The sequence below is a fragment of the Leucoraja erinacea genome, chromosome 16 (assembly GCF_028641065.1).
Source record: "Leucoraja erinacea ecotype New England chromosome 16, Leri_hhj_1, whole genome shotgun sequence".
Classification (NCBI taxonomy): domain Eukaryota; kingdom Metazoa; phylum Chordata; class Chondrichthyes; order Rajiformes; family Rajidae; genus Leucoraja; species Leucoraja erinaceus.
In genome coordinates, this window is record NC_073392.1 from 10,220,830 (window position 1) to 10,292,918 (window position 72,089).

General features: G+C 43.6%; 1 long non-coding RNA gene across 1 annotated transcript; it reads left to right on the forward strand.

Annotated features, from left to right (window-relative positions):
• The first annotated feature begins 20,385 nt into the window (after window positions 1–20,385).
• Window positions 20,386–24,395, forward strand: LOC129704925 (uncharacterized). Its single transcript, XR_008724820.1, has 3 exons — window positions 20,386–20,497; window positions 20,773–20,860; window positions 23,371–24,395. It is a non-coding gene; the product is annotated as an uncharacterized LOC129704925 (long non-coding RNA).
• Window positions 24,396–72,089: the final 47,694 nt, after the last annotated feature.

Here is a 72,089-nt window from a genome sequence, read left to right on the forward strand (position 1 = left end):
CCTCCTCATCTCCTTTGTAAAGATATGTCCGTGCCTTCTGATCCCAGACTCTCCCACAAGTGGAACCATCCTCTCCACATCGACCCTATCCAGGCCTTTCACTATTTGATAAGTTTCAATGAGGAACCCACTCTTCTTCTAAACTCCAAGGAATACAGGCCCAGAGCCGTCAAACACTCATCCTATGTTAAACCAAATATCTCCAGGATCATTCTCATAAACCTTCTCTGGGTTCCCTTCAAAGCCAGCACATCCCTCCTCAGATATGGGGCCCAAAACTCTTCACAATACTCCAAATGTCTGATCAGTGCCTAATAAAGCCTCAGCATTACATCCCTTCTTTTATATTCTAGTCCTCTCAAAATGAATGCTAACATTCCACTTGCCCTCCTTCCTATATATTCATCTTGCAAATTAAACTTTTGTGAATGCTGCACCCCTTTGTGCCTCCAATTTCTGAATTCTCTTCCCATTTAGGAAATAGTCAACGCTTTTATTCCTACTACCAAAGTGCATGACCACACATTTCGCTGCGCTGTGTTCCATCTGCCACTTCTTTTCCCACTCTCCCAACCTGTCCGAGTCCTTCTGCAGACTCCCTGCTTCCTGTCTCTTCCACTTCCACCTATCTTCATATCATCCACCAACCTGTCCGCAAAGCCATCAACTGTGCTGCCCACAGTGGCACAGCTAAATCACTCACTTGTTATTGATACATCATATTGGTAATCTCCTTTATTAATTCAAATGTCTCAACTTGCCAACATATTTTTAGGTTTGATCAGTCATTTTGCGTATCTTACATTCACTTGTTCTACTTACCGTTTCATATCTCTCGGTTCTCTCTCCCTGACTCTTGGTCTGATGAATGGTCTCGACCCGAAACGTCACCCAATCCTTTTCTCCAGAGATGCTGCTTGTCCCACTGAGTTACTCCAGGTTTTTGTGTCTATCTTCGGTGTAAACCAGCACCTGTAGTTCCTTTCTAATCATATTTTTGAAAGTTGTTTCCAAAATCCTATGGGTTAATTTGACAGGCTGATAGTTGTTGGGCATGGCGTTATAGCCCTCTATGCCATATTCCAAATCTCTATCACCGCTGCTGTATCAGTGGAGGAGTTACATCAGCCCCTCTGTGTTCTCCACTAGCACTTCCATGTTGTGTTCAGTTCTGGGCACCATGCTATAGGAAAAAGGTTGTCAAGCTTGAAAGGGTTCAGAAAAGATTTACAATGATGTTGCCAGGACTAAGGTGCCTGAGCTACAGGGAGAGGATGAGTAGGCTTGGTCTCTATTCCTAGAAGTGCAGGAGGATGAGGGGTGATCTTATTGAGGTGTATAAAATCATGAGAGGAATAGATTGGGTAGATGCAGAGAATATCTTACCCAGAGGAGGGGAGTTGAGGACTAGAGGACATGGGTTCAACGAGAAGAGAAAACTATTTAATAGGAATCTAAGGGGTAACTTTTTCACACAAAGGGTGGTGGGTGAATGGAACAAGCTGCCAGAGGAGGTGGTTGAGGGTGGGACTATCCCCACATTTAAGAAAGAGTTAGACATGTTGTACATGGATAGGACAAGTTTGCAGGGATATGGACCAAGTGCAGGCAGGTGGGACTAGTGTAGTTGGGACATTGTTGGCCGGTGTGGGCAAGTGGGCCGAAGGGCCTGTTTCCACACTGTATCACTCTATGACTCTATGCCTTCCCTTAACAACCAGGATATGTCCCATCTGGTTACAAACATGTATTTACCTTGAGCATGGCTGGTCTCTGTTTCTTATCAATTTTCACCTCATTCATTATCCCCACCGTGATGGAAGATGTTATCAGGGGTGTGATCAAGGCAGCTGCCCACTGATGGAGGTTATACATCACACAAAGGACGGTGACTGTGTTTGTTGGAGGTCAATTGTAGCTGTCCCGGCACATTGCTGCAGACGTTTCTTAGGAGAGTGTTCTTGGCCTATCCATCTTCAGCTGTTCAATCAGGGCACCACCTTTGTGAAAGATGTTTAGTTTGGTTTAGTTTAGTTTAGTTTAGTTTAGTTACAGCGCGGAAGCGGGCCCTTCGGCCCACCAGGTCCATGCCGACCAGCGATCCCCGCACATTAACACTATCCAACACACACTCGGGACAATTTTTCATTAGTACCAAGTCAATTAACCTACAAACTTGTATGTCTTTGGACAGTGGGAAGAAACAGAAGATCTCGGAGAAAACCTACAGGGAGAACGTACAAACTCCGTACAAACTCCGTACAGACAGCACCCGTAGTCGGGATCGAACCCAGGTCTCTGGTGCCATAAGGCAGCAACTCTACCGCTGCGCCACCCTGCCATACTTGAGGTTTGTTACATGGGTAAAGTCCCAGCAAACAACTGTCAGAATGTTTAGGACCTGTGAATTCACATAGAAGTCACAGACGTTCTGACACAATGCTTTGGCAAGATTTCGTAGAAAAATGTGTGTCACTTGCTCAATTCGTCCACTGAAGATGCGTGACCTGGTGAGTATTCCAAGCATTCTCAGACTTTCTCTCAAATTTTCACCATCCACAGTGTCTCACATTTCAATTTCATATCTTGTTGGCTGAGGGTAGAAAGAAAAGAACTGCAGGTGCTGGTTTATACCAAAGGCAGACACAATGTGCAGGAGTAATTCAATGGGTCAGATAGCAGCTCTGCAGAAAAAGGACGGATGACGTTTCAGTTTGGGACCCCTTGGGTCGAGTCGGGTCGGGTACGGACTCAAAATGTCACCCATCCTTTTCCTCCAGAGATGCTGCCTGGCCCGCTGAGTTGCTCCAGCATCTTCTTCTTCTTTCGTGTGGCGTGCACAGCCTAAAGTTGTTGGACAACTTGTTCTATTTGATCTTCCGTTTGTGCACGTCGAGTTGATTGCATTAGTCGAAACAGGGTGGACCACGTGAAGGTTGCAATTTTCCACCCTCCAGCATCTTGTGTCTATCTATCTTGTCATAGGAATTGGTTTGAAACAAGTACAGTAAACCCTTGTTATAACAGACCATAGGGGAGGGAGAATGGTGTCCATTGGTGTCCATTGTCCACTATAAGAAATTCCCAAGTAATAAAGTATCATTGTACAAGTTAATAAACAAAATAACTTATAAGAACATAAGCAAAAGAACTACAGATGCTGGTTAATACACACGAGGACACAAATTGCTGGAGTAACTCAACGGGTCAGGCAGCATCTCTTGAGTCCATGGCCAGGTGATGTTTCGGGCTATGACTCTAAAGTAATGGTTAAGATTTGCATTAGGGTTAGGCTAAGCTATTGATACTACTCTGACACATTGCTTAACCAATATTATATTTATAGTTTGTGATGTATTTAAGATTCGCTTCTGTTGAATTCCTGTCAGTAAATTTTACCTTTGTGAAAATGTTCCTTTTTGTTGTAATTACCGGAGGCAAAATGCATTAAAACCCTAAATTCTTTGTTCAAATCTTTTGTCAAGTCAACAACTTTACTGTTTTGAATTTTTACAGACACAGGTTTTAGATAAAACAACTTCCCTCACACAATATACAATGAATCACATGATATGATTGATGACCAGTCTAAGTGGAGTTTGTTTATTCAGCTTTGCTGTGTAGGATTGCCGCAGCTTTGAGGGATTTTTTTTCCTGACTGCGCATTCATTATGTTTTAAATGGAAAACAGAGAAATATTTCAAGATGATTCTTTTCTTCAGTAAAAAGAACTACAACTGTACAAGACACTTGCTCGCTTTCTCGAGTAGAGCCACGCAAATGAAAATATAGTCTCATCATTTCGTCATTTTTAAACACGGTGGGCGCAGTGGGTAGAGTTGCTGCCTTTTATGCCCCTGTCCCACTTAGGAAACCTGAACGGAAACCTGTGGAGACTTTGCGCCCCACCCAAGGTTTCCGTGCGGTTCCCGGAGGTTGCAGGTGGTTGCCGGAGGTTGCAGGTAGTGGAAGCAGGTAGGGAGACTGACAAAGACCTCCGGGAACTGCACGGAAACCTTGGGTGGGGCACAAAGTCTCCAGAGGTTTCCGTTCAGGTTTCCTAAGTGGCACAGGGTAATTACAGTGCCTGGGTTCGATCCTGACTACGGGTGCATGTCTGTATAGAGTTTGTACGTTCTCCCCGTGACCTGCGAGGGTTTTTTCTGAGATCTTTGGTTTCCACCCTTATGCAAAAGACGTACAACTTTGTAGGTTAATTGGCTTGGTATAAATGTAAAAATTGTCCTGGGTGTAGGATAGTGTTAGAGTGTGGGGATCGCTGGTCGGTGAGGACTCAGTGGACCAAGGGGGTTTTTTCTGCACTGAATCTCTAAACTAAACTAAACACAATTTTCAAAAAAGAATCTCAGACAGAAAGCTAATACATATATGCAAAGTGCAGCAGCATCTATGGAGCGAAGGAGATAGGCAACGTTTCGGCCCGAAACGTTGCCTATCTCCTTCGCTCCATAGATGCTGCTGCACCCGCTGAGTTTCTCCAGCACTTTTGTGCACCTTCGATTTTCCAGCATCTGCAGTTCCTTCTTAAACACGTATATGCAAAGTAATGGGCTGAGTCACACTGACTCGATACACATAAAACCAAACAAACAATAATAGTCCAAAAAGACAAAACCAATGCCCCCAAATCTATGTAGCTCTGAACTTTTTTGGCGGTTGTAGTGTTTAATAGTCTGATGGCTGCCGGAAAGAAGCTGTTCCTGAACCAGGACGTTATATTTTTCAGACTCCTGTATCTTCTTCCCGATGGCTGGGGTGAAATGAGTGTGTGGCCAGGGTGGTGTGGGTCTCTGCTGATGCTGGCTTTTGTTTTTTTGTGGCAGCGACTCCAGAGATCCCACGATGGACTTGTCAGTGGTCACGTTCAATACTATGGCCAGCCGCTCCTGGTCATTCAATTTGCCACACCAGGCTGTGATGCAAGCAGTCAGTACACCTGTAAAAGTTCAAGCGAGTTCTCACTCACATGCCGAACCTCCGCTGATGGCTCCACTCATTGCTGTTCATCCGCCTGCAGAACTCGACACCTGCCATCTCCTCATATGCCTTCAGTCTTTAAAACTACATCTTATGCCCCTGTCCCACTTAGGAAACCTGAACGGAAAACCTCTGGAGACTTTGTGCCCCACCCAAGGTTTCCGTGCGGTTCCCGGAGGTTTTTGTCAGTCTCCCTACCTGCTTCCACTACCTGCAACCTCCGGCAACCACCTGCAACCTCCAGGAACCGCACGGAAACCTTGGGTGGGGCGCAAAGTCTCCAGAGGTTTCCATTTAGGTTTCCTAAGTGGGACAGGGGCATAATGCCTCTTGAATATATTGAATGGTTTGCCCTCAACTGCCTTCTGTAGTGGACAATTCCACTGATCAGTTCCTCATCTCAGTCCTAAATGAGTTACAACAGGCTTTCCCTCCTAGTGCTGGACTTCCCCACCATTGGTAACATCCTCCCCGCATTGAGATCATCTTTAGTTCTTCGAAACTCCAGTGAATGTAAGCCCGGACATCCAAATCTCTCTTCCTTCGCCAGACCATGCTGTCTCGGAAATCAGTCTGGAGCGCCTGCACTGGACGTCCTCAAGAGCAAGGAAGCCTCTCCACAGATAAGGAGAACAAAACTGCACTCAAAGTGCATTCTCATCAAGACCCTGAACATGAGCAGAGCCCTGCTGGAATTAGGGCAAAACCCAAGATCACTTTGATTTCAAGGAGAATTGTTGAGATATAGGTTAGGATGCAAAAATAAGTTGCTGGAGTCACTTTTGAAAGGGCCTGAAGAAGCGTCTTGACCCGAAACGTAACCTATTCCTTTCCTCCAGAGATGCTGCCTGGCCTGCTGAGTGACTCCAGCATTTTGTATCTATCTTCAGTGTAAACCAGCATCTGCAGTTCCTTCCTGCACAAGTTTGTTTTATTTTGATATTTTGCTTTTAATTATTCACGTGCTTTTATTTATTTATAGCCAACCACTTTTTTTATTGAATTATTTACCTCTAGTTTAATACTATTTAAATTCCCTGAATGTCAGAGACATTTACAATCTATTAAAATTGATAGCAATTGTAAGGACTGGCATGATTCCAGCTTCAGCTTCAGTGGATGCCCAAAGCTGACAGCAATATTTCAGAACCAGGGACTTCATTCTGTGTAGGAATGAACTGCAGATGCTGGTTTAAACCGAAGATAGACACAAAAAGCTGGAGTAACTCAGCGGGACAGGCGGCATCTCTGGAGAGAAGGAGAGGGTGGCGTTTCGGGTCGAGACCCTTCTTTCTGTGCCAGTTCTAGTCCAGAATCCCAGGGTGCGGAAGATTGGGTGTAGATGGTGCATGTGTGGATATTGAGAAAGCAAGGGCTGACCTACCATGATCCAGACTATTGCACCATTTACCAAGGTACTTTTGGTCAGTACATTGTGGATGCTATTTTGCTTCATTTTTTTGGTCCTCTCAGCTATACTTTGGTTCCAATTAATTAAATACATGATGCCTATTGCTACAGGTTTATGATGCACTTGTGAAAATGGAAAACTCTTGGGCAATTGACACGAGCAATGAAATGTTGCACACAGCCGACCCTTGATTTGTACACGACTTGCATTTGGTTTGGTTTTAATTTAGTTTTGAGATACAGCGCTGAAACAGGCCCTTCGGACCACCGAGTCCGTGCCGACCAGCGCCCCCTGCACATCAACACTATCCACCACACACTTGGGACAAGTTACAATTGTACCAAGCCAATTAATCTACAAACCTGTGCGAATCTGGAGTGTGGGAGGAAACCGGAGCTCCCGGGGAAAACCCACGCGGTCACAGGGAGAACGTACAAACTCCGTACGGACAAGCACTGATAGTCAGGATTCGACCCGGGTCTCTGGCGCTGTTAGACAGACAGCAACTCTACCACTGCGTCACCGTGCTGCCCTATTTTATGGAAAATATTTAATTGAGCAAATCGCCCTAAATTAGCCGTCTGGCAATTAAAGGAATTTGGGTATATGCCATTCTTATGGATAGGTGTGTAATTCATATAAAAAATAGCTGTTTAACTCAAAGACTCATACGCCAAGATGTTAATGACTTTATAATGAAAATTTACACGTCAAGTGTTAGTAAATTAAAGAATATGCTTTAATATATATTAATACAGTACATAGTCATTTTACTGGATCTGCCAAACTGCTCTTGAAATATTCAAGACACCAAGTAACTTCTCCAGAGGAGAAATTTTGAAATACATATAACCAAGTATTCTACTGACCCAAATATTTCTTATGAGTCAATATATATACAGTACATCACATTTCCCTCTCATATTTGACTCTTTTTTTTTTTTAACATACTTGACTATATATTTTTTCTGTGTCACACTTCAAACTAAAACCAATAGAAGGGAATAAAAAATAATAATACTCAATAAAAAAATAGTTCTCTGGGAGAACAGTCAGAATGCCTATATCCTCCTGCAGAACTTCAAAAGAGAGTCACATAATAACAGGTGCCTCATTCTTTCAGCCTGAAATGTATGTATCTTGCAATGTTCCCATACTAAAACATAATCGAGGTGTGACTGACCTGACTGGGCATGTATTTAACAATTACTCTTTGTGACCTTAAAAACATTATCATTTTGTGGCAGAATAGAGTTTGTTGCATTAAAATATACGATCGTCTTGCCCTTGTGAGACAGTATATCTCTTCACATTCCATAAGCAATGTCATAAAGGATCCTTGATTCCTTTGCATCACCTTCCTCCCCCTCCTTTCACACAATTTGGTGGTGGGTGTATGGAACGAGCTACCATAGCAGGTAGACGAGGCAGGTACTATTGCAACGTTTAACATTTAGACATGTACATGGATAGGACAGGTTTAGGAGCACATGGGCCAAACGCAGGCAGGTAGGACAAGTGTAGATATAACCATATAACAATTACAGCATGGAAACAGGCCATCATGGCCCTACAAGTCCGTGCTGAACACTTATTTTCCCCTAGTCCCATCTACCTGCACTCAGACCATAACCCTCCATTCCTTTCCCATCCATATACCTATCCAATTTATTTTTAAATGATAAAATCAAACCTGCCTCCACCACTTCCACTGGAAGCTCATTCCACACAGCTACCACTCTCTGAGTAAAGAAGTTCCCCCTCATGTTACCCCTAAATTTCTGTCCCTTAATTCTGGTCATGTGCTCTTGTTTGAATCTACCCTACGCTCAATGGGAAAAGCTTATCCACGTCAACTCTGTCTATCCCTCTCATCATTTTAAAGACCTCTATCAAGTCCCCTCTATCAAGATGGGACATGTTGGCCGGAATGAACAAGTTGGGCCGAAGGGCCTGTTTCCCCCCTGTAAGACTCTTTCTCACCCTCTTTCTCCACATCTCAATCTCAAAAAAAAAACGTCTGCATGCCACTCTTATTTCTTATAATATGTTTGCAAGTATATAAACAAATATGTACCAATCTCCTCCTGCTGTAGCTCAATGGTGTATTCATCAGAAGCAAACAGGCATAACATGTAAAAGTCAAAGGCAAGGAAAGTACACCTGGATACTTACAATGAGGATGTATTAAGATGTGGGCTGCAACAAAATCAGATTGATGGCACACATCTTAAAGAGCTATGAATCTATTTTATTCGAAATAGAACATGCATGCATTTGTGGATTGTACCAGAAAGGAAACCTGCAAGTTATGCAACGGATTTTGAGGTGTTTTACAAAAAAATATTTTTGCTTAATTATGTTAATTCCTGGCTGAAATGTTCCAAGCATTTCCAGGAAGATAGTAGTGGAGAACGTGACTCCAATTCAGGGCTGAATGGCCTTCTGTGCTGTCATCATTCTGTGATTCTGTTTTGCGAAGCGTAGTTATTACTGAATCTGTCCAGAGATATAACCTCACGAAATGAATATTGACCTTGAAATGCCTGTCTCCGACAAACCTCAAAGTAATTATATTCTTATTATGATTGCGGCAATAGTAATTTAAAAGAGAAAGAAAGGCAGACAGGCTTGCAATTATTTTGTGCTTCTCTGACCTCAGGATGTCCTAAGCCCTCTTAATGTCAATGAAGTACTGCTGTGACTGTTCCAAAGTCGCAAAATAGGCAACTTGGGTAAAACAAGCTCTGACAAACCGACCAGCGAGCCTGAGAAGTTTGATCTTCTTTCTTGTCATACAATAAGCTGATGAATATGACTAATATAAATGAAAGTAAATTTGATGGATAAGCATAAGGTAATTTCATGGAATCAACCACTGAAAACCATGGGTTAATCTTCGACTGTGACAATGAATACATTACAATAAATGAGCAGCATCTTTGTTTCCACGGCTTGCATTTATATTTAGTTTGATTAGCACTGTACGATTATTCATCTCCCAGGGCTCTAACTGCCATAATATTGTGGTTATATATATATTTTTTAAGTAAAATGTATTAATGCCCAGATTCTACCAAGAAATAAAACATCAAATTGGCCAAGAATATAGACAAGGTCTAGAACTGGAAATGTAGCCAAAAACTATAATGCACGACCATAAGGCCATAAGTGATAGGAGCAGAATTGGGCCATTCAGCCCAACAAATCTACTCCGCCATTCAATCATGGCTGATCTATCTCTTCCTCTGAACCCCATTCTCCTGCTTTCTCCCCATAACTTCTACTAATCAAAAATCTATCTATCTCTGCCTTAAAAAATATCCACTCATGGCCTCCACAGTCTTCTGTGGCAAAGAATTCCACAGATTTACTGCCCTCTGAGTGCAGAAAATTCTCCTTCTCCCCTTCCTAAAAGAACGTCCTTTAATTCTGAGGCTGTGACCTCTAACCCTAGACTCTCCCACTAGTGGAAACGCCCTCTCCACATCTACTCTATTCACGATATCTGTGAATATACAGAGTTTTTTCACAGAAGGCAGTGGAGGCCAATTCACTGGATGCATCCAAGAGAGAGTTGGCAATTGCTCTTAGGGCTAACGGAATCAAGGGACATGGGGAGAAAGCAGGAATGGGGGTACTTATTTTCGATGATCAGCCATGATCATATTGAATGGCTCGAAGAGCCGAATTACCTACTCTTGCACCTATTTTCTAATTTTCTGTTTCTATGAGAATCTCCTTAGATTCACCTCAACCAAAACAGTCTCATGTCTCCTTCTTGACTTCCTGATTTAGCATTTAAGGGTACGCCTACACCTCCTGTACTTAAACGAATGATTCCTTAAAGGAATTACTCTTTCTCCCAACTATCTATACCTGATAAATGCGGTCAGGATTCTGTCAGGATTTGACTGAAGACTGGATACTGTGATGATAGAATCTCAGGGGGAAACAGACATCATCTATTTGGCACTAGGCTGGAGTAACTCAGCGGGACAGGGAGCATCTCCAGAGTGAAGGAATGGGTGACGTTTCGTGTCGAGACCCTTCTTCAGACCTTCTCTCCGGAGATGCTGCCTGTCCCGCTGAGTTAATCCAGCATTTTGTGTCCATTTCAATTTAAACCAGCGTTTGCAGTTCCTTCCTACACATCTATTTGGCACTTTTGGCTAAACAGCCTTGTCTTCAGCGCTCACAGTCTGGGCTACATCAGCAGGCGGTATTCTTGTCGTCTGGACCACTTCTGCTGGATCTTTAATTGTCCACCATCGTTTATGATTTGCACTTCTACCGAAGAGTCCTGACCCAACGAGTCATGACCCAAGGCGGAGATTGACGAATTCCTGGTTGGTACGGGTGTCAAAGGTTATGGGGAGAAGGCAGGAGAATGGGGTTGAGAGGGAAAGATAGATCAGCCGTGATTGATTGGTGGAATAGACTCAACTCGATAGGCCGAATAGCCTAATTGTGCTCCTACGACTTACGAACTCAAGAACTCCTCATTCCCTGAACAGATACGACTTGACCTGTTGAGTTGAACTTTCTTCTGATCTCTCTCTTTCTGCTCTGCTCTCCCCACCCCCACCCTGGTGAACTGGCATTTCTCCCACCACCCCACTCACCCACCTCCTTTCTCCTTCTTTGTCCACTCCTCTCCCATCCCCGAGTCCCAAAGATCCCTTTTATACCCCCCTCTTTCCCAACCCCTTGTCCTTCTCCATCTATATCCCTTCTTTCAGCTTTGCATTTCATTCCTCCACATCTTATCTGGCATTTCTTTGTCTCCTGCATCTCTGTCCTTTGATATTTAATCAACCCATCTGCCAATTAACTGCCCTTCACCTTTATTCTGCTACCACTCACCGGGCTTTGTCCACCCACCTCTTTCCCAGCTTTCTCCCCTTTCAATCAGTCTGACGAAGGGTCCAGATCCGAGGTGATGTCCGTCCATTCCTTTCACAGAAACGGTCTGACCTGCTGGGTCCCTCCTGCCCAGCTCTTTGTTGTTTTGGAGATTCCAGCATCTCCAGTTTTGCTGGTGTCTCCTCTGCATCTGTTCACCTTTCTGTGAGATGTTATTGTGGGTAAATTGAGGGTAAATTCCTCCTCTCACTGATGTTCTTAGAGTGCCTGGAAACTTTACTCCATGTCAAAACATGCAGTGAAATGGCAGCACAGAGGGAAATGCAACAACAAGTTAGGGATAAAGTTTACAGAAGCTTAGGGCCGGCACGTCGGCACAGCAGTGGAGTTACTGCCTTGCAGCGCCAGGGACGGGGTGGAAGATTGCAACCTTCACGCGGTCCGCCCTGTTTCGACGAATGCAATCGACCCGGCGTGCACAATCAAATAAGATCAAATAGAACAAGTTGTCCTACAACTTCAGGCTGTGCACGCCATACGCAAGAAGAAGAAGAAGCGCCAGGGACCAGGGCTCGATCCTGACTACTTGTCCTGTCTGTGGGGAGTTTGTGTGTTCTCCCCATTCACCACGTGGATTTTCTCCAGATGTTCCAGTTTCTTCCTGCGTTCCAGGGACGCCCTGGTTTGCAGCTTAATCGGCATCTGTAAATTAAGTCTAGTGTGCATTGATAGCCCGGGGTGATCGCTAGTCGGCGCGGACTCGGTGGGCCAATGGACCTGTTCCCTTACTGTATTTCTAAACTTCTAAACTAAACTTGAGCCTGTGTGTGGTTTCTGTGTGTGATGGTCCTGTACACTCCACCTTGACAGATGTTAAACCATTTCACGAGCCTTGAAACTAACCAGGGCTGATTGATGACTGGCATCCAACACCGAAAGGAAAGGTGAACGCTGAAACCTGCAAATGGTTCTACCGCTGGAAACACTGATACGTAGAGAAGGTGGACACCCATTTCTGGAGTCGTGGTGAAGTGCACCTTCGAATTTCTAGTCCTGTGTTTCCGATGTGTTTTTTCAGCTAGTGACTCACAGTGGAGACATTTCCTGCATTGTTGGCAATTCAGTCAGTCGTGCTACCATAAACTCCTACACTCAGACCACCCATGACTGCAGCAAAGTCGTGAGGAGGCAAATAGAAACAGCAACAATTGCAAAATCTATCTCTTAGCAATCTGAAAGGAAAAAAAAACAACCTCTCATGTCTGCATCATCCCTTTGCAAGCTGAAAGATTCGTTCGACCCAGATAATCTTGGCTGAGTTATCACAATGTATACGTCAGCCAAGTCCAATGAGCATAGGCCCCTTCTTTATGTCATGTGCTCCTCAGTCTAAGCCAACTCTTGGGTACTAAACCCTTGCCAACATATGGGATAGGCCAATACAACATAGAGAGCAGGGGCAGCAAGGTGGCGCAGCGGTAGAGTAGCTGCCTTACAGCGCAAGAGATGCGGGTTCGATCCTGACTATGGGTGCTGTCTGTACAGAGCTTGTACGTTCTCCCCTAGACTTGCGTGGGTTTTTTTCCGGGGAGATCCGTTTTCCACCCACACCCCATAGACATACAGGTTTGCAGGTTAATTGGCTTGGTAAAATTGTAAATGGTTCTTAGTGTGTGTAGGATGTGTCGGTCCCTAATGTGCGAGGATCGCTGGTCGGTGCGGACTCAGTGGGCCAAAGGGCCTGTCTCCGTGCTGTATCTCTAAACTAAATTAAACATGCAACGCCCATGTATACAGCCAACAAGACTTGATACGTGCATCCATTTCACCACTGAAATTTCTATACCAACAAGTTTTTTCTACAAAAAACCATACAAAACAAAATGGGTGAATGATACTTTTTGTAACTGGTGACAAATCACAGTGATATTCTTTGTTTTGCGTACCCAAGGTATGCAAAGAGTCGCCATATAAAGGGCGCTGCCAATGTCACAAAGTATCCCACGCCATGTCTTCCATTGCTCTCCCCACTCCCTCCCCCCCACCCACCACCACCACATGGTTCCCCCCAGGGCAGGTTCTAGTGATTATAAAGGATGGAATGCCCTTAAATAAATACTTTATGACAAATGCAAGGATGCCGAGTCTTTAGGCAGAAGATCTGTAGCTAAAAAATGTTAAAGCTATAAAATATAGTATTGACAGATGAATCCGCAATTTCTGTTAGATTTTAGACCATTAGAGATACAGTGCGGAAACAGGCCATTTGGCCCACTGCATCTGCCGACCAGTGATCACCCCATACACTAACACTACCCTACACACGCTGGGGACAATTTACAATTTTACCAAAGCCAATTAACCTATGAACCTGTACGTTTTTGGAGTGTGGGAGGAAAACGGAGCTCCTGGAGAAAACCCACGCGATCACAGGGAGAACGTACAAACACCGTACAGTAGGCAGCACCAGTAGTCAGGATCGATCCCAGTTCTCTGGCACTGTGAGACAGCAACTCTATCGCTGTGCCACCACACCACCCCTCTGTTGCTCTCATAATAAGGCAGAGCCTGCTCTTTCATGTAAAATACGAGGAGCTACAGTGACAAAGCTATTAGCAGTGTTTCAAAAAACGCTAAGTGCTTAAATAGAGCGTGTGTCTAGTAGTCTTGATTCGCTGGATATGTTTTTGCTGGCCAACCATCACCAATAAGTTTTAAAGCAGCACAGCAGTAGAGTTGCTGCCTCACAGCACCAGAGATCGGAGTTCGATTCTGACCTCGGGTGCTGTCTGTGTGGTGTTTGCGCGATCTCTCAGTGACCGCGTGAGTTTCCTCCAGTTTCCCCCACATCCCAAAGATATGTGGGTGCGTAGGTTAATTGGCCTCCGTAAATTACCACTAGCATGTAGCGACTGAATGTGAAAGTGGGATAACATAGAACTGATGTGAACAGGCGCTGGATGGTCAGCATGGATTCAGTGGGTCGAAGGGCCTGTTTCCATGCTCCATCTTGCAATCAATCAATAAATTTCCCATTAGCTCGGTAGATTTTCGTTCCACCTCACGCGGGGTTTGTGTGGGTGAGAGAAAGGCTGTACTGGTGCACAGAAGGCAACAGTGAATTTTATCGTCAATGTCTGCCTTCACTGAGATGTGGCTCCCAAGATATCGAAGACGGTCCTTATCTTTCAAAGTCTCTTCATCGTCCTTCATTGCTGCAGATGGTGAACTGCACAAACAGCTTGTCGAGGAGCGATGTTTTGCAAATATCAAGTGAAAGACTCCCTCATCACAAAATGTTGCCCAGTTGTTATCGGAATCCTTTCAGACGTGCCAGACCTACGCAGACATCACAATTCTCCACCAAAGAAAGTGGAGAACTTGAGTAATATTTGCCAAAAACAATACAGATTGTTGACTGTTTTTACGTTTGTCTTTTTGGTGTGAATCAAGTAATGAATCAGTAACACATTTGCAGAAACAGCATCTTATATTTCACTTGGGCAGCTTACAACACAGCGGTATGAATATTGATTTCTCTAACTTCAAGTAACCCTTGCTTTCCCTCTCTCTCTGACCCTCCTTCACCCGAGTTCTCCAACGTTTCACTGTCCTCCTCATTTTGCTGATTGTATGCCTCGTTGTCACCTTCCCTTCAGCTAACAATGAACCGTTCTACATTTCCTTAATCGTCGTCTGCTTTGATCTGTCGTTTTCACACCTTTCCCTTCCATATCTCTAGTCTCCCTCCCCTAACTCTCAGTCTAAAGAAAGGTCTCGACCCAAAACGTCACCCATTCCTTCTCTCCAGAAATGCTGCCTGTCCTGCTAAGTTACTCCAGCATTTTGTGTCTATCTTCAGTGTAAACCAGTACTACATAATATTGAATCAGTAACAGATTTTGACAAATATAGTAACTGATTGCACGACTACTGGACAATTGCTGGTAGGAGATAGAGCGTTTGGTATCATAGTGTCAAGACAACAATCTCTTCCGCAATGTCAGCAAAACAAAAGAGCTTGTTATCAACATCAATGGTGCTGAAGTGGACACAAAGTGCTGGAGTAACTCAACGGGTCAGGCAACATCTCTGGAGAAAACGAATAATAATAGGTGACGTTTCAGGTCGAGCCCCTTCTTCAGAATGAAGTGGGGATGATCGAGAGCTTCAAGCTGAGGAAATTCTGCTGTCTCCAATGACTCCTATCAAATAGATTCACCATAGAAAACATCCCACCCTGGATGCATTACAACTTGGTATGGCAACCGCTCTGAGCAAGGCTGTCAAATATTTCAGCGTTGTTGAACATAGCCCAGTCCGTCATGCAAAGTCGCCTCCCCTCATCGACTCCATCGATACTTCATGCTGCCTCAGGACAGCAGCGAACGTAATCAAAGACCACTTACACACCGGTCCTTCTCTCTTCTCCCCTTTCCTGTCCTGGCCAACACACGATACAAAAGCTTGAAAGCCTGTATAACCAGATTCGGGAAGAGTTTCTTCCCCACTGATATCAGACTTGAACAGACCTCTCGTCTGCCAAGGGTGAATTCACAGTCTTCCAACCTATCTCATTGTAGCTCTTGAACTTTTCTTTAATCTGCACTTTCTTTGTAGCTGCAACATTTTCTGCTGCACTCCATTTTTTTTTTATCAGTACTTGATGCTTACATGTATGGCATGACCAGCCCAAACAGCACAAACATTTTCACTGTGTACATGACAATAATAAATTCTAATTTATAGTCAAGCAGCCGCTTCTCAAATTTAATAATGTTTTAAATGTAGCACGTGACGTTGAAAATAATGATATTTACTAATGAAAACAATAGCAGAGTTCTGATTTCAGGATACCGTAACATATTCATCATTAATGGAATCGTGTCTCTTTACTGCTGGTCAATCATTGACTTTAGACTTGAGAGATGCAGCAGGGAAACAGGCCCTTCAGCCCATCAAGTCCGTGCCGATCAGAGATCACCCCGTACACACTGGGAACAATTTACAAATTTTTCCAAAACCAATTAAGCTACAAACCTGTATGTCTTTGGAGCATGGGAGGAAACTGGAGCACCTGGGGGGCAAACCCACACGGTCACAGGGAGAACGCACAAACTCCGTACAGACAGCATTTGCAGTCAGATCGAACCCGGGTCTCTGGCGCTGTAAGGCAGCAACTCTACCGCTGCACCACTGTGCTGCCCTAAAAGACTAAAATAATGGAGACAAGATTTTTTTGTGGTTTTTGTGGATATTTTGGCAGAAACTGCAATGAAATGGAATCATACATCGATGGCCATGCCCAGCATCTATCCAGTGAACCCCAGGTAATTAATTATTGTTGCACTTCCTTCACAGATTATACACAAATGAGTCATACGGTCATAGAGTGATACAGTGTGGAAACAGGCCCTGGTGCCTAACTTGCCCACACCAGCCAACATGTCCCAGCTACACTAGTCCCACCTGCCTGCCTTTTGCCCACATCCCTCCAAACCTGTCCTGTCTATGCTTCTTTAACATTAGGGATTGTCCCTGCCTCAAGTACCTCCTCTGCCAACTTGTTCCATGCATCCACCATCCTTCCTGTAAAAAGGTTACCCCTCAGATTCCTATTGAATTTTTTCCCCTTCACTTTAAACCGATGTCCTCTGGCCCTCGATTCACCTACTCTGAGCAAGGAATCTGTGCATCTAACTGATCTATTCCCCTCATGGTTTTACACACTATAAGATCACCCCTTCATCCTCCTTTCATATGAAGAAAGACTGGATAGACTCGGCTTGTACTCTCTAGAATTTTGAAGATTGAGGGGGGATCTTATTGAAACTTACAAAATTCTTAAGGGGTTGGACAGGCTAGATGCAGGAAGATTGTTCCCGATGTTGGGGAAGTCCAGAACAAGGGGTCACAGTTTAAGGATAAGGGGGAAATCTTTTAGGACCGAGATGAGAAAAACATTTTTTTCACACAGAGAGTGGTGAATCTGTGGAATTCTCTGCCACAGAAGGTAGTTGAGGCCAGTTCATTGGCTATATTTAAGAGGGAGTTAGATGTGGCCCTTGTGGCTTAAAGGGATCAGGGGGTATGGAGAGAAGGCATGTACAGGATACTGAGTTGGATGATCAGCCATGATCATATTGAATGGCAGTGCAGGCTCGAAGGCCCGAATGGCCTACTCCTGCACCTAATTTCTATGTCTATGTTTCTATGTTCCTGTGCTCCAAGGAATAGAGACCTAGCCTGCTCAACCTCTCCCTATAGCTCACACCCTCTAGTCCTGGCAACATCCTCATATATTCCTGTGTGGTTTTATCTTGTTTCTTAAAAATGCCTGACTAGAAATTCTCATGCTGTCCAGCAACCAAGAAGCTAAGGCCAATGTCCATGGCCCAACACGCAAGAGTCCATCTACTGAAGATGGAATGTATAGGCCAAAAATGATGTAAATCAGAAAATAATGTTTAGTTGAACGTGCAAGAGATTGAAACGTCAAAAGCGTAAGATCGGCGTTCATAAATTCATGTGATAGGAGAAGAATTAGGCCATTCGGCCCATCAAGTCTGCCATTCAATCATGGCTAATCTATCTTTCCCATTCTCACATTCTCCTGCCTTTCCCCATAACCCCTGACACCCATACTAATCAAGAATCTATCTATCTCTGCCTTAAAAATATCATTGCCTTGGCCTCCACAGCCTTCTGAGGCAATGAATTCCTGACTAAATAAATTCTTTCTCATCTCCTTCCTAAAGGAGCGTTCTTTGATGCTGAGGCCATGACCTCTGGTGCTAGACTCTCCCAGTAGTGGAAACATCCTCTCCACATCCACTCTATTCAGGCCTTTCATTTTGAGTTGCAAGGCACGAATGAGTTAAAAGAATGAAGAATTAAAACGTAGTTGGAGGCCAATGTGCGCGATTTGTGTGTTTCCTTTTCAGTAATCATTGGGTGTTTGCTTTTGGAGAATTGGCCCAGATTCTCTTCGTTTGCCAAAAGAAAATTGGCATCAGGTTGGTCTGTCATACACCAGAGATTATCAGATTACCCCGTCCGTTTTGACAGTTCTCAAAAACCACACACAGGCACACAATTATTAATTGGTTCACTAAGTGAGTGCGATTGTTTGATTATGCTGGTGAAATGGAGCGGCGTTTCCCAAACAATGTACCACAGTCCAATGTGTGCTGTCACCATTAGTAAGTGTGCAGCAAGATTTGAAATATCAGCCACGATAAGTCTTGCCAAGCAGCCAAGGGCTCAGGGGCTCGGCCACTGATGCTTGCAAATGCTGGTCCACTACTGAATTTCCGGCACCTTTGGTTCCAGAGCCTTTGCTGGAATCTTGGAGGAACTCAATGGGACAGGCGGCATCTCTGAAGAGGAGGAACGGGTGACATTTCGGGACAAAGTCAAATTTATTCGTCACATGCACCAACTAAGGTGCAGTGAAATTAATTTGCCAGCCGTGATACAGTTGAAAAAAAGAACACACAATACACAGTAGAATTTAACACAAATATCCACCACAGCATTCTTCACTGTGGTGGAAGGCAATAAAGTTCAGTCAGTCCTTCGCCTTTTGTTCATCTGTGGTCGGGGCCATAAACCCTCAATTGTCGCCGCTACGGACAGCCGGAAGTACAGGCCCTCTCGTCGGGATGATCAAAACTCCGATGTCGGGACGGTCGAACACACTCAATGGCCACTTTCCGAACTGGGGACCGCGGCTTCAGGATGTTATAGGCCACAGGCTAGCGGTCGGAGCTCTTCTCCGGCGATCCCCGGCAAGAGATCCCAGACTCCGGATTGGAAGTCCATGCCCTGCCCGTGGCTAGAAGCTCCGCAGACCACAACCCCATGATGTTAAAGTCATCAGGCCAGCGATCGGAGCATTCCTTTCTGGTGACCCCGGCAAGGGTTCGCCCCCACTCCGTGATGGAAAAGTCCATGCTGCGCCCGCTGCTGAAGCTCTGGGCCTGACTCTGGGAAAGGCCGCTCCAATCCAAGCCGTTAGGCTGCGAGAGGGGAGGTGGAGAAGCGACATGGAAAAAGTCGCCTCTCCGTCGAGCAAGCGACTGAAAAACGGTTCCCCCGTTTCCCCCCCCCCCACCACCCCTCACACAAGACACACCGAGAGACCAATTGTCAGATTACAGGGGAAAGGGAAACGAGAGATATAGATGGTGAAGTAGAGAGATAGAGAGCAAACAAAAGAAAGATATGCAAAAAAAGTCACGATGATGAAGGAAGCAGGCCATTGTTACCCGTTTGCTGGGTGAGAATGAGAAGCTGGTGTGACGGGTGGGGGAGGGATGGAGAGAGAGGGAATGCAGAGGTTACTTGAAGTTAGAGAAATCAATATTAATACCACTGGGTTGTAAGCTACCCAAGCGAAATATGATACTGGCTTATACATTTTGCCAGACCAACAGAGGTCACGGCCTCAGCGGACTGAAATACCATCCCGCAAAGTCGACTGCAGAAGTCAGCTATGGGAGCAGATCGACTGGTTCCAGCTGGGCTGGAGATCCAGTGCCCCGGCCACAGGGAGCAGATTCCATCTGCTGATCGGCCAGCGACTATGCCCTGCACATCCCCTTTACATTTTGTCCCTCTCACCGTAAAATACGCTCACTAGTCTGACATTTTCACCGTGTAAAAATGGTTCTGACTGTCTACCCTATGGGCACTTCTGAAAAGTTGGTCGTTTTATTGAAAGTGGGAGCTTAGTTTGATTTATTGTCCAATCATTAGATTCGAGTAATATCGCCAGAATCTCTCTCTCTCTCTCTCTCTCTCCCTCTCCTCTCTCTCGTTTGTCTCTCTCTGTCCCTCTCTCTCTCTCCCCCCCTCTCTCTCTCTCTCTCTCTCTCTCTCTCTCTCTCTCTCCCTCTCTCTCTCTCTCTCTCTCTCTCTCTCTCTCTCTCTCTCTCTCTCTCTCTCTCACTCTCTCTCTCTCTCTCTCTCTTCTCTCTCTCTCTCTCTCTCTCTCTCTCTCTCTTTCTTTCTCTCTCCCTCTGTCCCTCTCTCCCTCTCCCTCTCCTCTCTCTCTCTCTCTCCCTTACTCTCCCTTCCTCTCTCTCCTCCCCCCCCCCTCTCTCTCTCCTCTGTCTCTTTCCCCCTCTCTTCCTAAAACAAAATTTCTCTTTCCAAACCTCTGCCTGAAGGACTGAAAGTACACGGAGAGGATTCGCAATTTGTTCCTGAGACTACCGGGTTAGTTTGATTTATACTTATCCGCCAGTGATCATTAATCTTTTGCATAACTTAGGGTTTGGAGTAATGCGCATTTATCCTGCAAGTTCGAAGTTATGCAAGAAATTAACGATCTTTGTGCTACATAATTGGCACAGGCATCATGGAAATCAGAAAGCACTTGAAAAGCTGAGTAAACTTTTGCGGTTGTAGTGTATTTATGGCTCCTGCCTGCATCCAGGATGTCAGGGAGAGATTAACATTGATGAACCACTGTTTATTTCTGATTCTGCAAGGTAAGAAATACAGGATTACTGCGGAAAATATTGACTGACGAATGCCTTTGGCTATTCTGCAGGGAGCTGGAAAAGTGCCGTTAAATAGGTGAGCAGACGTCAACTTCACTAACAACAACTGTCATGAATTCTTGGAAGCACAGCGTTGCACGTCCTGTTTAAACCCCTCGCACAGGAGAAAGCATTTTTGATTATTAAGTGTAAATCTCGGCAAATAGCGCATGTCAGACGATCTGTAAATGTAATGTGACATTTGTGAATCCTGTGGGATGTCTCTCTCTCTCTCTGTGTGAATCTCAGCCTTGGCAGTACCAGCGATACCCACCTGCCATTGTAGTCTCGATCCATTCAGTAATACATTTACACGCGGAGCCTCTTTTATTTATGCTTCAGAGCGGCATAAATAACGGTGAGGATCGACGGGTGATTTACACCACATTTTCTTAATGGATTTACAACCTTGTGTTGAAGTGGCTCATTTACATACAGGCTCAGTGCCTCGCACACAAAATAGATGAGTACAAAGTGTCAATACTGAGGCCCGGAGCTACAAAATTCAATCACGTAGGCCAAGCTTTTCATGTAATACTCAATTGATTGGACCATAAAATTGATTACAAAATACAATTGTGATAGCATAGTGCAGCGTTTGATCAACCACCTTCTCTGAACTTCTGTGTACGTACGCAAGCATCCAAGAGCGATGTCAGATTTCAATCAATGCACGATTGATATTTCTCTCGTGAAATTGATTCATTTATAGTCAATCAAGTGCCTGTTTGGGGCACTTACAGGAAAGTAGGTTTCAATGGTGGGACAAGATTGTGTACGGAAACCTTGCCCCACACATTTCCTTTAAACGTTGCTCCACACACCTTTAATACTACGCCCTCTAGAATCTGAAGTAGCGTTACTTATTCCCACCCCTGTAGTGGCAACGCACTGATTACCATTGATCAGGAAATTACCTGAATCAGGTACTAAGTTATGAGGGTTGTCTGAGGATGGGTGAGCTTCACTGGGATACATGCTTTGAGAAGCTATTCCACCAGCTGAGCAGTCCCAGTTACAAATGTTTTCTGCAGCTCAAAAGGTACTAAACAATGCCTGAAATCTGTGCAGCAGAAAGCAACCCCCCGCACTGCCACCCCCATGAACCAGTTGCACCTTTCACTTTAACAACTGAATGACACCAACTCTTGAAACACTTCCTTGCCATCACAGGGGGCGGCCATTTTGAACTTGCAATTCCAGGCAAAGGGCCCTTGCAAAGGTCTCATTCACCATTGATAGGTGCATTCTGTGACTGATGCAATAGCCAACTGCATGAACTTGATGTCTGCCCAATTCCAACTTGAGATGAAGAACATAGATCATAGTACAGTACAGAACAAGAACAGGCCCTTCGGCCCACAATGTCTGTGCCAACAATGATGCCAAGACCATCACTTTAGGAGCAGCATAGTGACGCAGCGGGAGACTAAACTTACTGCATGCCACCTCCTACAAGGTGGAGCCCATCCACAGTGCGACCTGAAAACTGTAATGTCCAGGTTCAGGAGCAGCTTCTTCCCAACAATCTGACAGATGGCACAATGGGCTAAGTGTTCGGCTGGCGACCGGAAGGTAGCCGGTTTGAATCCCGCTTGGAGTGCATACTGTCGTTGTGTCCTTGGGGCAAGACACTTCACCCACCTTTGCCTGTGTGTAAATGTAATGTAATTATGTGAATATAAATAAGATTATTATTATTATTATTAACAACCATCAGGCCATTATACACTACAACCTTCCCACTGACCTCCAAACTACATGGGCCACTGCTATTGTCTTTCCACTATTATCGTTTTTTTTATATACATACTGAATTTATTTTGGTTGTTGATTATCATGTTCACAGAGTACATATCTGATGTGTTGTTGCAAGTAAGAATTTCATTGTTCTGTTTCGGGACAGGACAATAAAACCCTTGACTACATTGTGCTACCTTGACTCCACTGAACTGACACCAGCCTCAAGAGTTCCTTCAACTCAAGCTTCTACAGGAAGGCAACTCCTCAATGCCAATGGAGATGCCCACTGTCCTCCCTTACTCCACAAACCACTGCCATATCTCCAGGGCAAGGGCATCAATCTGCTGCAGGAAACAGTGACAGGCGTGCATCCCAACAGTGCAACCAAGAGCCAGTGTGGCAGGGGTCAGGGTTTTCAGTGCAGGCCTCAAGTGTGGGTTGGTTTCAATTCTGTGCTGCAATGGAGCCTTGACAGAACAGATGCATCACCTGTGTGGGAATCAGTGTGGGAGTTCAGTATATATATATTTAAGGCAGAGATGGATAGATTATTGACTAGTATGGATCAGTGGTTATGGAGAGAAGGCAGGAGAATGGGGTTAGGAGGGAGAGATAGATAAGCCAGGATTAAATGGTGGAGTAGGCTTGGTGGCCTAATTCTGCTCCTATCACTTTTAATCTTATGATCAGTGATTAGAGTCTCAGGTTGAGATCTTATTGAAAAATATATAACGGAAATATTGCGAATGCATTCCTGAGATGCTCATATCGTGTAGTAAATTAGTCGACCATTTGTGCTTGCAGACTCTTTTCTTGTGATCAGCTGTTGTATTTCAAGAAGGTGGCATCCATCAGCAAGGATCCCCACCATCTGGGCATACTCTCTTCTTGCTGCGACCATTAGAGAGGAGGTACAGAAGCTTCAAACCCCACACCATCAAGTTAAGGAAGACCTCGTTTTCTAAATCCATCAGATTATTACACTCACCTACAGAACCCCAATCCTACTTCGATGATGGAACACCACGGATCACTTCTTGCACTACCATGGACTTATTTTCTTATTGTGTTTTCACACGAATGTCTTGTTTTGTACAGTCTTTGTGTGTCGTCTGAGTCCGTGTGCCTGTGGTGCTGCTACAAGCAACATTTTCATTGCAACTCTACCTCAATATACTTTTGCATGTGGCAATAAACTAGATTTGATTTGAATTGGCCTGTGCAGGCTCTGTCACAGGACAATGCAGTGGACTAGTGCAGTGATCTTAAGGTTATGAGGAATAGGAGTAGAATTAAGCCATTCGGCCCATCAAGTCTACTCTACCATTCAATCATGGCTGATCTAACTCTCCCTCCTAACCCCATCCTTCTGCCTTCTCCCTTTAACCCCTGACACCCGTACTAATCAAGGATCTCTCAACCTGCTCATAAAAAATAGTCATTGGCTTGACCTCCACAGCCGTCTGTGGCAATGAATTCCACAGATTCACCACCCTCTGAATAAAGAAATTCCTCCTCATCTCCTTTCTAATAGTACGTCCTTTTAATCTGAGGCTATGGCCCCTGGTCCTAGACTCTCCCGCTAGTGGAAATATCCTCTCCACATTAACTCTATCCAGGACTTTCACTGAGTGATGCTGAGTAAGAGATCAGCAAGGATCTTAATGAAAAATAGATGAGGCTGATTCTATTTCTCAAGTTCTCATGTCGTGGCAACAATCACCATTCGTTAGTTTCAGCAGGCTTGTGAGATTACTGAAATTACTGCACTTAACAAGTGTGAACGGTGCAAATATCTCGATTAGCCTCAGATGCACCCGTCTCTGCACAAGGGGGTGCCACAGGTTATATAGGTTATACACAGGACTTATACAATACTCACTTTATAACTTTAGCTTTGAGAAAATATTATTTTAAAAATTGTTTAGTTTAGTTTTAGTTTAATTCCAACGATTTAGGGCGGTCACGGTGGCGCAGCGGTAGAGTTGCTGCCTTACAGCAAATGCAGTGCCGGAGACCTGGGTTCGATCCCGACTACAGGTGCTGTCTGTACAGAGTTTGTACGTTTTCCCTGTGACCTGCGTGGGTTTTCTCAGAGATCTTCGGTTTTCTCCCACACGCTAAAGGCGTACAGGTTTGTAGGTTAATTGGCTCAGTAAATGTAAAAATTGTCCCTGGTGGGTGTAGGATAGTGTTAATGTGCGGGGAACGCTGGTCGGCGCGGACCTGGTGGGCCGAAGGGCCTGTTTCCGCGCTGTATCTCAGAACTCAACTAAATCACCCGCACGCTAACACTATCCTACACACACTAGGGACAATTTACAATTTTCACAGAAGCCAATTAGCCTACAAACCTGTACATCTTTGAAGTGTGGGGGGAAACTGGAGCACCTGGAGAAAATCCACACAGGTCACGGAAAGAGCATAGAACTCCGTGCAGACAGCACCCGTAGTCAGGATCGAACACAGTTCTGTTGCGCTGTAAGGCAGCAGCTCTACCGCTGCGCCACCTTGCGCTGTCATCAGTTTCGATATTACAGCATTGCTTCATTTATTACAAATGTTTACCATCTCCTCTCCAAAACCTTCATTCTGTTGCCCATATCCCTCTTAACCTTTCCTCATCTTGTACCTGCCTAAATGTCCTTTAAATGTTGCTATTGTGCCTACCTCAAACACTTCATCTGGCAGCTCATTCCATACATCGGCAACTTTGTGTGTGAAAAGGCACCCTCTTCCCCTCAGGTTCCTATTTATTCCCCCTTAAACCTATGCTCTCAAAATCTTGATTCCCCTCCCCTCACTGGTAAAAAAACTGTGCAATCATCCTATCCATTCCCAAACCCATGATTTGATTCATCTCTAATCTTGATCACCCCTCAGCCTCCCGTGCTCTAAGTATAAAGTCTTAGCCTGCCCAACCCAACCTGTAGCTCAGGCCCTCAAGTCCTGGCAACATTCTCCTCAAGTTTCTTTGCACTCTTTCCAGCTTAATGCCATCTTACCCTCAGCAGGGCGACCAAATTAGAATACAATAAAGACGACTGACAATTTTCAAACACAATGATGTGAAATAAAATGTAACATTTGGGAGAAAATATTGGGGAGAAACTGGGGAAGAAGACTTCTCCTTTGATATGAGAAAATAATTTTTGAAGACTGATGTTAAAAATCTATGAATGTAGGTGATAACCCATGTATGAGGCAGATATATAAATCCAATAAAAGTTTTTAAAAATAGGAACCTGAGGGGTTAGCTTTTTTTACACAAAGGGTGGTGGGTGTATGGAACGAGCTGCCGGTGGAGGTAGTCGAGGCAGGTACTATCGCAATGTTTAAGAAGCATTTAGATAGGTACTGTACATGGATAGGACAGGTTTAAAGGGGTATGTGCCAAAAGTGGGCAGGTGGGACTAGTGTAGCTGGGGCACATTGTTCAGCATGGGGAAGTTGGGCCGAAGGGCCTGTTTCTGCACTGCATGACTCTATGGCTCTATACGGCTCGACATTTTTTATGATGTAATTTTGTTTACTCCAGTTTTAATAAACTGCTGTAGTTTGTAATATTTAGTTCCACTGATGGAAAATCAAACGTTCAGGTTAGTGTAAAACAGCAAAGGCAGCCGGAAATTGTTGTTGGTGATACTAGTGGTATGAGTTTGCTTAATCTATTATTTGGAAGATTTAGTTATGTAGTTGGTTTTAAAGTTATAACGTCACCTTGAATTTTGCGTTGTTGTTTTTCTAATATCTTTTGACTTGTCGGGCAGATGCATGCAAGGCTTCAACCTACAAAGAGAAATAAAAAGTGTATTGAGTCAGCATAGAAGTGTCCAGAGATCATCACCTTTAAAGGAAGTTAATTACCAAGTCAGGCCACTGCTATCTAATTCCAACTGGTTGTACAAAGTTTGAAAAAGGGTTCCAAACCCAAATCATCACCTGTTTCGTGGCGATCCCGGAGAAAATCCACACAGTCGCAGAGAGAGAAGGTACAAGGGTGGTGGGTGTATGGAACGAGCTGCCGGTGGAGGCAGACTGCACCCGTGGTCAGGATCGAACCCGGCACTCGGGCACTGTAAGGCAGCAACTCCATTGCTGCGCCAATTACAGGCATGAAGGCAGATAAAATCTCTCTGCTTATATACCCACTCAGGAAGCAGTGAGAGCTGATAGGTTTCACATCAACGTACCATCCAAGAACAGCTAGCCGAAGTTTGACATAGCCATGCTACATCGCACTCACACCACTGAAATCTGGACGCTACTTATTAATTACGAGCCATTGAGGCATCATTGTTAAAATGGCAATAATTTCCCTCTATCTCTTCAGGTGTAATTAAACTGGAAAGAATGCATAGAAGGTTTACGAGGATTTTGCTTGGGCTTGAGGGCATAGGCTGCAGGGAGAGGTTGGTCATGCTAGGTCGTTATTCCTTGGAATACAGGAGGGTGAGGGGTGATTTTATAGAGGTGTACACAATCATGAGGGGAATTGATAGGATGAATGCACAGGATCTTTCTCCCAAGATAGGAGAATCATGAACCAGGTGGGCATGAGTTTAAGGTGAGAGGAGGATCATTCGTGACAATCTTTTCATACATGGTGGGTGGTGGGTTTATGGAATGAGCTGCCAGAGGAGATAGTCAAAGCAGATAAAAGACATCTAAAAGGCACTTAAATGTCTTTAAAAGCATTTAAAGGCCACTACGACAGGACCATGGATAGGAGAGGTTTAGAGGGATACGGGGCAAACACAGGCAAATGGGACCAGCTTGTATGGGGCATCTTGGTCAGCATGGATGGAGGGGCCCGAAGTTACTGTGCTGTGTGCCATTGAGAAGTTTATTTTTTAATTGACAAAACCACCGGCTGAAAATTATATTGTTTAAGAAGGAACTGCAGATGCTGGAAAATCGAAGGTACACAAAAAAGCTGGAGAAACTCAGCGGGTGCAGCAGCATCTATGGAGCGAAGGAAATAGGCAACGTTTTGGGCTGAAACCCTTCTTCAGACCGATGGGGGGGGTGAGGGGGCGGGGAGAAGAAAGGAAAAAGGAGGAGGAGCCCGAAGGCTAGGGGATGGGAGGAGACAGCAGGAGGGTTGAGGAAGGGGAGGAGATAGCAAGGGCTAACAAAATTGGGAGAATTCAATGTTCATGCCCCCAGGATGCAGACTCCCCAAGCGGAATATGAGATGCTGTTCCTCCAATTTCCGGTGTTGCTCACTCTGGCCATGGAGGAGGCTGAAAACTATTCCCAGTTTCAAATGGATAACTCCAAAGACGTAAAGGTTTGTAGGTTAATTGGCTTGGTATAAAATGTTTGAAAAATTGTCCCTCGTGTGGGTACGATAGTGTTAATGTGCAGGGATCGCTAGTCGGTGCGGACTCGGTGGGCCGAAGGGCCTGTTTACGCGTTGTGTCTTTAAACGTGACATACGTCAACCCCATGCTAACAATGTAAATAACATTCACTTGGCCCCATGCCATATTTATTTCTTCCACCAATTTCTTTTCTACTATCATATCAATAATTTCTATTTGTCTATTACAAACCTGCAGTGCACAATTCCCACACTTACATTAATCAATCCAGGGCAGTGATCGCAAAATAGAATTGATCTCTTAAATAAAACTGTAATATACCTGTTGCTGTGTAATACTTGGTCCACTGAAATGAACAATGATTTAGCCTTTCCAAAAATGAAGTCGGTACACCAATGCAGTTGATGCCAAAACACAATAGACAGACAAATACTCAAGTAGACACACAACGCTTTGCCATAAAGGATTTTCTGAGAATTTTATTGTAAACTTGTTTTGAATTTTCCTTAAACTTACTAAAATTAAGATTATTTGTTTATAAACACCTTGTACTTGTGAGTGCAAATCAGTCACCACAATTCCTACATATATAAGGAGGAGGCCCAGGGCAGACAGGAGGCAGATTCAGAAAAGGTGAGGGGTTGAGACCCTTCTTGAAGTGCTCAGCCAAGAAGAAGGGGAGATCAAGTGGACTGTTATTGCGAAACTGAGCGGAGGTGTTGGGTCAATGTCTGCAACGATGAAGAGCAGGTGACTGGCCGAGAGCTGCAGATGCAAAATAGAGGGGGAGTTGAAGTTCTCAGCCATGAGTTGGTTATTGGGAGCGGAGGTGTTGGGTTGGTGAACCTCTGAGCGCTGCACACTGGAGAGCTGCAGATGCAATAGCTTAGGAGGTGCAGGCCTTGGATGGAAAGATTGCAAGGGCTTGGATGGAGTCAAGGGGGGAGGTAAAGCAACAAGTGTAACATTTCCTCAGTTTGCAAGGGAAAGTACCAGGGGAGGGGGTGGTTTGGGTGGGAAAGGACGAATTGACCAGGAAGTTACAGAGGGAGCTTCCTCTGTGGAAAGCCAAAAGGGGAGGAGATGGGAAGATGTGGCCAGTGGTGGGATCCCGTTGGAGGTGGCGAAAGTGTCGGAGGATTATCTATTTTTACACATCTTGAAAGAGACATGAACAGTTCTATGTTCATGCATAGTTTTCCATTGTTAATGCCTCTTACCTATGGAGATACAGCGTGGAAACAGGCCCTTCAGCCCACCAAGTCTGTGCCGACCAGCGATCACCCCGTACACCAGCACTACCCTGCACACTAGGGACAATTTACAATTTATTTTTACTGAAGCCAATTAACCAACAAACCTGTATATTTTTGCATGTGGGAGGGAAACCGGAGCATCCGGCGAAAACCCCCATGTGATCAGGGAGAAAATATAATCTCCGTACAGACAGCACCCATAATCAGGATTGAACCCAGATCTCTGGCGCTGTAACGCAACAACCTTACCGCTGCATCACTGTGCCGCCCCTAAACCTGATGGTCGAAACCAAGCATCGAAACAGGGGTGTTAGGACAGGAATTCTACCTTCCTCCCTTCCATTGATTCCATTTATACCTCACGCTGCCTCGGCAAGGCCAGCAGAATAATCAAGGATGAGTCACACCCTGGCCACTCCCTCATCTTCCCTCTCCCATCGGGCACAAGATATGGAAGTGTGAAAGCCTGCAACTCCAGATTCCCAGGGACAGCTTCTTCCCAGCTGTTATCAGGCAATTGAACCATCCTACAGCAAACAGAGAGCAGTCCTGATGGACTACAATCAGACTCTCCCTGATCTGACTTTACTGGCTTTACCTTGCACTAAACGTGACTCCCGTATCATGTATCTGTACACTGTGAATGGTTCGATTGTGATCATGTATTGTCTTTCCGCTGGTTGGTTAGTACGCAACAAAAGCTTTCCACTGTACCCCGGTACACGTGACAATAAACTAAACTGAAATGAACTGAATTCTCATCGATGTGTAAGCAAACAACAAACCTGAAACGTTGACTGACACACAAATTAGCAGCAGGGGTTTCAGCAGAAGGGTTGCCTTGCCATGTATCAACTTCGTCGATCACCGCCGCAGTTTCAACTCCTATTAGAAGTTACGGATATTACTCAGCAAAAAAGGAAAATGATACACCACCTTAAAAAATGACACATAAAAGTTGTTCTTGAATTTACTGGGCAGATAATGTGATCTAGTATTTTATCTCATGGGATTTTCAAATGTTTCAAACAGAAGCCTTCCATCTTCAAACAACTCAGTAGAAGTGCAAAATTTGAATTTGATGATTAATTTTTGACTTCAGTGGTGTCTCTGTCAGTTCAAGCAAGTGATCCTTAAGTATGTCTAAGCTGGAGTCTGGGTTAGCCTCTGATGTGGTTGCTGGTTGCTGACATGCTGAGGAAACATTAAACAGAAGACCCCTAACACGTATACATTCAAGATCCCAGGTACTATTCACAGACAACAAAGTAGAATTGTGCAATATGATGTAGTAATATCAGATATGGGCCCCATATCTGAGGGAGGATGTGCTGGCACTCCAGAGAGCCCAGAGGAAGTTTAAGAGAATGATCCCAGGAGTGAGTGGGTTAGCATATGATGAGCATTTGACGGCACTGGGCCTGTACTCACCGGAGTTTTGAAAGATGAGGGAGGACCTCATTGAAACTTACCGAGTAGTGAAAGGCTTGGATAGAGTAGATATGGAGAGATTGTTTCCACTAGTTGGCGGGTCTAGGATTAGAAACATAGAAACATAGAAATTAGGTGCAGGAGTAGGCCATTCGGCCCTTTGATCCTGCACCGCCATTCAATATGATCATGGCTGATCATCCAACTCAGTATCCTGTACCTGCCTTCTCTCCATACCCTCTGATCCCCTTAGCCACAAGGGCAACATCTAACTCCCTCTTAAATATAGCCAATGAACTGGCCTCGACTACCCTCTGTGGCAGAGAGTTCCAGAGATTCACCACTCTCTGTGTGAAAAAAGTTATTCTCATCTCAGTTTTAAAGGATTTCCCCCTTATCCTTAAGCTGTGACCCCTTGTCCTGGACTTCCCCAACATCGGGAGCAATCTTCCTGCATCTAGCCTGTCCAACCCCTATTAGAGGTCATAGCCTTAGAATTAAAGAATGTTTCTGTAGGAAGGAGATGAGGAGAAATGTATTTAGTCACAGGATGGCGAATCTGTGGAATTCTCTGCCACAAAAGGGTGTGGAGGCGTCAATGGATATTTTTAAGGCAGAGATAGATAGATTATTGATTAAACATAGAAACATACAAACATACAAACATACAAACATATAAAACAGGTGCAGGAGTGGGCCATTCAGCCCTTCAAGCCAGCACCACCATTCAATATGACCATGGATGATTATCTAGAATCAGTACTCCGTTCCTGCTTTCTCCCCATATCCCTTGATTCCATTAGCCCTAAGAGCTATACCTGACTCTCTCTTGAATACAACAGTATTTACGGATTAGTGCAGGTGTTAAGGTTTATGGGGAGAAGGCAGGAGAATGAGAGTGAGAGGGATAGATACATCGGCCATGATTGAATTATGCTCCTATCACATGACCTTAAGAACATAGTATGTTACGAGTATAATATCCTTCAAACAATTTATCCTTCAAACAGCTGTTAGGTAAATTGATTATCAGGTCGTTGACTCATATCAATTTTTGGGGTCGTACGATAAGCTAGCATTCGCTAATTTTTGACATTATGACAGTAAGGGGTAGAGAGAGAGGATAAGAGAGAGAGAATAAGAGAGAGAGAATAAGAGAGAGAATAAGAGAGAGAATAAGAGAGAGAATAAGAGAGAAAGAGAATAATAGAGAGAGAGTGTGTTTAATTGTCTTTTTTACCTGCAATGGAACAATGAAACTCGTACTTTAGTTTAGTTTAGAGATACAAGGTAGAAACAGGCCCTTCAGCCCACCGAGGCTGTGCCGACCAATGATCACCTGTACACTAGTACCATCCTACTCACTGTGGACAATTTACAGAAGCCAATTAACCTACAAACCCGCAAGCCTGTGTCATGTGGGTGGAAACCAGAGCACCCGGAGAAAACCCACATGGTCACGGGGGAGAAGGTACAAACTCTATACAGGATCGAACCCAGGTCTCTGGCACTGGTAGGCAGAAACTCTACCGCTGCGCCACTGTGCCGCCCATACTTGCTGCATCATAACACATAAATAAACACATAATAAGCAAAAAGACAATAAATCAATAACAGGAATACTGGGTACCATAATATGCAAAATCAAAGAAGGTAGTGCAACCAAAGACACAGTCCATAGATAATCATATTTGTTGAGTTAATGATTAGCGTGGTCAGCATGGACTCAATGGGCCAAAGGGCCTGCTTCCATGCGGTATCTCTAAACTAAGCTTAACTAAGTTAAGCTCTCTACAGTAAACTTGAAGAAGTTTTTCTCTGGAGCGCAGAAGGTTAAGGGGGGACCTGATAGAGGTCTTTAAAATGATGAGAGGGATAGACAGAGTTGATGTGGACAAGCTTTTCCCTTTGAGAATAGGGAAGATTCAAACAAGAGGACATGACTTCAGAATTAAGGGACAGAAGTTTAGGGGTAATATGAGGGGGAACTTATTTACGCAGAGAGTGGTAGCGGTGTGGAATGAGCTCCCAGTGGAAGTGGTGGAGGCAGGTTCATTGGTATAATTTAAAAATAAATTGGATAGGCATATGGATGAGAAGGGAATGGAGGGTTATGGTATGAGTGCAGGCAGGTGGGACTAAGGGGAAAAAAATTTGTTCGGCATGGACTTGTAGGGCCGAGATGGCCTGTTTCCGTGCTGTAATTGTTATATGGTTATATGGTTTGATAAAACATTCAACAACATACCAAACCTTCGCAATCCGTAAAGAACGAGAGGCATTGATGAGGTTTCTTAGTGGTTGCATTAATGTGCTGTGCTGCCGATAGATCTTCATAGATATGCATGCTCAGGAACTGGAAGTGTGGGAAGGAACTGCAGATGCTGGTTTACACCGAACATAGACACAAAACGCTGGAGTAACTCAACAGGGCAGGCAGCATCTGCGGAGAGAAGGAATGGGTAACGTTTTGGGTCAAGACCTTTCTTCTGACTGAGAGTCAGGTGACGGGAAGACTAGAGATATGGAAGGGTGAGGTGTGAAAATTACAGATCAAAGCAGATGATGGTCAAGGAAATGTAGAATGGGTTCATTGTTGGCTGAGGGGAAGGTGACAACGAGGCATACAAACAGTAAAATTAATCAGGAGAACTGTTGACTTTCTCAGCTGCCATCTTGTCGATGAAGACAGCTTCATGGATCCATGCACCTGACGATTTTGAAAACTAAATTAACCACAAAATCATGATAATATGATGAGACAAAAATATTGAAGGAAATGAAACACTTAATATAGTAAGGAAGATATTTTACATCAGTAGATGAAAATTGAAATGGAAAAATAAAGTCTTATTTATTATTTACTTGTCAGTTTAGTACTTTTCACATTTCGAACTGTCTTGTGAATAGTTGTGGTTTTTTACAATTAAGATCCTTAAAGCACAACAGTTTAAACATTTTTCAAAAGGAAAATTAACTGCAACTTCAATTTGGGTGAAAAAATAGTTGTCCCCGCGATCTGCGTGGGTTTTCTCTGAGAGCTCTGGATTCCTCCCACACTCCAAAGACGTACAGGTTTGTAAATTGCCTTGGTAAAATTGTGAAATTGTCCCTAGAGTGTGTAGGATAGTGTGAGGTCATAAGGTCATAAGTGGTAGGAGTAGAATTAGGCCATTCGGCCCATCATGTCTACTTCGCCATTCAATCATGGCTGATCTATCTCTCCCTCCTAACCCCATTCTCCTGCCTTCTCCCCGTAACAACATTGACAACATGGTGCCCAAAACTGAACATAGTACACTAAGTAACTTTATTGCCACTCTTGCCTTCTGCCATCCAGCCAACCTGCTATCCAAGCTAGTATCTGCCATGGACTCTCATCTTCATGGGCAGTCTCACGTGTGGAACTTTATCAAACGCTTTCTGAAAATCTAGGTAAACAAGTCTTATTTATTATTTAGTAGTTTAGTACTTTTCACATTTCGAACTGTCTTGTGAATAGTTGTGGTTTTTTACAATTAAGATCCTTAAAGCACAACAGTTTAAACATTTTTCAAAAGGAAAATTAACTGCGACTTCAATTTGGGTGAAAAAATAGTTCTCCCCGCGATCTGCGTGGGTTTTCTCTGAGAGCTCTGGGTTCCTCCAAAGACGTACAGGTTTGTAAATTGCCTTGGTAAAATTGTGAAATTGTCCCTAGAGTGTGTAGGATAGTGTGAGGTCATAAGGTCATAAGTGGTAGGAGTAGAATTAGGCCATTCGGCCAATCATGTCTACTTCGCCATTCAATCGTGGCTGATCTATCTGTCCCTCCTAACCCCATTCTCCTGCCTTCTCCCCGTAACAACATTGACAACATGGTGCCCAAAACTGAACATAGTACGCTAAGTAACTTTATTGCCGCCCTTGCCTTCTGCCATCCAGCCAACCTGCTATCCAAGCTAGTATCTGCCATGGACTCTCATCTTCATGGGCAGTCTCACGTGTGGAACTTTATCAAACGCTTTCTGAAAATCTAGGTAAACACCATCCATTGACTCTGGTGTGTGCATGTGTGTGTGTGCATGCGTGTGTACACGTTTCTCTGTGGATGTCTCTATGTGTGCACTTATGTGTGTCGATGCCTGTGTTTGTTTGATTGACCCTGCACATAAAACTACAATGCATCATTTTGCTACAGAATAGTACTGCGTTAAGAGACCAGCCCTCTCCTCCCAGTCGCCCTCTTGCCTTTGTGTCAGCCTCCAAGTATATTGTATTACTGAATTACAGAATATGGATCAGTCTGATTCATACTGAGCAGAGACACAGCTCTGTACTGCAATTCACGCACAAAGACCGAACTCTGATTTTGTTTTCAAAGACGATAGTTGAAGGCAGGCACGGGTTACTGATTGTGGATGATCAGCCATGATCACAGGCTCAAAGGGCCAAATGGCCTCCTCCTGCACCTATTTTCTATGTTTCTATGTTTCTATATCTTCTGGTCTTTATGAGTCAGAAAATTATGATGAGGTTTTATCTCCATGACTCAAAATAACCAGAAAAATATTTGTACTTTAATTTGTACCGCGAGTGAACTCTATTTTTTTTTAATCAAAGCATTTTGTATTTTTCTGTACATTTATGAGTCACAAAATCTAACCTCATCCTGATTATATGACTTTATACTGCAATGCAATCTATTTCAGGCCATATTGTCTTTCATAACTGTAAATCTTATGTCCTTACCACTGAGTTTACTAATCTATCTTGATGTAAGGTGGATGATAGTGTATTTGGTCATAAGTGATAGAAGCTAAATTAGGCCATTCAGCCCATCAAGTCTCCTCTGCCATTTTAATCATGGCTGATCAATCTCTGACAACATTTTCCATGTATAGTTCTGAACGTGAAGCTGCATGTGATAACATTGCTTACACTATCTTACCTATAGCCAATGACCAAACACTTACATTGAATCAGACTCAATTGCATGGTGTAATTAACAAAGTCCTTCAGAATGAGAAACCAAAAGCAGCAATTCTACTGGGATACTGAAAATGCTCCTCTAATAATAAAAGCTAGAGGAAATGATTAGATAACTTATCAACTGCAATGCTTTACTGCAGAATAAAATATTTAGACTCGGAGGATGTCAAAAGCTATGCTACGAACTCAAATGATTTATTAACATCATGTTAATTCTGAAATATGTTACTGTCTTAAACCATACCCCAGAGATTGTTATTTGACTAATGCATCATTAATGTATTAGTTACTCTTCCGTAATTTTTATTTTATAGTGCACACTGGTGATTCCCAGATTTCTAGACGAGGCTTCCCCTCTAAACATTGGCAAGCTCTTTGCGAATTCCCTGCCCTAAGGTCCAAAAGGCGGTACGGCCTAGAAATGTACCTCCATCTTTAACACCAGTCCACCTCCCCCCCCCTTCCCCCCCGCAACCTGATTATATCTGCAGTCAATGGGAAACCCTTGCCTGTTTCATCTATTGCTGCTGAAAAGTGATTTTTCTACTGTGTATAACATGCAATAGGTTGGATATGAAAGAACTCCAGATATCAGACATCCCAGCATTCCTGGGCAGCACGGTGGCGCAGCGGTAGAGTTGCTGCCATACAGCACTTGAAGCGCCCGAGACCCGGGTTTGATCCCGACTACGGGTGCTGTCTGTACGGAGTTTGTATGTTCTCCCCGTGACCGTGTGTGTTTTCTCCGAGATCTACGGTTTCCTCCCACACTCCAAAGATGTACAGGTTTGTGTATAAATTGGCTTGGTATAAGTGTAAATAATCCCTAGTGTCTGTAGGATAATATTAATTTGCGGGGATCGCTGGTTGACATGGACTTGGTGGGCCGAAGGGCCTGTTTCTGCGTTGCATCTCCAAACATGGAATCAATATTGTGTAGTTAGGTCTTCAGAACTGGGGATGTTGCTTTATTTACCCTTCGAGTGAAGTTGGAGGATTTTGCAGAGACCATGCATGTGGTATGTTTCCAGTGCCTCAAAGTGCCTGTCCTAGATTGGCCAGGCGTCAGAGACTTCTGGAAAGCAGCAATAAATGTAGAACAGTTTTGATCCAGGTTCACGGCCTTGTCCTCCATTAAACAAAGCCTTTCCTAACATATTAAAAGGTGTTTTTAGCAATGATGACTCACTTTGCCAAGAAATAACTCCCAAGATAAAGGAAGTGAACCATGGTTTTCTCCGTCTCACCGTGAATCTTTATTATTGGAGGGCAACACACGATGGAGACACAAGGAATGGCAGATGTTGGTTTACAAAGTCAGGCAGCATCCCTGGAGCGGGTGCATGTTGGTAGAGGCTGTCGTCCTCTGACAAACAAGGTAAAGCCAGCAACGTCCGAACAAGGATAGTTCGAAGGTCACCAAAGAGGTAGATAGTAGTTCAGCACTGCATTCTGGTTGTGGTGGGATGATTCAGGTGAAGGGTCTTCAAGCTGAAATGTTAAACTTTCCATTGCCTGACGAGGAAACACTTTTTCCTCACAGAGAGTGGTGAGTCTGTGGAATTCTCTGCCTCAGAGGGTGGTAGGGGCCGGTTCTCTGGATGCTTTCAAGAAAGAGCTAGATGGGGCTCTTAAAAATAGCGGAGTCAGTGGATATGGGGAGAAGGCAGGAACAGGATACTGATTGGGGATGATCAGCCATGATCACATTGAATGGCGGTGCTGGCCTACTCCTGCACCTATTGTCTATTGACCTGATGACTGTTTCCAGCATGTTTGTTTTTCAATGAGTCATTGCATTATACAACATGGAAAGAGGCCCTTCGGCCCAACTTGTCCATGCCGACCAAAATGCCCCAACTAAGCTTGTCCCATTTACCTGTATTTGGTCCCCATCCCTCTAAACATTTCCTAGTCATGTACCTGTCCAAGTGTCTTGTAAATGGTGTTATTTTCATTTCAGATTGAAAGCTTTAGCAGTTTTTGTTTGGATTACACACCATAAATATGGCCCAGGTAAGGGATAAGTCCTTAAGTTGTGCCAGAACCAGATCTTCGATTGTGATCTAAGACCAGTTCCCACAGTTCCCACATGCCGCTTCAAGTAAGTTCTAAAATATTACAACAGCAATTGAGTATTGCACGCCATCCGATGTCACAGCTGTCCTCTAAGCTGCCTCTGTAGATGAGTACATCATCTACATGGACAAATATAATATCATTTCTAATTGCGAGCTTTGTCTGCATTGGGATAGCAAATGACTCAAATAAAAAAGCTATCAGTTATCACAGAGGCACGTTGGGCTCAGCTGTAGAGTTTCTCACGCTCAGTATCAGCTTTCGAAATGAATACAGTACCAGCATTGCAGTGAGCATTTGCACCTGAATATTGGCAGCATCATACACAATGCACGTCGCATCGAATCTAGCTTATTATCATGGTCACACTCATCCATGCATCTCTTTGCTGTCCAGTGCTGAAAAATGGGAGTGATTGGGATGGATGTGACTGGTAACCATGGACGTTCATAAGTTCGTAAGTTCAGATGTGATAGGTGCAGAATTTGGCCATTCGGCCCATCAAGTTGAGTCCGTCATTCAATCATGGCTGATCTATCTCTTCCTCTTAACCCCATTCGCCTGCCTTCTCCCCATAACCCCTGACTGTCCGGACTTCTCCCCCTAATCCTGGATGCGGTGGACCGTGGGTTTAATGACCTAGAGGCCACTCTGTGAATCAACGAACATGGTCCTTTCTTCTCGATAACTCAGTTACAACAGATTTTGTCCACTATAGCAGAAGTCCATTATGGAGAGATCCGTAATAACAAGGGTAGACTGCACACTCTTTATTACACAGTTGGGGAAGCACAGTTATTGACCACACCAATCAGTGTTACGCTGCTGAAATGATCTTATCATTTATTAACAGAGTTAGCCACCTTCCTTTTTCTATCTGCTTTCCTTCCTAATTGCCTAATATGCTTGCATATTCAAGATAGCATTAAGAGTCAAGAGTGTGTAAGAAGGAACTGCAGAAGCTGGTTTACAGAGAAGGTGGAGACAAAATGCTGGAGTAACTCAGTGGGTCAGTCAGCATCTCTGGAGAAAAGCAATATGTGACATTTCGGGTTGAGACCCTTCTTCAGACTGAGAGCCAGGGAAGGGGGAACTTGAAGTATGGGAAGGTACAGAACAAAGCAGAGCCTGCATCGATGCTTCAGGAACGGTAAGTTTCCTGGTCCCGTGTTGGCTGGGGATGTGACAACGAAGGAAAACAAATGGTGAAATTAGCAAGATAAATAAGGTGGGGGAGAGACGGAGAGAGAGGGAATGCAGGGGTTACTTGAAGTTAGATAAATCAATATTCAACCTTTGGGTTGTAAGCTGCCCAAGCGAAATATGAGATGCAGTTCCTCCAATTTGTGTGTGGCCTCTCTCTGTCAGTTGTGGAGGCCCAGGACAGACAGGTCAATGTAGGAGTGGGAAAGGGAGTTAAAGTGTTTGGCAACTGGGAGAATGCGTGGGCCGAGGCGGTCTGAAGACTGTTTCCGCACTGTATTACCAAAGTAAACTAAAGTACGAGCTCCTCCCACCACTGGGCCCTCCCAGAGTCCTCATTTAGTTCAGATTAGTTTAGTTTAGAGACACAGCACAACGACAGGCCCTTTGGCCCACCGAGTCCTCATTGACCTGTGAACCCCCACACACTTACACTTTCCTACACACATTAGGGACAATTTACAATGTTTATCAAGCCAATTAGCCTACAAACCCACCCATGTCATGGGGAGATGGGAACAAAATCCGTACAGACAGCACCTGTAGTCAGGATCGAACCTGGGCCTCTGCCGCTGGGAGACAGCGATTCTTTTTTGACAGTGGCAATTTAAAAAAAATCACTGCCAGTACCTACCTTGGCCAAGTCTCACAAATATGCTAGGTGTTAGAGGGTTATCCAACCTCTAAATACACAGTGGATGTGTTGCCATCACAGGAAGGGTTGCCACTGGTGTAGCGGGCTCTTGTTACACAATGCTGCGTCACATTATTAATAGACCTACCTTGTCACATCCCCTCTCATATGGTTAGATGTTTTCTGGCTATCAAAAACCCACCAGCGTAACGATGTTTTGGGACTGGTTAAAGCTGGTGAAAGTGAAGTCAGATGCTAGTTTGATCAGAAAACATAGGCTGGTCTGTTCTAAAGGTAAAGCTGAATTTGGCAAAATAGTTGGTCCATTTGCAACCAATATTGCTGCTCCTTGAGTCTTTGCTTATATATAATGATCAAATTGGGGGATAATGGCAGCACGGTGGCGCAGCGGTAGAGTTGCTGCCTTACAGCGTTTGCAGTGCCAGATACTCGGGTTCAATCAATCAATCAACCTTTATTGTCATCTTGCAAGCAACAGTTGTACAGTACAAAATGAAAAGATGTTTCCCAGGGAATAGCGGAGCATCGCACATGAAATTTAAAACATTTTCACACATAATAACACTAAAAACAATCCAGTCCCTGATGGAACAGTATAAATAGTTAAAAGCAGGTAAAACAACAACGTTAAAATGCAGTAAAGCCAATCATAAAAATGTCCGGGGCAGCTGATTTGAGTGGCCAGTGCCAGTTATTAAAGTGTCCGTGCCAAGCCGCAGAATCAAGTGACTGTGAGTACAGAGTGACTGTTTAGCAGCCTCACAGCCTGTGGCAGGAAGTTGTTTAGTAGTCTTGTAGTCCGGGCTTTGATGCTGCGATATCTCTTGCCTGATGGCAGGAGATCCAGGTGTATGTGGAGGGGGTGCAGTTTGTCCTTAGCAATTCTCTGAGCTTTTTTCAGACAGCGGCTCTGGAACAGTTCTTGTACCGAGGGTAGGGAGTTTGTACGTTCTCCTGCGTGGGGTTCCTCCGAGATCTTCGACTTCCTCCCATACTCCAAAGACATACAGGTATGTAGGTTAATTGGCTTGGTTTATGTGTAAATTGTCACTAGTGTGTGTAGGATAGTGCTATTTTGCGGGGATCGCTGGTCGGCACGGACTCGGTGGGCCGAAGGGCCTCTTTCTATGCTGTATCTCTGAACTAAACTGAACTAAAATGTGTCAGAAACTGAAAGGCAATCTGCTATAATTAAACAAGCATATTAAGCAACTTGAAACACCAAGAAGGCACCCAGGCCATGGAGAAGGTGATACCAGAAGAAAATGATTCAATAATAAAAGGCATGGGAGCATTATAAAACAAGCATTCAGAATTCTGCATTGAATATCGCAAGAGAAGAAAAATTAAATAAGGCTTTTGCTGTTCTACTGCAATACTGAGACTTAGAGAGGTGGATAATATCATGAGAGAAATAGATCAGGTAGAGTCTTTTGCCCAGAGGAGGGGAATCGAGGACCAGAGGACATAGGTTTAAGGTGAAGGGGAAAAGATTTAATAGGAATCCGAGTGTTTCTTCACTGTTTCTTCACACAAAGGGTGTTAGGTGTATGGAACAAGCTGCCAGGGGAGGTTGTTGAGGCAGGGACTATCCCAAAGTTTAAGGAGCAGTTAGACAGGTACATTTGAAGGACTATGGACCAAATGCAGGCTGGTGGGACAAGATAGATTAGATTAGATACTTTAATTGTCACTGTGAGATGCTTTGTTTTACACAACTAGGCATACAAAGAGTCACCACTTAAAGGGCAAAATATCCCGTTATTTACCCCCATCGATCCCCCCCCTCACCCCTCACCCCCCCCCCCCCCCCCTGTGCCCGGTCTGCCATAATACTCGATGCCCCTCCCCACACTAGTGTAGCTGGGACATGTTGGCTGGTGTTGGCAAGTTGGGCCGAAGGGCCTATTTCCACGCTGTATCACACCATGCCTAGGAAATAACCGAGGTGGAACATTGATATTGGAGTTAGGTGAGAGGCTGATGCTGTATATCTGGAAAAAATGTCAAATAATTTTATTATTTCAAATCAAAGGAAGATAGATAATTTATTTTATCTGAATCGGGGAGGGTGGCTGTAGCAGTGGTGAGTTGTGGCACTGTCCCGATTACTACTAGCACGGTTGCAGAACAGCTGTGCAACTCTTTTGTAAATAAATCCCGTGAGCCAGATAAGATGTATTCGAGGATCATTAAGGAAGTAAGGAAGGAAATTGCAAGCGCTCTGGCACAAATCTTTCAGAAATCACTGAGTACTGGAGCGTGCCTGGGGAATGGGGAAATGCAGATGTTACTGCTGTTTTTTTTTTTAAACATAGGTAGCAGAAGTGGCCGAGAAATCTTCACACTGTTGTTTTACTGTCGCTGAAGTTCTGGCACCACTCGTCAATGCAAAGGCTGAGGAGTTTGTGGGAGTAAATAAAATGCGGGGATCGCTGATCAGCGAGGACTCGTTGGGCTGAAAGGCCTGTATCTCTAATCTGCACCAAACTATAATCTCAAACCAGAAGAGGGGCTGCACGGTGGCACAGCAGTAGAGTTGCTGCCTTACAGTGCCAGAGTTCCAGGTTCAATCCTGACTACAGGCGCTGTCTGTGCGGAGGTTGTACGTTCTCCCCTTGACCTGCGTGGGTTTTCTCTGGGTGCTCCGGTTTCCTCCCACACTCTAAAGATGTACAGGTTTGTAGGTTAATTGGCTTCGGTAACGATTGTAAATTGGCCTCACTGTTTTTACACTAGAGCTAGTATACGGTGTGATTGCTGGTTGGCGAGAAATGGCTTGTTTCCACATTGTTTCTCTAAAGTTTAAAGAAAGTATCAGCATTCATGAATAAAATATTGCATTTACCGTTTTTAATTCATCTTAATTTACTGGGTTTTTTTGAGGTTGGAATGAAGGAGCTTGATGTCAGAGGATGACCTCAGTGATCAGATTTAAGCGATCCCTGCAGTTGCATGATTCTGGGAAGGCAAAATGGAAACAAGTTTCAACAGGTGAGGAAATAATTGACCAACTGATATCCGAGGATGATGGGCTAGGAGCTGTCATCAGCTTGGGCGATTATCACCATTAGGATTCTACACAGTCTGGTGTTTGTCCATCTTTTTTTACTTCCTTCTTCCAAACTCAGAGGTTGTTGGAGACACAATGAGCTGCAGATGCTGGAATCTTGAGCAAAACACAAAGAACTGGGTCACATAGCATTTGTGGAGGGAATGGACAGGTGATGGTTTGGGTCGGGACCCTTCTTCAGACCCCATCTATTCCTACCACTGGTGCTGTCTGACTCAATGAGTTACTCCAGCATTTTGTGCTTCAGAAGGTAAGATCTCAGGTACAGTTGCTGACAATACTGTAAGATGTAGGTGGTGGACAGTCAAGCAGCAACAGGATAAACCAGAGGAAAGTTCTCAAAAAACAATTGAACTTGTCCTGGGAGATAGAGTCATAGTGTGATACAGTGTGGAAACAGGCCCTCAGCCCAACTTGCCCACACCGGCCACATGTCCCAGCGACACTAGTCCATATCCATCCAAACCTGTCCTATCCATGTACCTGTCTAACTGTTTCTTAAATGTTGGGATAGTCCCAGCCTCAACTACCTCCTCTGGCAGCTTGTTGGTGGCGCGACTCACCCGTTGCAGCGGCCCCTACAGCCTGTCTGTCTTTTTTTTATTTTTTGTCTAGTTAAATGTAGTGCTTGGTGTTTTTTAATAGTATTTTTAAATGTGTTAATGCGGGGGGGGGGGAGGGGGAAACTGTTTAAATCTCTTCCCTGTCCGGGAGACCCGACTTTTTCCCTGTCGGGTCTCGGCTGTCGTTGGGGCCTAGCACCGTGGAGCGGCCTCCAACCTGAACGACCCGGGGGCTCCAGTCCCGGAGACTGCGGAGCTGCGGATCTGCGGACTCACCATCGTCGGGGGTGGCCGGCCTCGGAGCGTGGGGAGCGGCGGTGACTCGCTGCTGCGACTCGACTCCTGGGGCTCGGAGGCTCCAGCAACGCAGCCGCAGGTCCGGTGGACTGTGACATCGGGAGCTCGCGGGTCCGGGGGGAGAGAGAGAGACCGCTTCCCGGAGCTCCCGCAACGCGACTTCTCCAGCCGGTGTCACGGGGTTGGAACGACCCGGAGCGGGGTCGTACATCGCCCGGCACGGCTTCATGGCCGTGGGACTCACCATCGCCCGTGGGGGTTCCAACCTTGGACTTTCAGACCGGGAGCGGGGCCGTAAATCGCCCCGCGCGGCCTAAAATGGCCGTGGGACTCATCATCGCCCGCCTGGGGCTTGGACATCGGGAGAGACACGGAGAACAGGGGAGAGAAAAGACTTGCCTTCCATCACAGTGGCTTCACTGTGATGGATGTTTGTGTGAATTTAATTATGTGTATGTCTGTAAGACAGTGTCTTTGTTTGTATGGCTGTGGAAACAACATTTCGTTTGAGTCTCACTGGGGCTCAAATGATAATAAATTTGTATTGTATTGTATTGTATTGTTCAATATACCCACCACCCTTTGCGTTAAAAAAAGTTATCCTCTAGATTCCTAATAAATCTTTTCCCCTTCACCTTGACCTATGTCCTCTGGTCCCCGATTGCCCTACTCTGTGCAAGAGATTCTGTGCATCTACCCGATCTATTCCTCTTATGATTTTATACACATCTATAAGAGCAATCCTCAACCTCCTGCACTCCATGGAATAGAGACTCAGCCTACTCAACCTCTCCCTGGAGATCAGACCTTCTAGTCCTGGCAACATCCTCGTAAATCTTCTCCGAGCCCTTTCAAGCTTGACAAGGTGGAAATAGGAAAAACCTAAATTGTTTAGGGTCTGCTTCCTTGTTGTTATTTAGCACTGACGTGATTCTGTACTAGGTGAGAATGAAGAATGGGTGTGATGATGATGGTGATGATGACAGTGATGATGATGATGATGATGACAGTGATGATGATGATGGTGATGATGGTGATGATGATGATGATGATGACACTTTATTGTCACTGGTACCTAACGAAGAGCAGTAAAATTCTGTCTCAGAAATTGCATACAAAGTATACAAAAGAGTCACCACAATGGTGTCGACAAAGTTACAAAAAGTACTCATCCCTTCTCCCCCCCCTTCCCCTACACCGGGTCCTCCTTAGTTCTCGGCGGACACCCCCCCCCTCCCACGCCATCTCCCCCTTCACGGTGTAAGGGGACTGCCAACCTTCTTGGAGAAGCGGGGTTAGCAGTAGGGAGACTGAGGGAGGGCGACTGAGTAGGGGAGGGAATTAAGGGTGGGCCATTAGGGCAAGGAAATGAGCGGGGAAAAGCAGTGAAGGTAAAAGCATGTGTTGGTGTTCACCTGTGAGTGGTGGTGCATGTACATATATGTGCCTGCATGCGTGTGCGTGTGCTTGCTGTCTGTTGAGTTTTTTTAGTTTAGTTTACTGTATTGTCATGTGTTACCAGGATACAGTGAAAAGCTTTTTGTCGTAAAGGGGTTCCTAAGGGGTTGGACAGTCTAGATGCAGGAAGATTATTCCCGATGTTGGGGAAGTCCAGAACTAGGGGTCACAGTTTAAGGATAAGAGGGAAGTCTTTTAGGACCGAGATGAGAAAATCATTTTTTACACAGAGAGTGGTGAATCTGTGGAATTCTCTGCCACGGAAGGTAGTTGAGGCCAGTTCATTGGCTATATTTAAGAGGGAGTTAGATGTGGCCCTTGTGGCTAAAGGGATCAGGAGGCATGGAGAGAAGGCAGGGATGGGATACTGAGTTGGATGATCAGCCATGATCATACCGAATGGCGGTGCAGGCTTGAAGGACCAAATGGCCTACACCTGCACCTATTTTCTATGTTTCTATGTAAGCTAACCAGTCAGCGGAAAGACTGTATGTGATTACAATCGAACCATCCACAGTGTACATACATTATAAAGAGTTTACTCCCACACTACAGGTTTGTAGGTTAATTGGCTTGGTGTAATTGTAAATTGTCCCTAGTGTGTGAAGGACAGTGCGGGGATCGCTGGTTGATGCGGACTCGGTGGGCCGAAGGGCCTGCTTCCGTGCTTTATCCCCAAACCAAACTAAATCGTGTGCTGTCTTGTGCTGGCACAAAAAAGGTTGATACGAAAGAGAGTATTCAAGATAATATGAGGCTGGAAAGATTGCACTACGCTGGGCGACTATATAAAAAAGACATGTTTTCATTTGGAGAAATGAGATTGAGGAGTGATTATCACTCTAAGATTTCTAAGGGTATCAGCTAATGTAGCAAACTATTTCACTTAGTCCAAGGTGGTAAACCAAAGGACATGGTCTGTGATTGAATTCTAAACTAATCTGCTGAAGTACTATTTCAGCGAATGAGCAGTAAATTTGTTCAATAGATTCCATAGGGAGACGGCGAAAGAAGATTGCGTTAATTCATTTAAATGCAAATTAGTTTGATTTCTTTCAGAAAATAATATTTTGGAACAGAATACGAGTGATCTGAGACATGGCATGTGGAACACTTAGAATGAAGAGGTGACTTTGGGCCGGTTCCCAATGTTTACTACAGCCCGAGATTTTATTTGCCTGGCATCTGTATCTCTTGTGGACCAAATTATAGTGAATTATTTGCAACGATTAGTCACCAACACGTTATTGTTATGTAACCAGGATGGTAGATGGACAATGGTCTTCCCACATCTGGTAAATGTAGCATAACACCTACACTTGGCTCACCAGTGGTGCCTTATGCCCAACTCAAAAGGCCTGGATAGAGTGGATGTGGAGAAGATGATTCCACTAGCCTCAGAATTAGAGGACGTTCCTTTAGGAAGGAGATGAGGAGGGATTTCTGTAGTCAGAGGGTGGTGAAGCTGTGGAATTCATTGCTAGAGAAGGCTCTGGAGGCCGTCAATGGATATTTTTAAGGCAGAGATATATAGATTTGTGATTACATAGAAACATAGAAAGTAGGTGCCATTCGGCCCTTCGAGCCAGCATCGCCATTCAATATGATCATGGCTGATCATCCAAAATCCATACCCCGTTCTGGCTTTTTACCCCATATTCCTTAAATTCCCTTAGCTCTAAGAGCTAAATCTAACTATTGGTTAGTATTAGTATGGGTATCAGGGGTTATGGGGAGAAGGCAGGAGAATGGGGTTAGGAGGGATAGATAGATAAGCCATGATTGAATGGCGGAGTAGACTTGATGGGCCGAATGGCCAAATTCTGCTCCGATTACTCATGAACGTATGAAAAATGTTGTGGATTTGCAATTTATTTCATTTTGCTATTGTCTGAGAGGAGCACTTTTGAAATGTAGCAACCTAAAAGGAGTACAAAACAGTACAATATTTAGTTTAGTCTGGTTTAGCCCACCGAGTCCACACCAACCAGCGATCCCCGCACATTAACCCTATCCTACACACACTAGGGACAATTTACACACACATCAAGCTAATTAACCTACAATTAACCTCGGGATCGAACCTGGGTCTCCGGCGCTGCAAGCTCTGTAAGGCAGCAACTCTACCGCTGCGCCACCGTGCTGCCCATTTAATGCCATCCTGTAGGATAATTAAAGTGAGACTGCCTTTATGAATTTAGAATTGTAACTACAGGTCTGCCTGTGAAACAAGTATGTTTCTAGGAATGGGTAGACCCATCACATGGTTTAATAGCCATCTTGGGCGTTATTGAGAAAAACTGGAAGCTTTCGACTACAGTTTATTTTCTTTACACTAAAGACTCCTGCATTTACCTGCATTTTTAATTCCATTAAACGGGAATTATGGCAGGAAAATCATTCTACATGACGTTAAATGCAATATTATTTCTATTTGCATCATGGTTTCCCAAGGCTATGGCAAGTATGTTTCTAGTGTTTAATAGCTTATTTATCAGCATGTATGACAACACAGAATTAGTTGCTTTGAATGTGTAGGAAGGAACAGCAGATGCTAGTTTATACTAAAGATAGACACAAACTGTTTGAGCAACTCATTGATAGATTAGAGTAAGGCAGCATTTCTGGAGAAAAACAATACATGACGTTCCAGCCCCGGACTGAAGAAAGTTTCAGACTCAAGTCAAGTCAAGTCAAGTTTATTTGTCACATGCATATACGAGATGTGCAGTGAAATGAAAGTGGCAATGCTCGCGGAACAACAAAACAACCAAACAAATTATGAACACAATCATAACACACATATTATTTTACATAATAAATAATAGAAGGAAAAACGTTCTGTACAGTTAGTCCCTGGTGAGAAAGGCGTTTACAGTCCGAATTGCCTCTGGGAAGAAACTCCTTCTCAACCTCTCCGTTCTCACTGCATGGCAACGGAGGCGTTTGCCTGACCGTAGCGGCCGGAACAGTCCGTTGCAGGGGTGGAAGAGGTCTCTCATGATTTTGTTTGCTCTGGAGTTGCACCTCCTGTTGTATAGTTCCTGCAGGGGGGTGAGTGAAGTTCCCATAGTGCGTTCGGCCGAACGCACTACTCTCTGCAGAGCCTTCTTGTCCTTGGCAGAGCAATTCCCGAACCAGATGGTAATGTTCCCGGACAAGATGCTTTCCACCGCCGCTGCGTAGAAGCACTGGAGGATCCTCGGAGACACTCTGAATTTCCTAAATTGCCTGAGGTGGTAAAGGCGCTGCCTTGCCTTACTCACCAGTGCTGAGGCGTGTGATGACCATGTCATATCCTCAGAGATGTGGACTCCCAGATATTTAAAACAGTTCACCCTATCCACAGGATCCCCATTTATACTCAATGGAGTGTACGTCCTCGGATGATGTGCCCTCCTAAAGTCCATGATCAGCTCCTTCGTTTTTTTGATGTTCAAGAGGAGGCTGTTCTCCTGGCACCAGAGTGCTAGATCAGCCACCTCCTCCCGGTAGGCCTTCTCATCATTGTCTGAGATCAGGCCCACCACCACAGTGTCATCAACAAACTTAATTATTGAATTGGAGCTGAACCTAGCCACACAGTCGTGTGTGTACAGGGAGTACAATAGGGGGCTGAGGACGCAACCCTGGGGCGATCCTGTGCTCAGGGTGAGGGACTTCGATGTATTCCCTCCCATCTTGACTACCTGGGGCCTGGCGGTGAGAAAGTCCAGGACCCAGGCACACAGGGAGGTGTTGAGCCCCAATTCCATTAGACTCGAAACGTCGTCTATTCTTTCCTTCCAGAGATACTGCCTGACACCCTGAGTTTTCCAGCATTTTGTGTCTATCTTTAGTTCTTCTCAATGGTAATACTGGAGCAGTGTTTTAGTTTAGTTTAGTTTAGAGACAGCGCGGAAACAGGCCCTTCTGCCCACCGAGTCCGCGCCGACCAGCGATCCTCGCACATTAACACTATCCTACACACACTAGGGACAATTCTTTGCATATACACCGTGAATGAACCTACATATCTGTACGTCTTTGGAGTGGAATACGAACTATAAATTGTGAGGGAATGTCATCTAACCAACATACTTTGAACTTGAAGAGAATGATAAGAGCCGTCTCACTGTGCCACGTGGTGAAAGGACTGACAGTTCTTTGATACCTAGGAAACCTTAACAGATTTGGGTCAGCTCGGGATGAAAGGTAAGCTCTTGGATAACATCTCAGGATGTTTTCCAAAGTTAAACCATGCATTGTGTAGGACGGAATTGCAGTTGCTGGTTTAACCCAAAGATAGACACAAAAAGCTAGAGTAACTCAGCGGGACAGGCCTCATCTCTGGAGAAAAGGAATGGGCGACGTTTCGGGTCGAGACCCTTCTTCAGACTGAGAGTCACATGAAAGGGAAACAAGAGATTTAGCCACATGCACTAGAGGCGGAAAAGACCACAGAAAATATAGTGTTTAAGAAGGAACTGCAGATGCTGGAAAAACAAAGCTAAACAAAAATGCTGGAGAAACTCAACGGGTGGGTAGCATCGATGGAGTAAAGGAAATAGGCGACGTTTCGGATCGAGACCCTTCTACAGAGTGAAGAAGGGTCTCGACCCGAAACATCGCCTATTTCCTTCGCTCCATAGATGCTGCCTTACCCACTGAGTTTCTGCAGCATTTTTGTGTACCACAGAAAATATAGTGCTTGCTGTTGAATGTGTGTAGAAATAAAGCCTTTTCCCCCTTGCTATGGATTATTTAACCACAACTAATATTGTTGTATCCTCACCTCTGCATTCTTCACTCATTCGTTCAATCTTTAGCGATATCATTCTGTGTCAATTACTTCAACAAAACACGCAGAGATTAATTCAGATGAATACTACATATGCTCATAATCAAATCCAACATCCAGGAAATAATGTGGGTTTTTTTATAAATGCTGGTTTAATTTTCACAGATTATTACGAAATGTTTTAAAATGAGAAAGCCGCGAAGAAAAGCACACAGATGTGATATTTTCCGAGGTGTCGTGCAAGTATAAAATATAGAAAAGGTTATGTATTTTCATCAGAACTGCACTGTCCCAATTCTAAGGCTTTGCCTGTCAATCTAAGATCAGTTACGACAGTTCAAAGCCATCCAAGCAGAGATCACTGGATATTCAGACTGATATGAAAGTAGGACTGTCAGAAACAATATTACTGCATTAACATTTAATTGCCTTTTAAAGGAAAGTGATCAGGATGACATTATTTTAGAAATGTAAGTGGAGAATTTTAAGGAGTTCAATATGGACCTATAATAATTCATGGAAAAGGGCATATGGCAACTCCAACAATAAAATAGTTCCTTCTACCAACTTGTGTAATTTACAAGCAAAAGTTTTTTTTCCCCCCCAATAAATGTTGTTCCAATGCTTTAACCTGGATGTTTAAACGTTATGAATGAATTCATAAGACTAAGGCAACGTGCAGCCAGATAGGAAATCAGAATGCAATTATTCGGCACAACTTGATCTTCATGTTGTTAATGCATCTGAATAATTGTGGCTTTTCTCTTTCTGATGAAATTACATTTTTTTTGTAGCTAATGGTGCTAAAGCAATAAAAACTGAAGCATCATATTAGAACGGTAATATTTCGACAGTTTTCAAGTTATATTATCAATATGTGCAAATAATTGTCTTTTTCTTTGAGATTAAATTACATTATTGTGTATTTTTTCATGGCTAATAAATAATGATGGATGGCCCTTATTTTCATCAGCACCTGCAACCATTTAGTCATCTCCTGATTGTTAAAGAAATAAGGAAAGGCTTGTCCTATTGTGAAGCCAGTGGAATCCAGTCCAAACCACGATAATTTGGTTGTTTTAATTCTAAACATTTAAACATTTATCATGCTCTATCACAGAAACCACGCAGAAACACAATGACAAGCTGCTGATAAAATCTCATAAATTTTCCTGCATTTATTTTTCAGATCTGTTTGAGGGTGGCAAGGTGGTGCAGCGGTGGGGTTGCTGCCTTGCAGCGCCAGAGACCCGGGTTCAATCCTGACTATGGGTACCTGTCTGTACGGAGTTTGTACGTTCTCCCAGTAACCTGCGTAGGTTTTTTTCTGAGATCAGTGGTTTCCTCCCACACTCCAAAGACGTACAGGCCTGCAGGTTAATTGGCTTTGTATAAAAATGTAAAATTGTCACGAGTGTGTGTAAGATAGCGTTATGCCCCTGTCCCACTTAGGAAACCTTAACGGAAACCTCTGTAGACTTTGTGCCCCACCCAAGGTTTCCGTGCGGTTCCCGGAGGTTGCGGGTGGTTGCTGGAGGTTGCGGGTAATGGAAGCAGGAACAAAATCCTCCGGGAACCGCACGGAAACCTTGGGTGGGGCACAAAGTCTCCGGAGGTTTCCGTTCAGGTTTCCCAAGTGGGACAGGAGCATTAATGTGCGGGGATCGCTGGTCGGCGTGGATTCGGTGGGCTTACGGGCATGTTTCCACGCTGCATCACTAAACGGAACTATTATTGAATTAGCCATAAAATTGCACAATTGGAAAACAAAATTAGAAAGTTTAACCAAACCTGCATTTGCGCATCCATGTGATGCAACACCATGCGGCATTTAAAATGGTGTAGGTAGAGTCACATTTTGGGTATTCAATGGGTAGATAAGGATATCCAAGCAAACTTAGAGTCTTATGGAGAGCTTCTTTCTTATTGTGAATCTTATTTTTTGCAATATATCACAGCATGAATATTGCACTGAAATTGTAACATGCATTTGAAGGTTATTTGAAACTTGTGAATCCTTTAGATTGATCCCTAAATTAAAGAAAGTCTTTTTTTTTTTTTTTTACATATATGCCCTCAGGTACCACAGCCTATTCATCAGAAAGCAATAGGTGTTTTTGCCCCAAGGTTGTGTCAAACTAATGTACATATTATACTTGACATGTTTTTATCCCAAGAAGAATTTATTGGACATCTGATGTGTGAATATTTTATTGAAGAGCTTACTGGGTGCAAAAATAAAATTATATATGTAAATTAATAACTACACAAATTGCAAAATTTTATGATGGATGTGGATAATGTTCCAATGTACTGTACCACCTTGTTGATGTTTGACAAATATTTGCAGATAGTTGTATTGGTAAGCATCTAGAATTGTAACAAATATTTTAAATAAACAGCCCATGAAAGAAAGATGAACATGTTGGTGAATATTTTACTTGGTCATTAACACCGACTGAGATCAGAGGTAACGTGCTCTGTGATCTGCACTCACTAATTGCAAAAGAATATGGCTCGAATTGTGAATTTTTTTTTTTTTTTTAGCTTCAGGAATATATACGCTAACTTTTAAACCGTGTTTCTTTTAATTGCGAGAACTGCATTTAAGGATACAGTGCGTGTGAAAATCCGCCAAAGTACCAATTAATCTGTTTAATGTTAGCATTTTCAAAAAGAAATGTTGGCTCATTAATATAAAGCAAAGCAACTAGAAACACAGGAGGTGGTGTCGGGGAGAGAGAGCAAAACCTTTGCTTTCCATAGCAGGTGGTAATTGAAACAAAACAAGAGCTCATTAGTGCAACGTCTGCTTGCCTATGATACAAATACACTGCCGCACAAAACCAAAGCAGAAGAGCCTGAAATAAAGTGGTCATCATCTAATTAACAGAACATGTTTTAATTACAGAGTAAACCATGCAGTGCAGTGTCAATTTAACTGATGTGCTAAGTGCCAGTTTACAATATCAGATACAGACAAATAATTGCAATCTAATTACATCCAGGTCTATTGCACACCAGTGCCGCAAGCCCATCTTAATAAACAAGTTTTTACATCAAACCATGAATAGCAAATACAGCGGGGCTGCTAATTGCTACATTGTGATATTGGGAATTTGCCAGCATTGACTATTAAAGTAAGCTCTTGTGTGAATTGGAGTTGCTCTGCTACACTTTAATAGGAAAGAAATGAGAGGCAGGTATCGGGTGTTGTTACAACAACGCAAAATGTAAATAAGATAACTGGGTAATCTTTATTTTATTTCGTGCCTCCTTCCAAATGCGAGTTTAGCTATGGCCACGAGGAAACCCCGTGCACCTGGAGTACAGAGTGCAAATTGTAGGAGGAATTCTGGAGACGTTTAAAGGAGTTTTCCTTTTTATCCCAGCTCAGGGATAGATGAAGAAAATTGCTCTTTTTTTTTCTCATGATCGTTGAGCAGCCTTGAGTGAAATACGATCTGGCAGCCTTGCTATGGTCCCTAGTGCAAAAACACAAAACTGACTTCGATTCAGCTTTTTTCAGCTCCAAAAAGCATAGGTCGGACAAAAGAAATATGAGCAATGGCTTGGCATAACATAGTAATCCAGGAGACTTCCAGACGTGCACAAGTTGCAGAAGGTCTGAGCCACGAACAGAATGCAAATGGCAGAGTTGGTTTGCATTTATTTCTCTATTTAGAGAGGAGCTCATACAAGCCGAGCATGTTGCTGTTTATTTCTGAATCAGTCAGCCGTTTTGCCTTTTGTTAATCGGCTTGCCTCAAATACAAACACTTTTGACGATGTCAAAGGGCTGTGAGATTGTAACCCTATGCTGGGACTTGTTCAATATTCTAAGGCATATGGATGCCATGACTTTATGGCATAGACAATTTAGCCCAGTAGTTCATGAGCATTTTACAGAGGGAGGTGTTCAATGTGAGAGGCACCGTCACCGCAACTTGCTCAACCTAGTTTAACCCTTCCTTGATACAGTGCAAGTAGAAGCTAAGGATCATGTCAATAACATTTGCGGAACGCAGGTCAATAGAGTTCTGACAAATACTCCCCACTCAGCCAAGGATGACAAAATAACGAAGTGGTTAATAAGCCTTTTGTCACTGCTAGCCAGAATTTGGAATACTCTCCCATTTAATATCATGGCAATCTCTATTTTCGGGGACACAAAATTGGCAATTATTCTGGTTGTGAAATAAAGTTATCATGATCACTGCATAACTTGGTGCCCCTATTCATATCAGGTTGCTATTTCATCAGGTCATACGTCTAGGAGCAGAATTAGGCCATTCAGCCCATCAAGTCACGGGTGGCACAGTGGCGTAGCAGTAGAGCTACTGCTTTACAGCAGCAGAGACCCGCATTTGTTCCTGACTGCGGGTCCCTGCCTGTACGGAGTCTGTACGTTCTCCCTGCGACCTGCGTGGGTTATCTCCAAGATCTTTGGTTTCTTCCCACACTACAAAGACGTACAGGTTAATCAACCTCATATAAATGTAAAAAATTGTCCCTAGTGTGTGTAGGGTAGTATTGCTAGTCGGAGCGGACTCGGTGGGCCGAAGTCCCTGTTTCCGTTCTGGATCTCGAAACTAAACTGAAAGTCTACTCCGCCATTCAATCATGTTATGAATGAACCAAAGAAATATAAAACTTAGAAACCCTGATGCAGGGGAGAAAATAAAATTAATGGACTGATGATAATGATGACTTCACTTGATTTACAAAGGCTGCCCTACTTATACTGATGCAAGTCCTTCAATTGAACTATCAATCGCAACTTTGGCAATCATTTATTGAATGTTGAGTGGAAGTTAAATGGCTCAAACTTTTAATCAGCAAATTTTGATAATATTTGACTTCTAAACAATTACTTCAATAACAGTTTAATTAAATAAGTTGTGGTGACTCAAAGCTATGTCCTCCATTAGATCTTAGACCTTGCACTGAATTTGTTAAAGACTCATAGAATCTTAAAGCGTGGAAGCAGACCCTTCAGCCCAACTTGCCCACACCAGTCAACATGTGCCATCTACACTAGTCCCACCTGCCTGTGTTTGGCCTAGATCCCTCTAAACCTGTCCTATCCATGTACCTGTCTCAATGTTTCTCAATGTTTTCATGCTATAATTCTTTTGGTTGCAATTGAGTATTTTGTTCTCTAATGCTTTCTTGGAAAATTATAAAATATTATAACTTTAAAACTTAATAAAAAGGATATTATTTTACTATCCTTATGAAGGAAATATGTGTGACCTTTCTGCAATTTTCCAGTATTTTCCCCTAAATTCTATACCAAAGGGAAGGAATTAAATTTCTATGAATAGACTTTGGCATTTTGTTGGTTTACAATCACGTGCACACAGTCAGTTGTTGCGAACTCCTCCAGAATCCTGCTGTCCATCATTCCTATTAATATGGAGATTTTTCTGGGTTTCAATGGAGCCAGAAGGTCATGCTCTGTTTTCTTAACCATAGTGAGGTCCATCTTTTATTCAAATTGATCCATCCTTGACTTGACATGGACTGATAGGTCCGAAGTCAGCACTTCTCTGAATGCCATTTTAACAATAGGCCATGGAGAAGTAAAAGTGGTTCTGCATCAAATTCTTCAACAAAATGCTTTTTTTTTTTTTTTTTTATTTTTATTTTTTAAAAAAGGGGACTGATGCAACCCAACTATTGCTTACAAACAATTTTCTTTTAATTTAGTTCAGAGCTACAGCGCGGAAACAGGCCCTTCGGCCCACGCCGACCGATGATCCCTTATCAAATTAACACTATCCTACACACATTAGGGACAATTTCATTTTTTTTACATTTATAGCAAGCCATTTAATCTACAAATCTGTACGCCTTTAGAGTGTGGGAGGAAACCAAAGATTTCGGAGAAAACCCACGCAGGTTACGGGGAGAATGTAGAAACGCCGCACGGATAAGTGTCCCTAGTCATGATCGAACCCAGGTCTCTGGCGCTGTAAGGCAGCAGCTCTATCGCTACGCCACTGTGTTGCCCGATTGTGTTGCAATTCTGTTTGGTGCAGCACTTTTGCTAATCTTTAGCCTTCCAGAGAGAGGCAGAAATTGGAATAACATCGCTCATCCAAATTGGTAACAGTGTACGTTAGCACACTTTTATCATATTGTCTTGTTGCATTTCTAAGAGGCGGTAATACAATATTCTTAGCTTATCTGTTTTAAAGCAGATTTGTTTAAACTCATCAGAAACGACAATTGGTGGAATTTGAAAAGAACTGACTGTCTTCTCAGCCTCCTGCATGCGCTCAAAGCTGTTGTCTTTCCTCAGTCACAATGATACAGGCAGGTAGCATCATTGACTAATCTCTTTTCACTATATGTGCAGTGTAATTTGTAACATGATAGGTATTCCAAAATGTACCATGACAGGTGAGAACGTAGGTTTTATCCAGCACAATAATAAATATATATTTTTTAAATGACTACTTCCATTTCAAGCACTGTATGGAAAGTGTTGGGTATGATTGAAAGCAGCAGAGCCACTTTGTTAGCTGCCGACACATATTCAAATCTAGCCCACTGCACACACTCATATTGTCACTAAATTTCACCTACTCTTTTCAGAAAACTGAAACCGCTCAGATCCTACACAGTCTATCTTACTTCCCCATACGGTTAGCTGACCAGATGAGTTTCTAAAATCATGGGCTGTCATTTTGAAAATCAGAGGGGAAAAGACCAAGCTGACTGCGAGAATGAGTAGCTTTAAAAAGTTAGAAAACATTGGTTTCGTTTTCGCTTCTGCTATTTCTTTTAAATTATCTCTGCGATGATATATCTTCATTTCATTTTTATTACAAATGTGATTTTCTCCACTAATGTTTTCACTCTGCCAGTGTTGGCACAGCATAATTGTATCTTTCTAATGTACCTCTGGTAACTACTTTAATAGGTTAGGTTTAGAGTTAGAATAAACACAAAGCGCTGGAGTAACTCAGCGTGTGAGGCAAAGGATGTGTGAATGAAGAGGGGTCCGATCCCACCCATTCTGTTTGTGTCCACGACTAGGTTTATATTTAGGTTTATTATTGTCACATGTATCAGGGTGCACATGACAAAGCTTTGCATGCTCTCCAATCATATGGAATAACACATTACATAAATACAATCACGCCAACCTCAAGAACAATGGGGCAGATAGAGAGTGCAAAATATAGTCCTCAGCATTGTAGCGCACCAGGTCCAGAGGCAAAGTCCAATGTCTGCAATGGGGTAGAGGTGAATCAGACAGGACCCTAACTCAACTATTATAAGAACCGTGTGTAGGAAGGAACTGCAGATGCTGGTTTTCACCAGAGACAGACACAAAATGCTGGAGTAATTGAGCGGGTTGGTCAGCATCCCTGGATACTGTCTCTAGATCCCATTCCTTCGATCCAGAGATGCTGCCTGTCCCGTTGAGTTACTCCAGCATTTTATGTCTATCTATTATAAGAACCATATCATTTCCCCAGTTCCATCTATCTTGTTACTCACTGTCCAAGAAATGTTAATATTTTTCTGTTCAAAAAGTATTTATTTGTATGTGCATAATAGAACCTTTGCTTTATCTTCCAAATAGTGAGGTCTAAGTTTAAAAATACAAAACATCTTTCTGAGGCTTTGCATTGAAAACCATTTGAGCCATTGCCCTTACAACGCTATTCAATGTGTCATTATCAGTTTGGTTCATTGTCACCTGTACTGAGGTACAGTGAAAAGCTTTTTGTTGCATGCTGCCCAGTCAGCAGAAGGACAATACACGATTACAATCGAGCCATTTACAGCATATTGATAAGGGAATAACGTTCAGTGCAAGGTGAAGCCAGAAAAGTCCTATCAAGATAGACACAAAATGCTGGAGTAACTCAATGGGACAGGCAGCATCTCTGGAGAGAAGGAATCTTAAAAACAGAAGAGATTTTGAGGAGGTGCGGTTGTATAGAAATATGAACAATTTATCCCACACCTGATCATTGATATCAACACTGTAGAGACCGATGATTCAAAGTAATAAAATGTTTATTACATGAAGCACAAATTTCAAGTATTTCCAAAATCACACAACCAGTACTTTGGGTTAACATACAAGGAGTGTTTGATCATTCTGGGCCTGTACTCAACAGAGCTTAGAAAGACGAGGGGGGGGGGGGGGGGGGGGGGGGGGGGGGGGGGGAAATCTCCTTGAAAACTACCAAATAGTGAAAGGCTTAGATAGAGTGGATTGGGGAGGATGTTTCCACTGGTGGGAGAGTCTGGGACCAGAGGGCACAGCCTCACAATAAAAGGATGTGATTTTAGCAGAGATTTCTAGGTTCTTGATTAGTAAAGGTATCAAAGATTATGGGATGAAGGCAAGAGAATGGGATTGAGTGGGGAATAAATAGATCAATGGCGATCGAAAGGCGGAGCAGACTTGATGGGTCGAATGGCCTAACTCTGCTCCTACGTCTTAAGATCTTATGGTTACCACACACAACCTTGTACTGACCCAAAATGTCAACTGTCCCTTCCCTCCCCAGATGCTGCCTGACCTGCCGAGTTCCTCCAGCACTTTGTCTTTAACACAATCTATACTTTTGTAATTATGTTATTTATTCTTTGTTTCAATACTCCTGCTTCTCATCCTTTCCCTCAAAGAAATACCCTTAGAATACAGCTGTGATATTTGTGCATTTCCAATCCTGATTTTTTTATTTTATGCAGTGCGTACATTAATCAAAATATCAATAACAATGTTCTAGTTACAGGTCTGGGTTTTACGTTTAAAAGTATTACTGTTTTATTTATTGGATTGATATTTTAATACTTAGGCAAATTAATAATAAAAAGGAGTAAGACGAAACGCAGGAAGCAAGTCAGCATAACATCGGTGATTGGGATATGTTAGACGCCATTATTAAAGACATTATAGCTGGTCACTTAGACAAAATTAAGGCAATCAGGCAAGTCAATATGGTTTTGTGAAAGGTAAATTATGATTGTCCAATATATTGGAGATTTTTGAAAATGTATCATTCTGTGGATGCAGGAGAATAAGGGCGGTACGGTGACACAGTGGTAGAGTTGCTGCCTCACAGCACCAGAGACCTGGGGTTGATCCTGACCAAGGGTGCTGTCTGTACAGAGTTTGTACGTTCTCCCCGTGACCATGTGGGTTTTCTCCGGGATCTTCGGTTTCCTCCCACACTCTTAAGACTGCCAGGCTTGTGGGCTAATTGGCTTGGTATAATTGTAAATGGACCCTAGTGTGGGTAGGATATTGCTAGTGTATGGGGATCGCTGGTCAGCACGGACTTGGTGGGCCGAAGGGCCTGCTTCCACGTTGTACTACTAAACTAAATGGACGTAGCTAGATTTCCTGCAGGCATTTGAAAAAGTGCTGCATCAAATGTTATTGTGGAAAATAAAATCTTGTTGGGCAAGATAACATATTGGTGTGGATAGAAGATTAGATAGTTAACAGGAAACACAGAGAAAGCATCAATGTGCTTTTTTGGCCACGGTGCTGGGGCCTCAACTTGATACAATTCATAAAATACCAAGTAAAAGGCATTGGAGTTGCTAAATTTGATGATATTACAATGGAAGGAAGGAAAGTCTGGTGTGAAGAAGACATGCAGAACAGAGAACAGAGCAGTACTGCACAAGAACAGGCCCTTCGGCCCACAATGTCTGTGCTGAACATGATGCCATGACCATCACATCTACCTGCACATAATCCATATCTCTCCATTTGCCGCCTATCTCTATGTCTATCCAAAAGTCTTTCAAATGCCGCTATGTGTTCATGTGAGGGGATCGTTGGTCGGTGCGGACTCGGTGGGCCTGTTTCTGCGCTGTATCCCTAAACTAAACTTAACGTAACGTACCTGCTTCAACCACCACCCGAACACCACATTACAGAAAATCACCATCCTCTGTGTAGAATCATTTGCCACGCATAATCCCTTTAGACTTTGCCCCTCTCACCATAATGCTATGCCCTGGGATAAAAGACTGCATTGGGAGATAAATAGATTAGATCAGTGGACAAAATTCTGGCAAATAATGTATAATATGGGAAAACATAAAATTGTCCACTTTGGCAAAAGAAGGTAAAAAGGAAGTCTACACCTATATGGTCAGTGATAGATCTTTGACATGCAGTGGCTCTGGGTGTCCCAATACATGATGCACGAAAGAGCAGTATTTTCATACTTGCAGGATGTAATTATGAAAGCTAGCATTGCCAGGGGAATAGAATATGAAAGTAGTAAGAAAATGGTTCAGTTATATCGAGCATTGGTAAACCACATCCAGGCTACTACTCTGGCCTAGTTAAAGAAGGATATATTCATATGATTGAACCAATTCAGAGAATGTTTACCAGACTAATATCTGGAATGGGTTAGCTGTCTCATAGGAAAGGTTTTATTGGGTAGGCTTGTATCCACTACAGTTTAGAAGAGTGGGAATGAATTACTGTTGAAACACAAAGTGCTTGTCCAACAACACCAGGATAAGTGCTCAACCAAGAAAACCAAGCCCAATGCCAAAGTAGTTTCTAAACTACCTACAGACCCTTTAGCTATGGAACAATAATTAACTTCATATTTAGTAATAAGCTATCTAATTCTGTGTAGGAAGGAACTGCAGATGCTGGTTTAAACCGAATATAGGCAACAAAAAAAAAAAAAGCTGGAGTTAGTCAGCGGGACAGGCAGCATCTCTGGAGAGAAGGAATCAGTCTGAAGAAGGATCTCGACCCGAAACATCACCCATTCCTTCTCTCCAGAAATGCTGCGTGTCCTGCTGAGTTACTCCAGCTTTTTGTCTCTATCTACATGTTATAAACATGCAAGCTAAATGTCTAACCAAGAAACCCAATCCTAACGCCACATGAGAATCTAAAATGCCTTTACACAGTTAAACTGTGGGACAACAACAACTAGGGGTGTTGATGCCAGTACATTATTGGGGTTATCAAATGGGCACCTCCCTTCACTGGTGTTTCATTGAGTTAGACACCTCAACACATCATGTCAGATCCTGAAGCACATCGACGTTGTGGATTTGAAAGAATTTACCCAATTGTAGGACAATTTAAAATGAAAGGTCTCTGATTAAAAAAGTCGGCCCCACCCATTTAAAATAACCATAAGCCCAAACCTCTCAGTGCCATGAATCTTTGGAATTCTTCCTCAAATTATAGTGGAACCAGAATCTTTATGTCATTGTAGATAAAAATGCTGGAGAAACTCAGCGGGTGAGGCAGCATCAATGGAGCGAAGGAAATAGGCAACGTTTCGGGCAGTCATGATTGTGTCATTGTCATTGATTTAGTTTAGTTTAGAGATATTGCATGGAAACAGTCCCTTCGGCCCACTGAGTCCATGCCAACCAGTGATCATCCTATACACTAGCATGCCCCACACAATAGGGACAATTTATGATTTTTTTTATTTTTTTATAACCAAAGACAATGAACCTACAAACCTGCACGTCTTTGGAATGTGGGGGGAAACTGGAGCACCCGGAGAAAACCCACGCAGTCACAGAGAGAACGTGCAAACTCTGTACAGACAGCACCCGTAGTCAGGATCAAACCTGGTTCTCTGGTGCTCCAAGGCAGCAACTCTACTGCTGCACCACTGTGCTGCCCTCATTGGTATGAAAATGAGCTCTTCAGCCCAATATGTGCATGCTGCTCTTCCTTTCCCCCATCTGAAAACATCTAATTTGCCTGCTTTAACACCGTATCCCTCTATGCCTTGCCTGTTCATGTGTCTGTCTAATAGTCTTTCAAACATACAATACGATAGAGATTTATTTATCCCAGGAGGGAAATTGCTGCCAACAGTCATAACACACAAGATACATGAAATTAAAGTGACGAGTGGAAAGGATTTGGGATGTGTAAAGATTTGGGGGGGGGGGGGGGGGGGGGAGTCAGTCTACCCCACAACGAAGGGGGAGGAGTTGTACAGTTTGATAGCCACAGGGAAGATGGATCGAAGGATCTCCTGTGGCATTCTGTACTGCATCTTGGTGGAACAAGCCCGTTGCTGAAGATCCTCCTCAGGTTGACCAGTGCGTCATGGAGGGGGTGAGCTGTATTGTCCAAGATGTTCCACAGTTACAGGAGCATCCTCCCCTCCAAGTCCACCTCCCATGAATAATGATTACCTTCGGATTTCACCACTTCCTTTGGCAGTGCATTCCAAATACTAACCATCGCTGTGTACAAACCATACACCTCACACCCTCTTTAGAACTCCTACCTCTCATCTTAAACATATGCCCTTTAGAGATAGATGAATACTCCACAATCAAAGGAGTCATTGACAACCACCAATAGAGAAGAATACAGAGATAAGGTCACAATCAGATCAGGCATTGTTATGTTAAATGGCGGAGCAGAATTGAAGGGACATTTGACCACCATTCCACTCATTGATATGTTCACATTTAGTTTATTTTATTTTAGTGTAGTTTATTGGCACGTGTACAGTGAAAAGATCTTGTTGTGTGCTAACCAGTCAGTGGAAAGACGACACATGATTACAATTGAGCCATCCACAGTGTACAGATACATGATAAAGGGAATAACATGACAAACCTTTAGTCATCGAGTCATAGAGTGATACAGTGTGGAAACAGGCCCTTCGGCCCAACTCGCCCACACCAGCCAACAATGTCCCAGCTGCACTAGTCCCACCTGCCTGCGTTTGGTCCATATCCCTCCAAACTTGTCCTATCCATGTACCTGCCTAACCGTTTCTTAAACGCTCCCACCACCCAGTGCAAGATAATGTCCAGTGAAGTCTAATCAAAGATAGACCGAGGGTTTGCAATGAGGTAGATGTGTATGTGGGAACTATGATTCTGAGTAGAGGTAATCATTTCCTGGGATCTAGAGAAAAGAGAAATGGAAAATTTAAACCATGAGCCCACTTTGTACTGGGATGCATTAGTGATATCACCAGAAAACAACTCACTTGCTTCAACAAATGCGGCTTCAGCATTTGGCTATCATGCAAATCAAATTCATATCCAGCCAGGCATCTAGATAGCCACTTATGTGTAACATCAGGTTGCAAGATGAGTGATATCCATGTATACACTGGGTTTGAAAAGCGTGCAATGAACGTGGGAGGATTTCAGAAGTTACAACGTGTTTCTTTCCATGGGAGGCGACATCCAAATGTGCTCTTGTATCAGCCCTGGCATCCCTCCAGATCAGGACAGCAAGGTATCATTAATCTTCACAATCAGGTCACGCTATGCTTTGCATAAGCCATGCGATATAATCAGCAACCATTTTACAAAGCAACATATTTACTCATAAATAAACTCAACAATATCCCAAACTCGACTCAAATACTTGCTGAACATTGCAACTGAACTTACTTCACACATGGTTCAGTTAATTAGATGTAGCAAATGAAGTTTAAATAAGAAATATGTTTTTTTTTCTGTTTTTACTTCTTTAGGGCGTTGGTGTTGCTGCCTTACCGCGCTTACAGCATCAGCAGGTTAGAGTTGCTGCCTTACTACGCTTATAGCACCAGCAGGTTCCATCCCGACTACGGGCGCTTGTCTGTACGGAATTTGTACGTTCTCCCCGTGAACACGTTGGTTTTCTCCCAGATCTTCGGTTCCATCCCACACTCCAAAGCTGTACAGGTTTGTAGGTTAATTGGCATGGTACAAATTGCATACAGTTTTGGTCTCCAAATCTGAGGAAGGACATTATTGCCATAGAGGGAGTGCAGAGACGGTTCACCAGACTGATTCCTGGGATGTCAGGACTGTCTTATGAAGAAAGACTGGATAGACTTGGTTTATACTCTCTAGAATTTAGAAGATTGAGAGGGGATCTTATTGAAACTTACAAAATTCTTAAGGGGTTGGACAGGCTAGATGCAGGAAGATTGTTCCCGATGTTAGGGAAGTCCAGGACAGGGGTCACAGCTTAAGGATAAAGGGGAAATCCTTTAAAACCGAGATGAGAAGAACTTTTTTCCACACAGAGAGTGGTGAATCTCTGGAATTCTCTGCCACAGAGGGTAGTTGAGGCCAGTTCATTGGCTATCTTTAAGAGGGAGTGAGATGTGGCCCTTGTGGCCAAGGGGATCATGAGGGTATGGAGAGAAGGCAGGTACGGGATACTGAGTTGGGTGATCAGCCATGATCATATTGAATGGCGGTGCAGGCTCGAAGGGCCGAATGGCCTACTCCTGCACCTAATTTCTATGTTTCTATGTTTCTAAATGTAAATTGTCCCTATTGTGTGTAGGGTAGTGTTAATGTGCGGGGATTGCAGGTCAGCGCAGCTCGGTGGCCTGCTTCTACGCGGTATCTCTAAGCAAAACTATATAAAGTCCATACCTATGAAAATAACCTAGGAAGTATCAATGTTATTCCATTTATGCTGAATTCTGTGAAAGTTTTCAGTCCTCAAAAGTAAGATGCAATGATCTAATTTTTTTCAGTTCTAAGGTGGTATTGATTTTATCAAACCCATGCAGGCCAAAGAGCCTGTCCCACTTGGCAATTTTTTCGGCGACTGTCAGCATCATTGACTGATGTATCAGGTCACTGAAAAAGTCGCGGCGTGACGCAGCGTGATGACATATGACGCGTGGTGTCTCCTCAAGTGTTGCAACATTTTTTTTTGTCGCCACTGGATTTGGAAATGTTCAAAATCTTTCGGCGACCCTGATACGTCAGTCAATTACGGCGGCAGTCGCCGAAAAAAAAATCGCCAAGTGGAACAGGCCCTTAACATAGACTATGATTTGCATTTCACAGATGACAACCACCCTTGAGAAGAGACCAATATAAGTGCACAATGGTGTTTAGCATTTGAAGCTACAAGAAGTGGAAGTGTAATAACAGGAACAGATTCATAGATGTCAAGTGTCGAGTTTTGACTTGCCGTATGTTCTGATAAAGGAACAATTCCATTCTTACATACAGCAGCTTAGCAAGCCATAAACACAATGCACACAGATAAAATATAATAATCAAAAAATACTAGGTAGCCATAATAGTGCAAAAACTGAAGTGCATAGTGCAACCAAGGACACAGATTCATAGTTACAGATATACTTTAGAGATGCATATACAGCGCAGAAATAGGTCCTGTGCCCACAGAGTCCAACGCCGGCCAGCGATTACCCCGTACACTAGCACTGTCCTACACACAAGGGACAATTTAGAATTTTACTAAAGCCAATCAACTTACTTACCTGTACGTCTTTGGAGTGAGGGAGGAAACCGGAGCACCCACAGAAAAACCACACCATCACAGGGAGAATGTACAAACGCTGTACTGTCAGCCACCATTTGTCAGGATCTAATCCAGGTCTCTGGCGCTGTAAAGGTCCGGTCCCAATTTCCCGAGTTACTCACAAATTCTCCCGAATTTTCCCCTCGATTCAAACTCATGTCCGTAGGGAGTCCGTAGATATTTCGTAGAGGCTTGTAATGCCAGCCGTGGGTACTCGGGGCATGTGGTAAGTCAGGACGTTTTTTCAGCATGTTGAAAAATGTCCACTAGTAAAAAAAAAATAGCCCCGAGTACCTACGGCTGGCTATTACCGTAATTCTCCGAGTTTGAATCAAGGGGAAAACTCGGGAGAATTCGTGAGTAACTCGGGAAAGTGGGACAGGCCCTTAAGGGAGCTACCGCCACCACTCTGTGCTGCCACCGCTAAACAATAATAACCTCAGTTGCTAAGGTTAGTGTTGTGTGTAGAGTTCAAGAGACTGATGGCTGCTGGGGAGGAGCTATTCTTGAAACTAGTGCTCACGATTTTCAGGCTCCTGCACTTTGGCCTTGATGGCAGGAGGGAAATGTGAGCAAGACTAGGGCGATGCAGGTCGTTGATGATATTGACTGCGTTTTAGAAGCAGCACCTCCTACCCAATACATCTCCAGCTGACCCAATTCTTTGCCATGGAAAAATGGGGGGAACTGAACCAATCTTATTGTGGGCCACAAGAAAGTCAGTCTGAAGAAGAGTCCCGACCAGAAACGTCAATGTTCTCCTGGGATACTGCCTGACCTGCTAACTTAATCCAGCATTTTGTGCCTTTTTTTGAAAGGAGTCTATAACATTTACAATGCCCCATGTGTCAAGCTCATTAAAGTTGTAAAGGAAATTGCATATTTCTTCCATTAAGGATGATCTTTATTACACAATCTTTTAGTATGACGGATCCTGTTACTTGAGCTGGTTGGAGTGCTTCAGAATAATTGGTCTTAGAATTGGTCTTAGGTGTTTTAAAGTATGTTTTTTGTGTTTCTTTGTGTGTCTTGTGTGGGGGGTGGTGTGGGGGGGTGAGGAGGAAACCGTTTTGGTCGCCTCCTCCACGGAGAGGCGACTTTTTCCAGGTCGCTTCCCCCGTGGCCTAACAACGAGGATCGGTGCGGCCTTTCCCAGAGACGCTCCCGGGGCTTCAGAGGTGGGCACAGCATGGACTTTAAATCTTCAACCGCTGGCCTGCGGCCTACACCAACCTAAAGCCGCGGTCTCCAGTGGGGAAGAGCCGATCCTGGACTGACTCTGGACTCTGGCCCCGACCACGGGGGGGAAATGGAGGAGGACTGGCCAAATTTTGTGCCTTCCAACACAGTGATGAATGCTGTGGTGGATGTTTGTGTTAGATTTTTATTGTGCATTATCTGTTCTTTATTATTGTACCGCTGCTGACAAATTCATTTCACTTGCACTTTATGTGGAATGTGACGAATAAAACTGATTGTTGATTGTTGAATGGTCAGTGAGTAATATGTACAATGTAGCTGTAATAGCTGATGGTCTCGGGTCCTCTTAAGGTGTATACCCAGTGCAGGCAACATATTGGTAACATTTCACGACTAGAACTTCCCTGCACCAAATTAATGCCTTTGAAACCATTCAGGAGAAATGAAGTTGTAACAACAGGATGTAATCCTCGAGTAAAGACCGGCTCCTGTCGTCCAGGTCCGTGCCAGTAGCAAGTTGCTTAATCACAATAAATATTCACTCAGGCAAAGTCAACCATGTATTGTAAGCCAATTGGTGCCAATTTGAGTTAACCGGCCTACACAACCAATCATGGCATATGCTTGGAGGTTTGCCCTACAGTTTCTGAAGAGCGGCAAGCATGCCGAGAGCTGGCAGCTGAGTTTAACATTCATTTTTTAGATGATGGCATTCCATCATGGGACACCATGCATTAGAAGTTCTGGTCCTTTGACAATAAGCAGCGTTACAATTTGTACGTTCGATTTGATTTATTTAATTGTCAAATTTATAAAAAGACAACATATCAAATCTTATTGCCTTGAAAATATACAACACAGAAGACAGAAGCCTGTCACTAAATCAAGTATAAGCCTACTGATGAAATTTGGAAAACAAAAAAAAATTTCAAAAGTAATTTTAGGTTCCTCTACACATTACTTCCTCATCCACTGAAATTTTCAGCTAAAATGATGACAATACTTACTCAGGCCAGATTTAGACACTGTATAACTCTGTTGCATATGTGCATCATCAAAATATTTGATGGTTGGACAATTTGCCGCACTAATGTGGTTACCTTGACCATCATTAAAGCATTTCCCTTGAAAGGGCTGGAGCCTTTGAAACAGTAAGGATCCCATTGTTTATTTTTGTATTTTTTGAAACAAAATCAGCCTAAAATAAGTATTGGCTTTATATTGGCCCAGATATGATAACAGGTCAAATTCAGGCTTGGACAATTGAATTAAAGGATTGGTCACCATACACCCTAACACACAATCCATGTGTCAGAAAGAGAATCACCTACCAGGAGGCACAGTGGTGCAGTGGTAGAGTTGCTGCCTTACAGCACCGGAGCCCCGGGTTCCATCCTGACTACGGGCGCTGCCTGTACGGAGTTTGTAAGTACTCCGTGTGGGTTTTCTCCAGGTGCTCCGGTTTTCTCCCGCACTCCAAAGATGTACAAGTTTGTAAGTAAATTGGCTTTGATAATATTGTAAATAGTCACTAGTGTGTAGGATAGTGCCAGTGTGTAGGGTGATTGCTGGACGGCACAGGCTCAGTGGGCCGAAAGGCCTGTTTCCGTGCTGAATCTCTAAAGTCTACAGAATAAGGTCTAAATAAGCTTAAAATTATTGTTTATAGTGAAAAGATGTTGAAACTCCCAATTCATTTTTATTGTTTCCGATCTACAGTTTTAAATTCCGCATGTTATATTAAATTTCAACCCAAAATCAAAGAACCCATTCAAACCTCGCTTGCCTTCTAAGACAACAATTAATGTCTGAAAGTCCTGGTACTGTGTTCACTTAAGGTTGAAGAATGTTTAGCTTTGCTGAGCTACAGATGTATCTTTATAGATACATCCCCATGTTAAACTACATCTGACCCTGCAAAGCAATAGAAGGAAAACTCCCACCGTATGATAGGGGGGAAAGAAAAACATGCATTGTCCTGTACCTGTTGTAACTCCATTGTTTTATTGAGCATTTGAGATATCTGCTTCAATCATGTAAAAGCATCATGAATAAATATATATCAGTCTCCTCAAACCTAAACAGTACATCAGGGTGGTAGATTGCAACCTTCACGTGGTCCACCCTGTTTCACCGAATGCAATCAACCCGGTGTGCACATACAAATAAGATCAAATAGAACACATTGTCCTACAACTTTAGGCTGTGCACACCGTACGCAAGAAGAACAGTACATTAAACCTTTTAATTGCTAATGTAAAATGTCCAACATATTGCCAGATAAGCCACAACAATGAAGATATGAAAGGATAGAAAGGGTACAGAGGAGATTTACTAGAATGTTGCCTGGGTTTCAGCAACTAAGTTACAGTGAAAGGTTGAACAAGTTAGGGCTTTATTCTTTGGAGCGCAGAAGGTTAAGGGGGGACTTGATAGAGGTTTTTAAAATGATGAGGGGATAGACAGAGTTGACGTGGAAAAGCTTTTCCCACTGAGAGTAGGGAAGATTCAAACAAGGGGACATGACTTGAGAATTAAGGGACTGAAGTTTAGGGGTAACATGAGGGGGAACTTCTTTACTCAGAGAGTGGTAGCTGTGTGGAATGAGCTTCCAGCGAAGGTGGTGGAGGCAGGTTTGTTTTTATCATTTAAAAATAAATTGGATAGTTATATGGATGGGAAGGGAATGGAGGGTTATGGTCTGAGAGCAGGTATATGGGACTTGGGGAGATTATGTGTTCGGCACGGACTAGAAGGGTCGAGATGGCCTGTTTCCGTGCTGTAATTGTTATATGGTTATATTATTATATGATACCAGACATGAGGACCAGAGGACATAGGTTTAAGGTGAAGGAGGAAAGATTTTATAGGAATCTGGTAACTTTTTCACACAAAGTATGGTGAGTTTATGGAAGGAGCTGCCGGAGGAGGTCGTTGAGGCAGGGACTGTCGCAACGTTTAAGAAGCAATTAGGCAGGTACATGGATAGGACAGGTTTTAGTTTTCATTTAGTTTAGGTTTAGTTTATTGTCACATGTACCGAGGTTCATGAAAAGCTTTTGTTGCGTCTAAACAAGTTTTAGAGGGATATGGGCCAAACGGAGGCAAGTGGGACTAGTGTAGGGACTAGTGTGGGCAAGATGTCCGAAGGACCCGTTTCCATGCTGTATGACTATGACTATGAAACAAAGTGCTGGAGTAACTCAGCAGGTCAGGCTGCATCTTTGGAGAACATGGATAGGTCATGTTTCGAGTCAGGAGCCTTCTTCAGACAATGATGGGCTAATGGCAATATTTGTGAACTAAGGTCACATCATAGCTTTCACATCCTATATGACATGCGTCTACCCCTCTGTTATCTGGCTTCTGAACAGTCCTTCCATCAGGAGATACATGGAACTGCAGATGCAGGTTTACAGGAATAGACACAAGTGCTGGTCAGGCAGCATCTCCGGAGAACATGGATAGATGACATTTTGGGTCGGGACCCTGCATCCATAAGCAAGGGCACTGTCCTATTCACCCCAATCCCATTGCAAACATTGGAGTTTGTCTATGGAACTACAATGCAAACTATTTTCTGCACTCTAAATCTTCCCCTTTGCTCTACCTAATGTACTTGAGCATGGCTTGATTGTAGTTATGCATAGTTCAGTCATAGCTGAACAGATAACATGCAAAACAAAGCTTTTTGTTGTACTTTGGACCACATGACAATAAAAAGCCTAAAGCTAAACAACAATGACCAGGTTTTCAATCTTAAAATGCTGGGTGTTTCTGAAACTGATTTTGACCTGCAAAGTTCACTCATAAACTCTGAATAGTCCATGTCTTGCTTATATAAAGTAATTGGACTCTCTTTCAAATGGACAAACCATCTTGAAGACACTTCCTGAAAAATGCCCTGCACTTTGCACAGTTATTGTGGTATTATTGCTAGACCAACTGCACGCTATGAAATATAATAACAGGGATTTTTCCAGTGGTTTGTGTGACCAAGTAATTGACACATTCACTGTTGAGGCAACAGAGGACAAAGTAGAGAACAGATTTTACACATTTCCAAAGGAGCAGCGAGAGAAATGACAGATTGGGAAAAGGAAGTTATTGTCAAAGATAGGTGAGTGAATGTAACCAGTAGATGATTTGTTTTAATAATGGAAAGGTTTTGCTGAGGGTTATGATCCTAATGTTCTGTCTTTCAGAACATGAAGATTTCTTTCATGGCGTCAGAGTTTTTAGACCATAAAACCACAAGACGTTAGAGTAGAATGAGGCCATTCAGCCCATTGGGCCTACTGCACCATTAAATCATCCCTGATCTATATTTCCATCACAACCCCATTCTCTTGCCTTCTCCCCATAACCTTTGACATACATACTAATCAAGAACCTATGAATCTCTGCTTTGAAATTACCCAATCTCTTGGCCTCCATCCACAGATTCCACAGATTCACCACCTTCTGGCTAAAGAAATTCTTCCTCATCTCCATTCTCAAGGTATGTCCTTTTGTTCGGAGGCTGTAACCTCTGGTCCAAGTCTCTACCATTACTGGAAACAACTGTTTTGGCCTTTAATATAATATTTTTTTATGTGATTTTGTGCTCAACTTCATTTTCCCTGACCTATGAAATTATTTGGCACCGATTAAATTGGCAGCATGGTTTTGGAGTTAAATCAATGGGAATGCCAGGGAGCTGATGTTGCATTGAGACGAGTTGGGTCCGAATCAAACTGAATTCAATGCGTGAACTGTACTGTTCCCATGCACCTGCAACGACCTGGCCTGGAAGTGGAGGAATGAGGGAGGAGAACCTCAGGAATGAGATATTTGGGCAGAAGGGAGACCTACCCTGTTAATGCAAGAACTTTCTTGGAAGAGTAATGGCAGCAGCATTGACTGAACCCTGAAAATGACATTAACAAAGGGGTGTGCGATATGGAGCCCAACTACGATGAAAGATACAACGCATCACCGGTTCCACGCTCCCCTCCATTGAGTCTGTCCAAAGCAAGCGCTGCTCAGCATCGCCAAGGACTGCTCTCACCCCAACCATGGACTGTTTACCCTCCTACCATCGGGAACAGGTTACTCCGTTGCCGAACCAGCAGGTTATTGGAACACTTATTCCCAACGGTACTAAACAACACCTCGGTGAATTTCTAATTATTTTTTTTTATTAGGTAACTCATACAAACACTGCCCCCACTCCTCCCCTCCCCTCCTTGCCCCCCTGCCTCCATTAAAGGTCAGTTAACCAGTTACACAGTTCACAACCACACATCCCTTTTGGGATCATACTGTTCCTAGCCAAAGATTTGGCCTATCAGGGAACCACTCTGCCTGTGGTCACCTGTTGCCGGCGCTGATGTGTCCTGGTCCTTTCTTGCTTCCATCCCCCCCCCCCCCCCCCCCCCCCACCCCCCTACAATTAGTCTGAAGAAGGGTCCCGATCCAAAATGCCCCATCTAAGCTCGCCCCACTTACCTCGCATGTGTCCCCCTCTTCCTCTATATCGTTCCCATCCATGTACCGGCCCAAATGTCTTTCAAATGTTATCATGGCACCTGCTTCAAAATACAACCTCTGGCATACACTGCATCTCGCTGCCGGCAATAAAATATCCTCTGTTGATAGCTTCAAAAGCTGGTTATTTTCCTTTGCAAACAGCGACACCAAAACGTCATCCGCAATCTGCAAGACAGCACATCTGAGAGAATGAAAGATGCGCTGTGTGGCATCTTTCAAGACAATTTCAGAATGTCCCAAATCTTCTTACAAGTAATGAAGTACGTTTGCAGGATAAAATCAATGATAGTCTCTGTAAACCAAACTAACCGTGTTGATAATATGCTCCCCTGCCAGATGGAAATCAGCAGAGAGCTTCTTTCATAATTGAACTTAATGCTTCTGCAGCAGTTCTGTGATCATT